This window comes from Sorex fumeus, unplaced genomic scaffold, assembly GCF_029834395.1.
Source record: "Sorex fumeus unplaced genomic scaffold, SorFum_2.1 ptg000063l, whole genome shotgun sequence".
Taxonomy (NCBI): domain Eukaryota; kingdom Metazoa; phylum Chordata; class Mammalia; order Eulipotyphla; family Soricidae; genus Sorex; species Sorex fumeus.
The window spans coordinates 51,439,513-51,510,011 of record NW_026606120.1 but is presented as its reverse complement, the minus strand read 5'-3'; the positions used below and the strand labels follow the sequence as shown (position 1 = coordinate 51,510,011).

The following is a 70,499-nucleotide window of genomic DNA, read 5'->3' as shown; positions in this document are numbered from 1 at the left end:
ACATATACACACACAAAAGAAGTATTGTCACCTTATTTGGGATTTTTTTTTTTGGTGTGTTTGGTTCTGGGTCACACCCAGCCACGCTAAGAGGTTATCTCTGGTGGAGCTCGGGAGAACATATGGGATGCTGGGGATCAAACCTGGGTTGGTCACATGCAAGGCAAGTGCCTTACTTGCTGTACTATCATTCAAACCCCTATTTATAATATTTAAAAAATGTTCTTACTTTACATAAGGCATTTTGTTCTATTAATGCACTGTAGCAAAATGTACTATAGCACTGTTCTCCCATTGTTCATCGATTTGTTCGACTGGGCACCAGTAACGTCTCCATTGTGAGACTTGTTACTGTTTTTGACATATCGAATACATCACGGGTAGCTTGCCAGGCTTTGCCATGCGGGCGGGATACTCTTGGTAGCTTGTTGGGCTCTCCGAGAGGGGTGAAGGAATCGAACCTGGGTCGGCCACATGCAAACCAAACGCCCTACCCACTGTGCTAGCACTCCAGCCCTTGCTGTGGCTCCAGCCTTAAGGACAAAATATTAGAAACAAAATAATGGAAATATTCACAATAAAAACAAACATCAGGGCTGGAGAGATAGTACAGTAGGTAGAGTGCTTGCCTTGCACACAAATACAATCCCCATCTGCTCACCTGGTTTCTGAGCCCCACCAGAAGTGTCCACTGAGCCCAGAGCCTGGAGCAAGCCCTGAACACGGCCAGGGGTGATCCAAAACCAAAACCTAAAAAGAAAAATAATAAAACATGTTGAAGTTTTGGCGAGACATTTTAGACTTACCTATTATTTTAGTAAATGCATATTTAATCGGTGATCTTTTCTAGGCCATACAAGACACAAATAATTTGAAGAGATTTATCCGACAGGCAGAAATGAATCATTATGCTTTATTTAAATGTTACTTGTTCCTAAAGAACTGTGGTAGTGGAGATATCCTCTTGAAGATTGTTAAAGTGGAACATGAAGAAATGCCAGAAGCAAAAAATGTGGTAGCGGTCCTGGAAGAATTTATGAAAGAATCTTCTTAAAATTTTTGATCAAATGTTTTGGGACAACTATATGTTGAAGTTGTATAACTGAGCCTTGAAGTTTGGAATTACAGTTGTAGTTGTTGATAGGCAATGCGTTCTAGATTCCTTTTTCATTTTTTACTTTAAAATTTTAACTTAATTAAACATTCAATCTGAGGAGAATCTTCTGAGTCCTAGATAGAGATGTGTTTGAGTTGTGGACTTACGGTACAGAGGTTGCTTTTAAAGCTGCAGGAGGTGTTGGGGAGATAGCTCAGAGATCTGGAGCACACACTGTGCGTGCACCAGCCCCTGGTTCAATGTGCATCACAGCATGGTCCCCTGAGCGCCTCCAGGACTGAACCCCCTCAAACTCTGCTAGTATTCCTTGGAACACTAAACTGGCTGTGGTCTCCAAATCAAAATCAAACCAAAACAAAACTGAAGGGTTTCTTTGTGATGTCTCCAGGAATTTGCTGTGATTCTGAGCATTTTTTTTCCTCCTGGAAGAATAGTACTTTCTTTTCAGTGAACACCAGCATCTTTTTTAAAAAAGTGAATTCCTGAGAGTCAGAGAGATAAGTACAGCAGGTAAGGCACTCCTTGCCTTGCACACGGCACACCTGGGTTTGATCCCTGGTACCTCATATGGCCCCCTGAACACTGCCTAGAATGATCCCCTGAGCGCAGAGCCAGGAGTAAGTCCTGAGCACAGTCAGGGATGACCCAAAAGAACAAAAACTAAATAATAAAAGTGAACTCCTGAGCTAAAGAGAGCACAGGGGTTAAGGCACTTGCCTTGCATGCAGCTGATCTGAGTTTGATCTCTTATACCACTTAGAATGTCCCAAGTTCCACCAGGAGTGATCCCTAAACAGAGTGAGGAGTAGCCTTGGGTACTGTGGGGTGTGGCCTCCACTCCATAACTCCCCCAAAGTGCTCCTAATTTCGGAAAGATAGCAGAATGAAACCGTTTCAAAGACAAATCTGTGCATCCTGTGGGTGCTTGATAGATTTCTTTTTGTCTACTAGATAATGGAAGGGCGATGAAGCCAACCTTTGTCAATATGCAAGTAAATCTTGACTGTACCAGAAGTTAAATAAGCTTTAAAATAGATTCACTTGCTCCAAGATGAAACATCGTGTCTGATGGAATGCTACTGTGTTAGTGATTTCCATCCTTTCCTTTCTTCATTTGTTCATCGTTATTTGCCAGAACCCTGTTTTTCCCCTTTTAGATGAAAACGCTAGTTTTTAGACGGAGTGTTAAGCAGAGTGTTAAAAAAGAAACAGTACATGAATTTTTCAAGCCAACTGTAGCATAAGGAATGCAAACAGATTCTTTATGTCAGAGTTGCTCATTGATTTTTTTTGTTCTTTGTACATTAGTCACAAACCTCATACTGTTTTACTGTGAAAGTGCCCTCAGCTAGAGCCATTTACAATCATCCCCATAGAAGCCGGTTGTAACCACACACATATGACTGCAGTTTGCTCTGCACAGCTCTTTAATAAATCCATTTGATAATGATTTTTTGTTTAGAAGATCAGAAGTCTTGTTTTCTCACTGCCCCCATTATACTCGGAGGACTGCAGACCCATAAAATCCTCTCTTTGACTCCTCTGAATTCATATTACGTTCTGAGTTTTAACTTTGAAAATGACTGACAAAAGCTTCCTCTGTTCTTCTCCTCAGAAGTCTGGGGATGTGACTATGACTCACTCTTTTCTTTTAAGGAGAAATACAATTCAAGAGATCCAGAAAGGTTTTCATATCGATTTAAACTTTGATAATGTGGATTGTATTCAGTCTATTAAAAATAAAATTCTGAGAAGCATCTATAGCATTAAGTTCATTCAGAATGATGAGAAATCAGCAATTTTAATGGTACTCTCCTTCAATCTGATTTTTTCTAATAGGATTGGATATCAACTTTTTTTAATTTTGGGGGGGAGGATTTGGGCCATCCCCAGCTGAGTTCAGGACTTACTCCTACCTCTTAGGGATCACTCCTAGTGGTGATCAGAAGACCATATGTGGTGCTGGGGATTGAACCAGGGTCGGCTCTGTGCAAGTCAAGCTACTCTACCCCTTGTACTGTTGATTAATTTTTTTTGTTGTTCTCCAAAATTGAGCCCATCCTACACCCAAGACATGCACTCTACCAGTGAGCTACAACCCTAACCAGAAATCAATTTAATTTTCTTTTTTTGCTTTTTGGGTCACACCTGGCGATGCTCAGGGGTTACTCCTGGCTTTGCACTCAGGAATTTCTCCTGGCGGTGCTTGGGGGACCATATGGGATGCTGGGAATTGAACCAGGGTTGGCCGTGTGCATGGCAAACGCCCTACCCACTGTGTTATCTCTCCAGCCCCTCAATTTAATTTTCAAGAGCAATATTAGAATATCGTCATCTTGAATCTGGAAAACATACATTTAATTTTCAAATTCATATGTCATTCCAGAATCCGTGTTGTAAATTGCTTTTAAAGCAATGGTCTGCCTGCTTCAAATCCTTTACGGATATAGACAAGGTATAAGGATGCATTCTTTCCTGTACCTCTATATGTGTATTAGTGCCAGAGATTCACCCAGGGCCTCACACATGTGAGGTATGTGATCTACTACTGAGCCACCATCCCCAGCTCCTGTATATAGAATCTGTAATATATGTATAATACAGTGTCATACTCAAGAGTATATAATATAAAATCACTACACTAAGTTGTATACAGTGCACTCTCTTATTTAATTTTGGTTTGGGGGCTGCACGTTGCAGTGCTCGGAACTCTTCCCACTTCGTGCTCAGTGATCGAACCTGGGCTGGGAGCATGTACTTTACCTCTGTATTACCTCTTCAGCCCATAGTCTTATTTAATATTTTATTTTACAAATCTGTGACAGGGACAGAGAAGCAGCTCTGGGCTGAGCATGTGCTATGCATGTTGGAGGTCAGGGGCCAGGTCTGCTCCGTGCACTGCGTAGTCTCCTGAGCACTTCTGGGAGCCACTCTTGGTTTTGTTTGTTTGTTTGTTTTGGGGGGCCCACACCCGGCACTGCTCAGGGGTTACTCCTGGCTCTGCATCCAGGAATTACTCCTGGTGGGTTGGGGGGGGCCATTTGGGATGCCGGGGATCGAACCCCGGGTTGGCCGAATGCAAGCAAACACCCTCCCCAATGTACCCTGGAAGCCACTCTTGAGCACAGAACTGGAAGTAACCCCAGGACACCACCAGGTGTGGCCTGAAACCTCAAAATAAAAGTCTGTGATAAATTGTATTTCATGAGTGTAGATGAGGAAAATAGTGACGTGGAATTGAAGCTCTTGTTGACCTTGAGAAGAATCTCACAGTGCTTGTGTTCATAAACATTTTCTAGCTCCACATTTTAATGAACTAATGTATTTTTCAAGTTTTAGAATTTGTTCAAGTGTTTTCATATTTGTCTGTTATCTGTGTGCTGTATATACAGAGGAAATGTATGTCATACAAAAACAGTCTGTTTATCTGTAATTATATATTATTGTAATAATAATAAACAATTCAACTTCTCACCATGCAGTTACTTGTTTATTTACTGTTTTTTTTTTTTTTTGTCACACCCAGTAGTGCTCAGGGCTTATTCCTGGCTCTGCACTTAGGAATCATTCCTGGTGGGCTTGGGGGCCATGTGGGATGCTGGGGATTGAACCCAGGCTCATGCAAGACAAGCACCCCATCTGCTATACTATTGCTCTGGCCCCTGCAATGACTTTTTTTTTTAAATTTTATTGAATCACCGTGAGATAGTTATAAGCTTTCATGTTTGGGTTACAACCACAAAATGATCAAATGCCCATCCCTCCACCAGTGCACATTCCCCACCACCAATATCCCCGATATACCCCCCCCTTCCCACCCTCCTTCTGCCTCCATGGCAGACATGATCCCCCATAATCTCGCTCTACTTTTGGGCATTATGGTTTCAATACAGACCCTGAGAGGTTATCATGTTTGGTCCTCTATCTACTTTCTGCACACATCTCTCATCCCGACTGATTCCTCCAGACATCTTTTTCTTAGTGATCCCTTCTCTATTCCAGCTGCCTTCTCCCCTTTGCTCATGAGGCAGGCTTCCAGCTATGGAGCAATCTATTTGTCCCGTATATCTACTGTCCTTAGGTGTCAGCCTCATGTTATGTTGTTTTATACTCCACAAATGAGTGCAGTCCTTCTATGTCTGTCCCTCTCTTTCTGACTCATTTCACTTAGCAAGATACTCGCCATGTCTATCCATTTATAAGCAAAGTTCATAACTTCATCTCTCCTGACAGCTGCATAGTATTCCATTGTGTAGATGTACCAAAGTTTCTTTAATCAGTCATCTGTTCTAGGGCACTTGGATTGTTTCCAGATTTTGACTATTGTGAACAGTGCTGCAAGGAACATAGAAGTACAGATGTCATTTCTACTGTGCTTTTTTGCAGTGACTTTTTTAATAAGCTTGATTCTCAAGCCTAACCCTGGGGTGGGAACGATTAGAGCATTTGCCTTGCACGTGACAGACCTGAGTTCAGTCCCCGGCATCCCATATGGTCCCCTGAGCCCCACCAGGAGTATTCATGAATGCAGAACCAGAAGTAACCCCCGAGCCCTGCCGGGTATTACCCAAAAAGAAAAAATTATAAGCCTGACCCTTTTTGGGGGGTGGAGTTTGAGTCATACCTGGAGGTGCTCAGTCAGGGCTTACTCCTGACAGGGCTCAGGGGACCTTATGAGGTCCTGAGGATGGAACTGGGGTCTGCCACATGCACAGCAAGTCACAGTCACCCCTGTACTATCTGGCCCTCGGGACTAATATTTCTATTAATTTGTAACAAGCTTGTGAAAACATTTCTGAAGAGAAAATTTCTGAAGAAAATTTTTGCATGTTGCGGGAGGCACTGGGCAAGAAAAAGAGCAATTTCTTTCTTTTTTTTTTTTCCACCTTCCCTTTCGTCAGTACTCTGTCGTGATGGCCTGAAGTCCTGCATACTTGGTTGTGGTGCTTGCTTGCTACACATCAGTTTGTGGTGCCTTCACACTCAGGCAGGGCCCCCCCAGCACCTGTGGGTGGCCGCAGGGACCACACTCCAGGCTTCATGCTTAAAAGGCAGGTGCTTTAGCCAATGAGCCAACTCCTGGAAGAACTACTTTTTTTTTTTAACCCAGCAATGCACAGGGGTTACTCCTGGCTCTGCACTCAGGAATCACTCCTGGTGGTGCTGGGGCGGGGGGCAGGGGAGGGGACCATATGGGATGCTTGGAATTGAATCCGGGTCGGCCACGTGCAAGGTAAATAAATGCCCTACCCTCTGTACTATGGCTCTACCCCACAACTGTCTTCTTTTTATGTAATTTTTAAACTTATTATTGTTACATGTGTGCAAGTGTTAACTTATGGTTTTGAGGTACAGTTAATGTGCTCCTCACCCCCAAAGCATCCGTCACATCTAGTCCAAATGTCACTTCTAGTTCTCCTCTTTCCCAAGTTCTCCTTCCTTCCCACAGGTTGAGGATCTCGGTTTTGTGATCAAAGACCAAGGATATGTCATCATTTGACACTGTCTATTCTCTGATTTGTCCCTCTGTTGACCAGAGATTACTAAGAGCATTCTGTTTTTGTTATTCTCCCTCTGACTTATTTCACTTAGCATGATACCCTTCAGTTGCATCTAAGTTGTGACAAACTGCTAGCTATGTAATATTCCATCATGTGTATATGCCGCAACTTCCTACCTATTCATCGTTGCTGATCATTTAGGTTATATCCCATGTCCTTGCTATTATATTCAGCAGTGCAGTGCTAAATATAATAGCAGGTGCAATGCTGAATTTAATTATTCTTTTCAAGGTAATGTTTTTGTGTTTTTTTTTCTTTTTGGGTCACCCCCAGCAATGCTCAGGGGTTACTTCTGGCTCCGCACTCAAGAATTGCTCCTGGGGCTGGAGCAGTAGCACAGCAGGTAGGGCATTTGCCTTGCATGCAGCCAACCTGGGTTCGATTCCCAGCATTCCATATGGTCCCCTGAGCACACCAGGAGTAATTCCTGAGCGCAGAGCCAGGAGTAACCCCTGTGCATTGCTGGGTGTGACCCAAAGACCAAAAAAAAAAAAAAAAGACGAAGAAGACTCCTAGAGGTGCTTGGGGAACCATATGGGATGCCAGGGATTGAACCTGGATCAGCCACGTGCAAGGCAAATACCCTACCCACTATACTATCGCTCCAGTCCCTGTTTTTGTATTCTTGGGGCAGATCACCAGACATGGGATTGCTGGCTTGTATAGAAGCGCTAGTCTTAGTTTTTTGACATGTCTCTATACTGTTTCCTATAGAGGTTGAATCAGACAACATTCCCATGAAGTCAATGAGGATTCTAGGTTCCTTTTTTTTTTTTTTTAAGGAAATAAAAAGCAGAAGAGAAAAGACTCCCCATGTGGAAGGAACTTAGTATAGAACTAACTTGGTTCCATTTTCACTTCACACCCTCCAACACTGGCTGTATCCAGTTTATTTTTAAAATTTGGGGGAGGGAGGGAAGTCCTGGTAAAACTCAAGACTTACTTCTGGCTGTGAGCTCAGGGATCATTCCTGGTGGGACTCAGGAGACCATATGGGGTACAGGGATTGAACCCAGGACAGCCATGTGCAACACAAGTGCCTTACCATAGTACTATCTCTCCAGTCCAACATTTCTGCTGTTGTTTTGGGGGTCACGTACAGCAGTGCTGAAGTCTATCCTTGGCACAGTGTTTGGGGATTCTCCCCAGCAGTACTCACGGGAGAGATAGTTGGAATTAAACCCAGGCATCTAGCATGTAAAACATTGTGCACTAGGGACTGGAGAGCGTATAACCAGGTACTTGCCTTGCATGCGGCTGACCAGGGTTCAATCCCCAGCATCCCATATGGTCTCCCTGCATTGCCAGGAGTGATCCCTGAGTGCAGAGCCAGGAGGAAGCCCTGAGCACTGCTGGGTGTGACCCCAAACCAAAAGCATCAACCCAACATTTGCACTAGTCTTAACAACCTTCTTGCCTATTCCTACATGTGTGTTTTTGGTTTTGAGGTCAGCCTGGTGGTGTTCAGTAGTAGTCAGGACTACTCCTGACTTTATGCTTGGGGGTTGGTTTATATTGCAGTGCTGGTGATCGAACCTGGGCTTCCTGCTTACGAAGAATGTGCACAACTTTTGCATAATCTCTCCAGTCCATATGTACATTTTTGTTTATTTTGGTTTCGGGGCCTCACCTGGTGGTGCTCGAGCATCATTCCTGGAAGGCTCTGAGAGAACCAAGCAGTACAGGACTGAACCTGGGCCTCCTGCAAGCAAAGCATGTGTTCTAGCCCTCTGGGCTATCTTTTTGTCTCTTTTTTTTTTTTTAATTTTTATTAGTGAAACACCGTGAGGTACAGTTGTAGACTTACAAATTTTTGTGCTTGGGTTTGAGTTATACAATGATCGAGTACCCATCCCTCCACCAGTGCCCATTCTCCACCTTCACTAATCCCAGTATCCCTCCCACCCCCATCCCCCCCATCCCTCCCAGCCTCTGTGGCAGGGCACTCCCTTTTGTTCTCTCTCTCCTTTCGGGTGCTGTGGTTTGCAAAAGAGGAATTGAGTGGCAATCATGTTCGGTCTATAGTCTACTTTCAGCATGCATCTTCCATACTGGGCAGATCTTCCCAACACCCTTTATTTGGTGCTCCCTTCTCTATCTGAGCTGCCTTTACCCCTGGAGTGTGCGGCTCGCCTCCAGGCGATGGAGTAAACTTCCTGGTATTTATCTTGGCTCTATTTTTATGGGAAGAGAAACATCAGTTTCATCTACCACTGAATTAAACAGTGAGGGTCAGGAAAATAGCACCAAGGTGGGTATGCGCACTTTGCATACTGGAGACACAATTTAAGTCCTGGCACATCATGGTTCCTGGGCATCACTGGAAACACCATACCAAGAGTAGCCTCTGAACACTGTTGGGTGTGGTCAAGGCAACACCCCCAGTTAGTTAATATAAACTAAGCAGAGCAGTGGCTCAAGAAAGATTGAGAACCACTCATCTAGAAATCCTGGCTGGAGCACAGTGCAGTGCCCCTCTCTGAACTGCACAAACAAAAGCGCTTCTGCTCTCCCCTCCATACCCCTGCCATGAGGAAGAGGACCCCAGCCTTTCCAGTCACTTCCGGAAAACGATGGTTTAAAAAAAATCTTTAATGGAATCTGTGCTCAAATAATATGTTACAACAAAAATATACAGAATGTACACAATACAAAAATATTTAGAAACAAACATTGCAGCTCGTGTTTTGTTTCGATTTTCCACTTACTCAAGTCCTGGGGGGGTGGCAGGGGGTTGGCGTGGGCACTATTTTAAGGCAGAGGAGTGGGGGTGCTTCCCGGCCAGCACCACAAAGCCACACCGATGATGCCAGGAAAGGAAGGGCTTCACTGCACCCGGAAATCTATAGCATTTGCAGATGCGCAACTGGACACTAGGAGGGAAGGTCTGGGCGCGGTGAGCAGTGATGCCCCTAATTCTCTGGGCAAGAATGGTTCCCAGGGAAGCTGAGAGTCCTGTTAGCTGGCCAGGGAGCCTCACTGGGGAGCCTCCCCCAATTAGACAATGAGCAATGCACGGTGCCATTCAAATGAGATACCCCCAGGCTCTGTGACTCCTCTGGTGATGGACAAGCAGGCGTGGACAGCTGCTAGGTGGGGATCCCCGGCTTTCTGGATCTAGTGGGCAGAGGGCATCCCTCCCCCCAGAGCCTGCCTGTCCCAGTGGGTGTGGTGTGGGGGCAGAGAGATGGATGAGGAAGGAGAGATCTGCAGCACTGCAGGCAGGGTGCTGGGGGCGGGGGCACCAAGGAACTTCCCGGGGAGAGTCAGCCACCCTGAAGTCAGCCGTCCTCACCAGGCTCAGGGACCCAGGTCCTGTGAGGAGTCTGTGTCACCCCTGGGAGGCTTGCTTGGAAGGTGGGATGAAGCAGACAGAGGGACATTTGTTTTAAGGGGTGTTTTTTGTTTTTGCTGCAGGAAGGCAGGAGTGTGGTGGTGTGATGGGGTGGGGCGGGGGGTCACACCCAGCTGTGTTCAGGGCTTTCTTCTGGCTCTATGCTCAGAGATCATTCTTGGAAAAACTCAGGGGACTATCCAGAGTGCCGGAGATTGAACCGGGGTCAGCTGCTGCAAGGCAAGCACCCTACCAGGTGCTGTATTCTCTGCGCCCCTGAGGACACTTTTGAACACAGCTGAAGGGACGGCTGGGAGCCTGAGATACAGGCGAGACTGTGGAGCAGGTCCCGGGCCCCCAAGGACAGACAGGACAGCAGCTGGGATTCTCTGCCACAGGCCTGGGTGACAAACTGCAGTCTGAGGCCTCGAGGGAACTGGGCACATGTGCTGTTCTGAGTCCTGGAGGCCACAACCCGCCACCTCCTCACCCTGAGTGAAGAAGGGCCTGGCCTCTGCAAACACAGGCAAGCACCATCTTTCTCTCTGCCCCCTTCCATCCCAGAGCTCCCAAGTGCCAGGACAGGACCCGAAGGAGCCCTCCTCAGCTCCTGCCAGCCCCTGTCTGCTGTGGCCCTCAGGGTAGGGCCGGCCCTACTCAGGGCTGGCAGCAGCTTCAGCCCACAGTCAGGCTCCCTTCTCAGCTCACAGATTCGCCCCTCTCTACCCTCTGCTCTGAGTGTCAGGAGCCTGCGTGGGGCCCAGGAGTGTCTCTTTAGCACCGGGCAAAAATGGGAAGGGCTTGACACAATCCTAGGCTGAGGGGGGGGGGGCTATCTGGCTCGGTGGAGGCAGCCCCTGGACAGGTGCTCACTGGACTCAGGAAACCCCAGGGATCAGCTGACTCAGGATGCCCATCACGTTAGGGCAGCACTGGGCACTCAGTTTGCAGATCCCTGTTCTTCCATCCTTGCTCCTTACCTGGATCCAGCCTTTTCTGTCCCAAGAGCCATGTCAAGGCTTGGTCTTGACTACACTGCCGACTCCCATTCTCTGGGGCATAGTAGCTCTGAGTAGAGGACTATTGGCTTTATTTTCCCATCATAAAAAGCAGGGTGCAGAGTGGACCTGATCCCCCCAAGTCCCCTCCCAGCTCTGAGTGGCTAGTTGGGTCTTACTCTCTCACCCAGCACCCCAAAATGCTGCTTAAGAAGCATTTTGTTGTCATTATTCCTGTCCCCCTGGCTCAAGTGAAAACTTGGCCTCCATATTCCTCATTCTCTCTCTCGCACTCCTCCCTGCGGTCCTTCTCTTGGCTTTTGTTTTGGAGCACAGGGTTGGGCCACATCCTGTGATACCCAGCAGGTACTCTGCTCCTTGCTTGGAGGTCACTCCAGGGGGCCATGCAGTGCCAGGGATTGAAGCAGGGTGAGCCTCATGCAGGACAAACACCTCAACCCCTCCCTCTACTATCTTTCCAGCCCCAAGGTCCTTCTCTTATTCATTTTTGGTGTGGGGGCCACCCCTGGTGATGATCAGGGCTTACTCCTGGTTCTGATCTCAGGGATCACTTTTTTTTTCTTGTTTGGGTCACACCCAGCAATGCTCAGAGGTTAGTCCTGGCTCTGCACTCAGGAATTACTCCTGGTGGTGCTCGGGTGGTGCTCGGGGGACCCTATGGGATGCTGGGAATTGAACACAGGTCGGCCACGTGCAAGGCAAATGCCCTACCCACTGTGCTATGGCTCCAGCCCCATCCCAAGGATCACTCTTGGCGGCACTTGGGGGGACCATATGGGGTGCCAGGGCTTGAACCAAGGTCAGCCATGTGCAAGGCAAAAGTCCTACCCATTCTACTTTCACTCCGGCCCCCCTTTTTGGAGGTCAGCTGGAAGGGTTCGAGGTCTGCTCACCCCCAACAAATCTTGGGTCCATCACTAGTGGATGATTGTGACAGAGCCTGGGGGTATCAGGATGGGGCAGGAGGAGACAAGCACACTCAGCACTCCCAGCACCCCTTCCCACCCAGGACCCCTGTTCCTCCCACACAGGTCCTGCAGGCTCCCATGGCCCTCCCGGGCTCCCTCCTGTCATGGTGGCACCTCTGCTCACGGGGACACGCACAAGCCACACGCACACACACTACACAACGCTGTGTCTAGAACCAAAGAAGAGGCACAATGTAGGGTCAGGGCAGTGGCAGGGCAAGAAGAGACCCTAAAGCCTAGGCAGGGCACAGACGCTGGGCAGTGGTGAGCCAAGTGGGCCCCGGGGCGCAGGGAGGGAGACCTCCCCAGCTCTTCCCTGGGGCGGGACCTGGCATGAAGTTTATTCCCTCCAGGTGGGGTCATCAGGATGGGCCCCCTCCACCCAGGGCAGGGACCCCCCGACAGGCTGCATCTCACTCCTCTACCCACCCCGCCGTGCCCACCCCCAGGCACAGGAGGCATTCCCATGTTCCCCCTGGCCACCGTCGCCACGTCCAGGCCTTCTTCTTCAACAGCAGCAGAGGGACGTGTCTTGGCTTGTGAGTCCCTCTGGGCTGGACAAGAGCCCCTGAGGCTGCTGCCCGCTCAGGCCCTGCTGACTCTCTAAGGGTCTCCCACGGTGGAGAGTGGGGTGACAGCTGCTGCTCCACCTCTGACCCCTGAAGCCGTGGATGGAACAGGCCCCACCAAAGGGGAAGGCCACTCTCCTCCCACCACAGGCCTTCCAGAACAGTCAAGAAAAAGCGACGGTGGCCACATTCAACTCAGCAGGCACCTTTGGGATAGGAGCCTCCTCTCTCTATCCAACCTGAACACACGTATTATAGCAGCGGCCCAGTGGCTCCTGGGCTCTCCTCCCGGCGTCCCTGGGCAGGCTAGGCCGGAAGTGAGCTCTCTCTCCTCCCCATGTCCCCACCTCGGTCCTGTGCCCCTTAGGGGGGCGGCGGCAGCTTTAAGTCCAACAGGGTGTAGGCAAAGATGTTCCAGAAGATGGCGAACAGCACGAAGATGGTGTACATGGCCACAAAAATCCACCACAGCGACTGGTCCTGCAGCCTCTGCTCGTAGTTCCTCAGGACCACCACGCCCAGGGTGATGCCCACGGCCACGCCGCCCAGATGCGCCACGAAGCTTGGGTGAGGGCACGGGGGATAGGCAGATGGATGGAAGCGCAGCCACACAGCTCTCCCGAACTCCATGCTCACTGCCGGGGGGGGGGTGGGGGTGAGGGGAGAGGAAGAAACAGCCGTCAGAGGAAGGATAGGGGGCAGGGCTGAGGGAGAGGGGTATCAACCCTATCAACCTTCATCCACTGCTTCTGCCTGGAGAGGCAAAGGGGGCAGATAGACGTGCCTCTGTTCTCTCAAGTTTATAAACTAAGTAAACCAGAGACATACACAAGGTAATTCCAGCAAGAGAAATTCCCGGGGAAAAAGTCGCAGGTGGTTTGAAAGCACATCCAGGAGGGGCCCGGGATAGTACAGAGCTGATTTTGCATGTGGCCGGGCATGGTTGGAGTCCCACCTGGCCTAACTTCTCCCTGAGCACAGAGCAGGAGTGAGCCCTGAGTATCTCTGGGTGTGGGCCCCCAGCCAAAACCAAACAAACCAACAAACCAGCGGGGCTGGAGCAATACTGCAGTGGGCAGGGTGCTTTCCTGTCCCTGGCCAATGTGGAGTGGATCCCAGTACCCCATCTGGTCACCCAAGTCCAGCAGGAGTGATCCTTGAGCACAGATCCAGGGGAAAGCCCCAGGCACCACTGGATGTGGCCCAAAAACATTTTTAAAAAAATCAAAGCTAGGAACAATGAGAGAGACTCTTTGTATGAGGAAAAAAGAGTTGGCATGGAAATTCAGAGAATTTCAAACGAGCACCCCAGCTTCGGCAAAGCCCAGCATTCCCACTGTCTCTGTGCAGTGTGAGTCCTGCAGGCTCAGCCTCTCTGGGTAAAATCTCAGCATTTCTGTACCAGGGAGCACCACTGGAACACTGAGAACAATGTCCGCAGGTTCTGGCACTTTCTAACGTATTATTTCAAAAATGCTTGGAAAGCCCTCAGAATCAGTCCTTTTTCATTTGTTTTGGTTTGGGGGCAGTGTTCAAGGCTTATTCCTGGCTCTATGCTCAGGTATCATTCAGTGACCCATGCTGCTGTTTAGAGGACCCCATGAGATGACAGGATTTAACCAGGGTCAGACACATGCAAATTACATGCCTTGACCCTTGTCCTATTGCTCTCTAACTCCAGAACCAGTGGTTCTGAGATGAGAAGGGCGAGTCAGGGAAGAAGGACAAGGAAAGAAAACTAACAATCCGTATGGGCCGCAGGCATCGATTCTTCGAGGCCCCAGCCTGCTCTCCATCCATCCTTCTGCGTGGCTTTCTTGGATTCAACCAATAAAACGGCCTCTCAAATGGGAAAAGGCTGGGAAAACTCCCTTTCTCTGACTCTCCCCTGAAAGCACCACGAGCTTCGTCCTCCCATGGCCCAGGGACAGAAACCGAGCCCTTTTAACAGGAACTTTGACTGGTTCAGCTCGCACTTTGACGCCCATCTCAGTTGGCCTGCTCCTCAAGGGTGCTGGCACCTCCAGGTATGGTCCTGCCACACGGGCCAGTGCAACTCCAAGGACCACCGACAGATGGCGGAAAAGCTACAGCTGGGGAAGAACTCGGAGTCCTTTGCCGGCTCTTCCCAGGCCTGGAGCTATCCTTCCTGCCGTTGCTGAGCAGGACCTCGTCCACTCGGGAGGTTTCCAAGTCACTGGCCCCCACTCTCAGATAGCATTTTGGTTTTTATGATACTTAGAACTGAATTTTTAAGAAAAAAAATTGGTGAAGGTGCTCTCCCAAGCAGTGCTCAGAGGGCCTAGAGGTAACTGCCGGCAAAACTCGGCTAATCAGACCGTACAGTTCAATGCTAGGGTCCAGTTCAGACCCAGTGGTGCTGGAATTGGGGGTGGGGCACCCACAGTCCGCTCGCTCAAGGCTTACTTCCTGATTCCGTGTCTGCAGGAGTTCCTAAAAGGGCTAAAGGACCATGGGGGGCTGCGATCCAACCCTGGCTCTAGCCCTGTGAGCCATCTCCCCAGCCCAAAAGTTGGACTTTAGTTGTTTTTCCACCTATTTATTTTAGCTTCAGGACCACACTCGGCAGTGCTCAGAGGTCACTGCCAGCTCTGTGCTTGGGGGTCGCTCAGGGAAGTCATGTTTACGCCCTGCCCCACCGCACCCATCTGTGATGGCTCAGTCTGTGGTTTTAAGGTCGGGATTAAGGGAGCCTCCAGTACCACCCAGGAAAGACCAGATTAGAGAGCCGGGTACATGGGAATGGGCTGAGTGGAGCCCACACAGCCCCTGCTCCATGCCACATTTGCTCTGGCTCAATCTTCCTCTTCTCGGCACACTAAGTGGCTGATCCAGGCACCCAGAAAGTTCCTGCCTAGCTTGGCTAAAAGGCAGGGATTAGTAACAACACAAATAGAGGCCGGAAGGATAAAACGAGTAGAGAGTTTGCCTTGCATGCGGCCAATCTAGGTTCAAACATTAGCATTAATGTTTGATCCTGAGCCTTCTTAGGAGTGATCCCAGACCACAGGGTCAGGAGTAAGGCTTAAAAACTGCAGAATGTGGCAAAAAAAAAAAAAAAAAAAAAAAGGAGGGGGGAGTGAATTCCTCCCTCCACTGCTTCCTGCTTCCATTCCAACTCTGCCCTCTCTCTAGCTCAAACTGTGCCTTCTCTTTTCTTGTTTTTGGACCCAAGTTGGTCACACGCAAGGCAAGCGCCGTACCAGCACTGCCATCTCACAAGCATTTACCCACCTAGCTTGGCTAAAATGCAGGCATTAGAAACAACACAAATAGGGGTCGGAAGGATAGTCCAGTGAGTAGAGAGTTTGCCTTGCATGCGGCCAGCCCAGGTTCAAACATTCACATAATGCTCTGGCCTCAGGCCCTGCCTCTTGGTCACGGTGTCATTCCCATCCCCTCTCCACTCAACTCATCCTCAGAGCACTGCCACCTGGCTGCTTTCTTTCAACTCAGATCCGTCAAAGGCCCCCCGGCGGCCTCCCAGGTGTTCAGGATGAAGTCGCCATGCTCTCCTTGAATTTCTAGCCTTTCAGGACACGACTCGTTATGGCTCATCACCACCGCAGAGTTCCAAACTGCCTGTCAGATTTGTGCGCCCCCTTGCCAGACAGACAAGACTCCTTTCCTATCCAAATCGTGATGTATGCAGCACCTCTGCCAGAGATGCCCTCTGGAACCTCGTCGCCATGGTGAACTCCTGCTTGTCTTCAACACTCTGAGCTCTGCAGGGAGAACGGACTTCTCCAGGGTGGGGGAGGGGTGTCCCCGCTACACCCTGCTCCTAGGTGAAGGATCTGCTCATTTTGCGAGCCTGCTAAAACCACATGCCGTGTGTGCGTGTGTGTGCGTGTGTGTGTGTGTGAGAGAGAGAGAGAGAGAGAAAGAGAGAGACAGAGACAGAGACAAAGACAGAGAGACAGAGACTGTGTGTGTGTGTGTGTGTGTGTGTGTGTATGTGTGCGTATGTACATAGATGACCTTGTATTTTTTTCCCTTCTAGCGTGGGATCCCACATGAAGGGACTATCAGGGCACCTTAGTCCTGTGGTTGAACTTGTGGCCACAAGCTTGCCAAGCAAGTGCTTAAGCCACTGAGTCACCTTCCAGATTCCATTTCGGGAAAGGATCTGTAGCTTACAATAGGGGGATTTCAAAGGATCAAGTCCCGGGGCTGGATCAGTAGCATAGCGAGTAGGGTGTTTGCCTTGCATGCAGCCAACCCGGGTTTGATTCCCAGGCAGGATCCCGTATGGTCCCCCAGCACCACCAGGAATAATTCCTGAGTGCAGAGCCAGGAGTAACCCCTGTACATCGCTGGGTGTGACCCAAGAAGAAAAAAAAAAGCATCAACTCCCAAGTCCCAAAGGTTTTGGAGAAGTCACTTTTCTTGACTGAGGTGCCAGTCATGGAGTGGGCCAGCCCCTGCATGCAGGATTCTACTGGCATATTCCCTGTCAGTAGGAGGCTGAGGGAACACTAAGCAGCAGTAATGGTTACACACACTGGCAAGCTGCCCCTCTGCTCCCCACTTGCCCCGGACAGGCGAGGCGGGCCATCCGCACAACCCAAAGCCCGCTCCCGTCCCCAGTGATCTTACTGCCCGCTCAGTACTTACTACAGATCAAGGCCACAGCCATCCGAAGTAGCTTAAACTGGCACTTCATGCCCGACCAGTTCTAGAAAAAAAGGAGAGTTTCATCAGTCGCCGATCACACAGGTGTCCTGAGCTTAAGGAAACCTGACATAGATTTATCTATTTATATGCATTTGCAGGGAGGGGGCTGTATCAGCGATTGCTCAGGGCTGTATCAGCCCTGGGGTTTGGGGGTGGTTCCTGGCTTACTCAGGAGACACTGCGTGCCAGGGAACGAACCCGGAGGACTTCCTGCATGTGACACTCGGCTAGCTCACTGAGGCAGAGCTCCGGCCCACTGAAACCATCTCCCTCAGACTGCCAAGATCACTTGTCTGAAGCACATGCTTGGCATGCAGGAGGCCCAGGTTTGACTTCCAGCATGGCATGGTTCCTGGAGCACCACCAGGAGCTAGCCCTGACCTGAGCACTGCTGGGTGTGGCCCCAAAGCCCCCTCCCGCCCCCCCCCCCCCATACACAGGAAAGAAAGAAAAAGAAAAGGTCTCAAAAACCTGTCAAGGAAGCAGCAAAAGAAGAAGCAGGACATTAGAGATGTGAGCACTTAGAGATGTGAGCACTTGCAAAGCCCGGGCCGGATTCCTGGCATGTCTTCCCCAGAGCACAGCTGGGAGCCCCTGAGCACCACCAGGAAGGCCACCCTTCCTCCCCCACCGGCCGAAAAAGAAAAGTGACTCGGGTCAAGTTCCTAATGGCCAAGTATCAAGTGAGAGTCAACCCAGGCAGGCGGACCCAGCAAGGGAAGGCGCCATGGCTGGAAACTTCAGAGACAGATTTACCTGGGGATAAGTTTCCACTTCTCCTGAGCGGAGCCATCGAAAGAGGGAAAAATCCATCTGGGGTGCTATGAGTTTCCTCCCCATCAGTGAACGGTTCCGAAAGGGACAGGGGTGGGGGTGGGGGCTTCGCCTCCCTTGGAGGGGAAGCTCTAGAACACTGGGTGGTGGAAAGGGGCGGGCCAGATGGCCTTCAGATAAATCCCTTTCCCCTGGGAATCTCAGCACACTGCAAACCTCCAAAGCAGATGAAGAGAACATCATTATTCACCTGACAAAAGGATTTTCACTGTACAAAAGACTTCGCCGCAGGGCTCTGCGACCCGCTCTCCCGCCGCCCTTCAAAGCCAATTCCACTGCCACAGATGCGAGCGAGCGAGCGAGCGCACAGAGCCAGCCCCAGGAACACATCAGCCTGCAGCAAGGAGGCAGCTGGGGACAGCCGGGGGACTCTGGTCCCCTCCCACCCTCTCAGCCTGCTTTCCCCCTTGCCCAGCACTGGGGGTGGGCCAGCAGCCGGGGCTCCCACAGGCCTCCGACACTGTGGGAAAAAGACAACTTTACAAAGGTCCTGAACACGTCACATACAATGTCTAAAGAAGCTTTAGTTTAGCAAGTAGCATTCAGTAAAGATTTTTTTAAAAAGGGAAAATCCTGTAGCATCTGACTCCTAAGCCATTGCCTCTTGTTCCACCATAATTTAGCACTTAAGGGGGAGGTGACAATACATCCCCTCATTGTCTTTAAATTACTAGAAGACATTTTTGATGGGGGAGGCACTCCTGGCAGTGGTCTTCTTTCTGACTCTGCTCAGGGATCAGTTGGTGGTACTCAGGTGGTACAGGGATTTGAACAGCCGTCAGTTCTGTATAAGGCCAACACCTACTGTACTATTCTCTCCAGACTTATGTTATTATTTATTTGGTTTAGGGGAGCCTTTAGGGGTTCCTCCTGGCTCTGCACTCAGGAGTTACTCCTGGCGGTGCTCAGGGGACCATATGGGATGCTGGGAATCGAACCCGGGTTGGCTGCGTGCAAGGCAAATACCCTACCTGCTGTGCTATCACTCCAGCCCCCACCTAGCTTTTTTAATGTCAAGAAATTGTTTATTTATTAAAACTGAACACATTTTGCCATCCGCCTTCCAAAATTACCAACTTTCTCCACCCCACTAGTCTTTTTTTTCTTTTTCTTTTTGGGTCACACCCGGCCATGCACAGGGGCTATTTCTGGCTCTGCACTCAGGAATTACTCCTGGTAGTGCTCGGGGGACCATATGGGATGCTGGGAATCGAACTTGGGTTGGCCACGTGCAAGGCAAATGCCCTTCCCGCTGTGCTATCGCTCCAGCCCTCACCACTAGTAATTCTGAGGGCAAGGCTGCATGGCTCTTTCCCTCCGGGAGTCCACCCTAGCAGTGGCCTGGCTGCTGCTGTCTGCAGTGGGGCTGGGGGAGCTGCATGACCCCCCGCCCCATCCTCCTCAGGCTTGATGTGTCCCTGCTGGATGGCATCTGCCAGTATGTCAAAGGACAGGCCTATGCTGCAATTACTTGTGGCAGATGTTTCCAGAAAGGTCATGCCCAGGGAGGCGGCCGGCTCCATGGTCTCCCGGGCTGAGCCCAGGGTGACAGGGTTTGAGCCCAGACCTCCTACATGGAAGGTACCCACTCAAGCCTGCTGAGTGTTCCCTCTAGTTCCTGACACCTCTTCTTTAGGGGGGTGGGGGATGGGGGCCTCACCCAGCAATGCTCAGGGCTTACTCCTGGCTCTGCTCTCCGAAATCACTCCTGGTAGTGCTTGGGGGACCATATGGGATGCCAGGGATTGAACCTGGATCGGCCACATTCAAGGCAAATGCCCCACCTGCTGTGCTATTGCTCCAGCCCCTCCTGGCCACTCTTTACGTGGGGAAGTCTAAGCTTAGCGTGCTGACATGTTCTGGGCTGTACAGCACTAAGAGTATTGCCAGGTTCCAGGTCAGAGCACTGAATCATGGGGGTGGAGAGAAGACACAGAGGGTGGCCAACTCAGGTTCAACACCCTCCTGGCACCACAGATGGTCCCTTGTGTACTTCTAGGAGTGGCCCCTGACCACAGAGCCAGGGTATGCCCTGAGCAGCTGAGTGTGGCCCAACCCTCACCCTCACAAACGATCACGATCATGATCACCCTGTTGTTCGTCGTTTTCCTCGAGCAGGCACCAGTAACGTCTCCTTCTTCCTAGCCCTGAGATTTTAAAAGAGCCATTTCAATGCTCTTTCAAGATTAGGAGAACGAGACCAATCATTTGTTACTGGTATTTGGCACATTGAGTATGACACAGGGAGTTTGCCAGACTCTGCCGTGTGGGCAGGACACTCCCGGGAGCTGGGTTTTATAGTCTCTGCGTCTTGGCCGTTGATGGGACCAACCTGGTGCTGGCGGCAGCTGGTGGGTGTGACGCCTACCTACTGGAAGATGGGGGGTCTGGGTGGAGAAGGCCCAGTCCCAATCCGAGTAGGCTTGGAGACCTCAGCCCTGGGACCCGCATGCCTGGGTTCCTCTGCCAGTTCTTTCATGCATGAGGCCTGTCTGGATGTGTGGAGAGTGGTCCCAGCATGGTCGTGGCTGGCTCCGGAGGTCCTCAGCTGCTGGGGCTCTGCTCGGGGCCCGGGGGGTGGGGGGAGAGAAACTCAACCCTCCCCCCTCCAAGGGGCCCCGGTGAGGACAGCCAGGCATGGGGGCAGGAGACTCACATACACGTACAAAAAAAAATAGGGGCGAGAGAGAGAGAGAGAGAGACAGAGAGACAGAGAGACAGAGAGAGAAGGAGAGAACGAGAAAGGAGAGAGAGGAGAGAGAGAAACAGAGAGAGAGAGAGAGAGAGAGCTCTGAACTTAACAGGCTGAGGGATGAGTACATACTTTGCATGTGGGCAGCCTTGCTTTGACCTCCAGCACATACCCTCTCCCTGGGCACCACAGGGAACAATCCACCCCCCCCCCCCCTCCCCAACACTGCTGGATGTGGCCCCTAGACAAATAAAAAGTTAACAAAGCTGAATTGCAGTGTCCCTGGCCAGAGCCTGGGGGCTCCAGTTTTGTCCCGGAATCCTCCAGCCTTCTTGCCATCATCTTCCTGGTGTCTGAACTTACCAAGCCGTCCACCCACACCTGCACTTGAGAAGAATCCGAGGGCCCAGGAGGGCTGCTGGAGGCTCTGCACAGAGCCCACCATCACTGCAATCACTGCATCTCAGTCTGAGCTGCCTGCCCTGGGCCCACACCACAGGGATAACCCCCAGGTCCTGCAAGCACCAGTGGGTGGGGTGGGAGTGGGGGACCCTCGGACACAAGGTTCCTGGGAGTTCACAGAGAACTTGATAGGGTTTGGGGTGATGCCCAGCCCCATTTCTAAAACAAGGTCCCATTCTGCCAGCCAGGGCTGTCTGTCCCTGCTGCTGCCCCCAGCCGCCCCTAAAGCTGAGCCAGTGTCAGTCAAGGCTCCGTCAGCCCCAGCAGATGAGGAGTTAAACCAGAAGTCTCCCGCTTTCCACCAGCTGCCTCATTTCCCCAATCCATCATTCCCTCAATAAAATGAGCGAGTGCAGTGAAATAGCAGGAGAAAGGGGGGGAAATGTCACACACGACAGTGCTGCAGCGATTATAAATGCCGGAGAGCCGCGGGGCAGTGGGGAGCAAAAATCTCCGCAGCCCCCTTCATTTCCTTCTCTCCCACAGCCTCCTGGACCGGCTGGGAAACCCACCTAGAGACTGAGGGGCTGGAAGCAGTCTCCTCGGCTGACCGAGGGTCACCCAGGCCGTGCAGACTCAGATGCTGACTCCTGCAGAGCTTCCGTTCCAATCCAGCCTGACATATCTCCAGTAGAAACAGTTCCTGTCAAATGAGTTCAGGAAACCCAGCGCAGGAAATGGGACGCCGATGAGATTATTCATTCCACAAAAGGGTTTTTCGCTGAATAAACTGAGCCTGAGAGCCGAGCTCTCTCAGACCACCTTTTCTGGGCTCCGCCAATATGGGTTCCATTTTCAAAAATTCAGACTGCAAACATTTTAGAGGAAAATATCTACCAAAAGGCGCCAAGCATCAGTAATTATCCTGTATATTTAAAAATGGAATCCTGGCCTGCAGGCCCCTGCAAAAGGCAATTAATGAATTATTCAATTATGTGCCTCTTTATACTTTGAGTGTTTGAAAAAAAAAGAAGTCTTGATGGTAGGTCTTTGATGCCATCCAAATCTTTGGTTGAAATGTTTTCTGAATTTAATCCCTTGATAAAATGGCAAATGGCAAGCTTTTTTTCCTTTCTTTTTTAATTTTTATGGTGGCAGGGATCAAACCCAGGTCTCATGCATGCAGGGCAATGCACTTTACCACCAAGACACATCCCCAGGCCACTGCAAGTTTTCTGAAATGCAAAGTGTTTTTATAAAGCATAAGGCCTATTTTTATTTAAGACAGATTCTCCCATTGAATTTGTGTTGTTTTGTTTTTTGAGCCCACACCCTACTATGCATAGGGCTTATTCCTGATTCTGCATCCAGGAATCACTCTTGGTGGTGCTTGGGGGACCATATAGGATACCAGGGCTCAAACCCAGATTAGCCGCATGCAAGGCAAGTGCCCTACCTACTGTACTATAGCTCTGGAAGCTCCCATTTAAGTAAATAGTCTATTTAAACATTTTCTGAGGAAGATGAAGCCAAAAAAGGATATCTCTGACTATTAGCAGTGCAGCTATCAGCCAAATTTTATAAAGATAAAAATTACATGTCTATAAATACATACATATGTGTATGTATATATATATATATATATACATATTTTTGCCTATTTTTTCCCCATGGGGGATAGATCACATTCATCGGGTCTCAGGGGGCTCTCCCAGTTCTGTCCTTGGGGTTGACTCCTGTTGGTATTCAGGGGACTAGGGGTTGAACTAGGTTGGGTGAGCTGCATGCAGGGCTGATACCCTTATGCCTATGCTATCTCTCCAATTCCGATATATATTTTTGAGTTTTTGAGGCAGGGAGAGGGCTCTCAACCAGTACTCAGGGAACCCTGCACTCACTCCTGTCAACTGGGTTCAGGTCTGATGATTCGATACTTCAATTATGGGCCTCCGGCTGGTAGGCCCCACGGTGCCAGAGACCACCAGGGCACAGCTGAGCAGTCATGAGTTCCTCGGAACTGAAGTGGGTCCTGGGCATGGAAAGCATGCACCCAGGACCCCATGCTGTCTCTCCAGCCTGATTTCTATTTAATTAATATTTATTTGGTTTCTGGGCCACACCCAGCTGTGCTCAGGCCTTATCCCTGGCTTTGTGCCCCAGGATCATCACTCCTGCTGGGGCTTAGGACACCATATGGGGTGTTGGGGCAGAAGTTGGTTGGTCATATGCAAGGCAAGGCCCCTGCCACCAGCTATTCTCTCTCTACAGTCCTTTTTTTTTTTTTTCCAGAGAGGCCGTATTTTCTCTGCTGAAGGGAGAATCAAAGTGTGCCAGGGCTTCAACTGAGGGCTTTGCAGGTGTGAACTCTGCTACCTGAGAGAGCCAGTGCAGGGTGCTTACATGTAAGAACACACATGCACACACTGCTACATCCAGGGTCTTGCAGTGGGAGGGTGAGGTGAAGGTACTCCCAGGTATGAAGACGGTGACACTGAGTACTTGGACCCAGGTTTTTGCTTTTGTTTTTGTTTCTCAGGCTACACCTGGCGATGCTCAGGGGTTACTCCTGGCTCTGTGTTCAGTAATTACTCCTGGTGGTGGTTGAGGGACTATAGAGGGTACCAAGGATCACACCTGGGTTGAACATGTGCAAGGCAAGCGCCCTACAAGGTTTTCTGACTGATGAATCCATGTGTTTCCTTTCTGTTTAGATGAGGGCTTTAATTGTACACACATACACACACACACACACACACACACACACACACACACACACCAAACCTTCATTTTTGGGATAAAAAACAGCAGTCTACTGGGTTGAACCTCATGAAACTGCCTTGTGTAAATGCCTCTGACTTAAAGAACATTGTCATAGGTCTTCACCTAATGTGCTTCCGATTGCTGGGTCCTGGACTAATTTGGGTAAAGTGGTACCTTGGGGACTGGAGAGATACTAAGAGGGGAAGGAAACTTACATTGCATGCAGCGGACCTGAATCAACTAATTTAATTTAATTCACGGCACCACATGTAGTCCCCTGAGCACTAGCAAGAGTAAGCCCAGAGTACAGAGCCATGAGTAAGCTCTGAGTATAGCCCCAAAACCACAAAATAAAAAAACAAAGTATCAAACCAACGTTTCTTTTTCTTTGGACGGGGGAGTGGAGGGTGTCTTGGGCCACATCCAGCATTGCTTGTGGCTTGCTCCCGGTTCTGTGCTCAGGGGTCACATAGAGACAGGCCACTGGATGTCATGATGTGGGAACTGCAAAGTGCCCGGAAAATGCCATGTTTTTAGAAAGGGCAACGGACTCTCAGAGGGGCCACAAATCTCCACCACTGACTGCGGCTATTTGCCAGAAAGAGCCAGAAACTGGAACTGAGCCGCTCTCACGCTTTCCTCCTCACCCAGAAAGCCTCCCTCCAATCCCGCACCCCTACCCCCAACCCACTCGGGCTGGTCTGTCTTCATCACAGGCCAGGAGAAGGTGGGAGAATAGCATCTCCACAAACTCCTGCTGACCTCTTATTGGGGGGCAGTGGAGAGTGGGGGCAATGACACCCAGCGGTGCTCGGGGAGCTACGCTTGGCTATTCTTGGGGGTATCTCCTGTGAGTGCTGTGCTAGGATCGGCCACATGCAAGGGAAGAGCCTTAACTCCCCAGTCCTCTCTCCAGCCCACATGTTTTCTTCTCTCCAGTATTCCCTGAGCAATTCATCCCCGTAAACTCATACTCACATCTTGGGGGGGGGGGGTGGGGAAGGAAGGAAAGCCAACCTTGTGTGCCCCTGTAGAAAGGAATTGGGGCAGGGGGAGGAGGCAGAATTCAGAGGAAACGCTGTGTCTGGGGAAAGCCGTGGCCCTGATTCCGAATGACCCACTTAAAAGGGCCGTCTGCTGCGGCCCTGCGCGCACAGCTCTCAGCAGACCGAGTGGATGGTGTATGCGTGTGCGCACACACGGGCCTGTGGCTGCACACGCACAACTCTGGCTGGACTGTGCACATTTGCAGAGACTCCCTTTGCAGAGTCTGTCTCCCGGGAAGTGGCCAACTCAGGCCGGCCACAAGTAGTGTCAGTCTCTGTCTGTCCATGTCTGTCCGGTGCTCCCCCTTCTGCCACCCTCTCTCCCCTCTCACGAGTCTTGGGTGAAAGAAAAGGGAAGGTGGGGGCTGGAGCGATAGCACAGTGGGGAGGGCGTTTGCCTTGAATGCAGCTGACCCGGGTTCGATTCCCAGCATCCCATATGGTCCCCTGAGCACTGTCAGGAGTAATTCCTGAGTGCATGAGCCAGGAGTAACCCCTGTGAATCTCTGGGTGTGACCCAAAAAGAAGAGAGAGAGAGAGAGAGAGAGAGAGAGAGAGAGAGAGATAGAGAGAAGCTCTCTCCCCTATGAGGGGCTGGTGGAGGCAACAACAGAATGGAGTCCAGAGCGTGGATTCAAGTCCCACTTCTGCAACAAAATGGATTATGACTTCATGGGAATCAAGTGTGGAGCTCCCAACCTGCAAAGCACACTCAGTCCCACCCCTTCACTGGGGCAAATCCTTTCCGTTGGTGCCAGGGATTAAACCCAGGGTCTCATATACATAAACAGGAAAGTGCTCTATCACTGAGCTACATCACCAGTCTATTTGAGAGTTAGTGAGATCATCTCAAGGTCCCTTTTCTTTTGTGGGAAGGGCTTGGAAGGGTTAGGCCACATCTAGCTGTTATTCAGGGCTTACTCCTGGCTCTGTGCTCAGGCATCACTCCTGGTGGATCTCAGGCGACCATATGGGGAACCAGGTATCAAATCCAGTCATGATTTGATACCTGTATGAGACAAACATCTTATCTGTTATCTGTTTGGCCCCAAGTATTTTAACTTTTTGAGTCACACCCAGCTGTGCTCAGAGCTTACTCATAACTCTGTGCTCAAGGGGGCATTTGGAACTAAACCTGGGTTGGCTCTGTGCAAGGCAAATGTCCTGCCCACTGTACTATCTTTCTGGCCCCCACTTTCTCAAAAAATAATTATTTTTTTTTCCAATTTTCCCCTTACACTTTATATAAACATTGTGATTTACACGGTTGTTCATGATGTTGTACAGGCATTCAATATTCCAACACCAGTCCAACCACTATCACACCTTCCCTCCACCATTATCTCCAATTTCCCCAACCACCTCTTAAGACTTTCCCACAGCAGGCTCTCAATGATTTATTTAGAAGTGCTTGTTACCAGTAATTTGCTAAAAGAATGATCAAAAAATGTTTCCTTAGAAGAAAGTTAGTGAAGGTTGTATCTCACCTTGAAGCCTTTAATTAAGTCCTTGTGTAAGAGATGACTGGGCTGGAGTGATAGCACAGCGGGTAGGACGTTTGCCTTGCATGCAGGACGTTTGCCTTGCATGCAGCCGACCTAGCTGACCCAGGTTTGATTCCTCTGTCCCTCTTGGAGAGCCTGGCAAGCTACCGAGTGCATCTTGCCCACATGGCAAAGCCTGGCAAACTGCCCGTGACGTATTCGATATGCCAAACACAGTAACAAGTCTCACAGTAGAGACGTTACTGGGCCCACTCGAGCAAATTGATGAACAACGGGAGGACAGTGCTACAGTACTACTCATAGTAAGGGTTGGAGTCATACATAGCACAGCAGGTAGGGCGTTTGCCTTATACGCAGTCAACCTGGGTTCGATTCTTCCATCCCTCTTGGAGAGCCTGGAAAGCTACCAAGAGTATCCCGCCCACATGGCAGAGCCTGACAAGCTCCTGAAGGCGTATTCAATATGCCAAAAACAATAACAAATCTCATAATGTTACTGGGCCCGCTTGAGCAAATCGATGAACAACGACGAACAACGGGAGGACAGTGACAGTGATAAGAAATGACTAAGAGGTTGTTAGCGGTTAAGCCTTCTGTGTTTATGTTTTGTTAATCGAGGTTGGCTACTTTCTACATTCCATCTCATCCACTCTGTTGTGCTACTCCTGGTTAATCGGTGATGTACAGTTTGAGCTGTTGTGTGGCCATCTGGCCCCAAAGTTTAACTTCTTGAACTTATCTTTGGTGATGCTAGGAATAAAGCAGGGCCTCACAAGTACAAGTGGCTTTCCCACTGAGCCACCTCCCTGGGGATACTCCTGGTGCAGTGCTTCCTCTTGATGCTGGGGAAACATGTAGCGCGGGCTCCAACCTGGACCTCTCCCATGCAAAGCAGGGGTTCCGGCCTACTGAACTATGTCTCTGGTGCAACCCCTAGGATTTTAACACTTTTTAAAAGACAATGACTGGAAAAGAGGTAGAATCAGGTGACTGACAAATTCATAGGAAAGCAGAGAAGAGAGGAATGGGCTATGGAAGGGCCCGTCTGAAGTGAGTTTGCAGACAGGAGTCCATGCCAGCTCCTGCAGACAAATGTCCAGGCTGAGTGGCCACAGAGGGGAGGTGACGAGATGCATGCTGGGACAGGAGCACTTACCATCACAATGTTGGCCAGATGGGCAGAGACGAGCGCATACACCCCTCCAGAGGAGCCCACGACAGGTGCGGTCATATCAGCCACAGACACTGCCAAGGACCCTGGAACAGAGACAGAGGTAATTCAGGAATGCTGGAGTCCATTCCCTAAGACAAACCCTGGCCCTGGGGTACAGCAGTCGCAGGAGTCAGACCCTGGAGCAAAAGGCTTTCTTCTCCTCATGCTGCATCTCCAGAGAGCCTCTGAATGTCTTTGGTGCTTTGATTTCTTATGGAGGGGGGGTTACAACTGGCTATGTTCAGGGGTTACTCCTCGCATGGTGCTCAGGGGACCATATGGGATGTTGGGGATGGAACCTGGGTCTGCCATGGGCCAGGCAAACGCCCTATCTACTGTACTATCTCTCTGACCCCCAGCCTCCAAGAGAATAAACTCAAGGTGGTTCAGAACCCTTTGCTCTGAACTTGCTCACACAGGAAACAGGGTCCATGAAGCACAGTGAGGGCCAAACTTCCAGTGCACCTGCCCTCCCCTCCCATACACAGTGCTCTGGGGTTCTGGAGCAAGCTCAGAAAAAGCTGCCACAGAAACAGCTACCACTTTCTTGGTCATGAGAGTCCAACATGGCCCAGCATTTCATGCTCTCCTCTGCTTTCCGACAGCCGCTTGGAGGCAGAGGCTGGGAGCTTCATTATGGGTTTTCATGGCAAGAAGGAGGTGGACTGGGGTTTGAATCCAGGCCAGTCTCACCCAAGTCCTTGCTCTCAGGCACTTCCACAGCTGATGCAGAGGTCAGCCCCTGCACACACGCACGCACGTATGCACACACATACACACACACGCACCCATGCATGCATGCATGCACACAGCATACACGTACACATGTGTACACACATGCACACACACACATGCACGCGCACATGCACACACACACATGCACGCGCACATGCACACACACACTCATGCACGCATGCACTCTCAGCCTCACCCTCAGATCCACCTTCACCCTCCAACCTGCCTCCTGCAGTCCACTCACAAACCAGAACTTCTGAGCAAGGGGTGGAGATGGGGGGTCTTCTCAGGAAGAAACATGTCCTTGAAGGGTCTCTAGGAGGAGAGAGTGATGACGTCATCCCCTCTGGGGAAACGAAGGCCAGAGACTCTGGCTGTGGGGGTGGCAAACTTTTATCTTGGGAGGGAAGTTGAGTGGAGAGGAGATGGGAAATGTATTGCTCTGGTCTCATTTAGGGGTGATCAATGCTTTGGCTTCCAGGGAAGGACAAGGGAGTCTAAAAATAGCTGGGCGGGAGAGCCCAGGGCTCAGAGGCTGAGGTGGCTGGCCTGGGAGGGGCCCAGAAATCTCGGCTGGCAAATGCCCGCAGGCTCAGAAGCCAATTAGCCACTGCCTGGGAGGAGAAAGGTGGCCGGGCACAAGGCCAAATCCAGCAGGTTCTAGAGGGTGGAGGGTCTAGCCCGAGGAGGCTGGGTCAGCCCAGAATGCAACAGCTGCCACCTTGCCACCTCCTTCCACCCCCTCTGAACCCCTCTCCCTTATAAGCCATCAGGATTCTGCCGGGAAAAGGGGATCCTCATGGCAGATTTCTGGTCTCATGAGGGATGAAATCTCTGAAGAAAAAAAAAAAAGCAAAACAAAGTGAGAACTCCCAGATCCTCCCCTCCCAGGGCAACTATAAATCATTTCCCTCCCCTTTCAGGCTTCCCCTCCAGCTTTAATTAGGTATTGATCTATTGTCTGATAACTTTCTTAAAAAAAAAAAAAGCCTACCCACAGGGTCAGCCATATATAACAGAAGACAGGGGGAAGAGAAAAGAAAGAAATAACCACAAAAATCCCTGGGTGGCAAACAGACCGGCCGGGGGATCTGCATGACAAAGGGTTCCCACGCTCTCCGGGCGGGCTGGCCGGGGCTGCATTGCAGGGCTGCTCAGAGCCGGCTGCAGGGGCTGCTCATTAATTACCACAGGGCCAGAGGAAGCCCGGGCCGCTAACCCGCAGCTCCAGCTCCTTCATCCGTTCATCCCGGCCACCTCCCTGCCGGGGAGCAAAAGCAGCAGGAAAGCCCCCAGAAGTCCTGACCTTTCTCTCACCCCACCCATGCTTGAGAGGCAGACCCCAGGTCCACCGGGCAGCTGGGGGTCAGGCAGAAGGTTAAAAGCGGGGGAGCGTGGCTGCCTAGTTGTGCAGCCTTGGGGACCGCTCCTGAATTCCTAGGGCTTTAGTTTTCACAGCTATGAAGGCAATGAAATGGTCCAAGGCTGCGGAGAACTTCTGAATTTTAGTTTGGGGATCATACCCGGCTCTGTGCTCAGTGCTCAGGGCTCACTCCCAGAAATGCAGTGCAAGGCAACTGCCTTAATCCCTGTACCATCTCTTTGCCCCTGTCCAGTTTTTGGGCCCTGAAACCCTCTTTTCTTTCTTTTTTTTTTTTTAAGTTTTGGTTGGGGCCACACCAGTGCTCAGGGCTTACTCCTGGCTCTGAACTCAGGGATCACTCCTAGTTGGGCTTGGGGCGGGGGGGCTTATGGAGTACCGGGGATTGGATCTGGGTCAGCTGTGTGCAAAACAAGCAGCTTAAGCCCTTGTACTATCTCTCTGGCCCCCAAAACCCACTTCTCAAAAGAAACCTTGCCCAGACCCCCTTCTCTAGGAAGCCGAACCCAGAGAACCTTAAACTGGGGAACAAAGTGTGGCCCCTTCTTCAAAAGCGCTACAAATAGATCTGAATTCAAGAATACTGGCTTCAGATCCAGGGTCTGGGTCTTAGAGAGAGGCTGTTCCAGAATCTCAAGGGGGCAGGGGGCTTCCCCCTCTGTTTATAGCACGAAGACTATTTCAAGGGATGATGATTAGCCTTGGACTAGAGGGACTGGTAGAGATCAATTACGAACACGGGCATGGATGCCCATCTCATGAATGATAAAGGCTGTTGCTGCCAGGATTAATTCATCAAAGAAGGCAGGATTCCTCATCTGCCGCGGCAAACACAGTGGATGACGTGGGGCAAGGTCAGGCTGAATTCCACAGAGGCAGGGACAGGAGGCAGGGAGAGAGGAGCACACAGGACGCATGTGCCAGTCCTCTGCACAGTGGCAGAACCCAAAGACCTGCTGGACCATGGACTTTCTAAAAAAAAAAAAACCCTGGGTGAACGCCAGCACTCTGGAGACTGGTGACCCGACCATAATGCACGCCATCAGCTGCGATCATTTCAGCTTGGGAAATTTAAAGCTGGTGTTCCTCAACATGTCCCCTCACCATCCCAAAACAAATTCCAATGAAAATTGGCAGAATATTTACCCTTATGCAACATAAACGTTCATATGTGTGTTCACTCATTTATTCTACAAAGACTGGCTGTTTAACACATGCCAAACCCAGCACTAGGCTTGGGGATACACGTCACCTATAAAACTTAAGAAGAGACTGCTTTTGCTTTTCATTTTTATCATTACTGGAGTGACAGCTTAGTGGGTAGGGCGTTTGCCTTGCACGTGGTCAACCTGTGTTCAATTCCTCCGGCCCCCTTGGAGAGCCCGGCAAGCTATCGAGAGTATCCCGCCCGCACGGCAAAGCCTGGCAAGCTCCCCGTGATGTATTCGATATGCCAAAAACAGTAACAAGTCTCACAATGGAGACATTACTGGTGCCTGCTTGAGCAAATCGATGAACAACGGGAGGACAGTGCAGTGACAGTGCATTACCATTATTATTTTTTTGTTTTGTTTCAGGGCCACACCCTGTGATGCTCAGGGGTTACTCCTTTTTTTTTTCTTTTTTGGGTCACACCCAACGATGCACAGGGGTTACTCCTGGCTCTTCACTCAGGAATCAGTCCTGGCAGTGCTCATATGGGATGCTGGGAATCGAACTCGGGTCGACTGCGTGCGAGGCAAATGCCCTACCCGCTGTGCTATCGCTCCAGCCCAAGGGGTTACTCCTGACTGTACTCAGGAATCACTCTTGGAAGTGTTTGGAGAACCATATGGGATGCTGGGATTGAATCCAGGTCAGCCACATGCAAAGCAAATGTCCTCTTGCTGTGCTATCTCGAAGGCCCAAGACTATTTTTTCAAGTATTTAAGTTGTGGAGCCAGAGCCATAGTATAGCGGGTAGGGCATTTGTCTTGCAATTGGCTGACCCAGGTTCTATCTCCAGCATCCCATATGGTCCTCTGAGCACGCCAGGAATAAATCCTGAGAGCAGAGCCCGGAGTAATCCCTGAGCATCACCAGGTGTGACCCCCATGCCCACTTCTCAAAAAAGAAGTATTTAAGTTGTTAGTAAATATTATTAACCAGGAGAAGGCCAAAGAGATAGCACAGCGGGTAGAGGTACTACCCCTACCTGTTTGATCTCCCTGTTAGCCAGGAGAGAGTCAAACACTAGCCTCAAAAGATTGGTTAGGATACTGGGAAAGGAAAGTTTTCTGCCTCTAGTCTAATATTTTTCTTTTTTTAGCTTTGGGACAACCTGGTGGTGCTCAGGGGCTGCTCCCAGCTCTCTGCATGGGGAACCATGTGGTGCCAGGGACAGAACCTGGGCCTCCCCCATGCAAAGCCTGTGCTCCGGCTCCTTAAGGCATTTTCCATCCCGTCCTCCTTAGGTAAGGCAGCTGAGCAGATCAGATCACGTCGCCTCTCTGAGCTGCCTGTACAACAGATGCCAGGACTTGTCTCAGAAGACTATTATGACAAACACAGGAGGTAACACACGTGACCCTTTGATGGCATGCCTGGGGAGTATCAGGCATGCTCAGCAGAGATTAGTTATTACTGTTACAAAACATGACGCCTGGGATTTGGAATATTTCCACTGGGCAGGAATTAGAGCAGGGCCAGAGAGCTATCAGAGTTCCTTGGTTTCTGAGCATAAATGATCAGTACAAAGAAAGAGGCTGATATTTGGTTCTATCAACACTATGCCAGTGGTTTATTCCAGTGTTTCTCTCTTTTTTTTTTTTGGTGGGGGGATGGGGTAGTATGGCATGCCCACCTGTGCTCAGAGCATACTCCTGGCTCTGTGCTGAGGGATCACTTCTGGCAGTGCTCAGGGGACCTTATGGGTTACCACGAGATCGAAACCGAGTTGACTGCATGGGAAGGTACAATGCCTCTCCTATTTATGATTGTCCCATGTGGCCCCCTTAGAGTATCCTGGGGACATACATATCAGGGGCCATATGGTCCTTGATTGAGGAAAGCCAATTTAGAGCACAGTTTATGGGGTCAGACTGCCTAGAATGAGCCCAGCTCCCCGTTATGGGATTACTGCTCCCACTTATGCTCCCACTTATGTTTTCTTGGGCAAGTGATGTGGCCTCTCTGAGCATTAGTTTCTGTATACGTAACGGGTGGAAAGTAGAGGTATCTTCCTCACAGAGCTGAAAGGATGCATGTGGTCTGCATGGGGAGTCCCTGCATAAATATTCCCTCTGGACTCAGGGTCTGGGCAGCCCCGGGGGATCCATCAGCTTAGGCCTGGTGGCTAGTGACATGATAGGTGTTGGCCAGCATGCCCTTGGGGGTGATCAATGACTCTGAGGGAAGAGCACCTTTCTTATACAGCCCTGCTCCGCGGTAAATTCAGTGGGGAGCCCCCTGTGCCTGGGCCCTGGGGCACCCTGAGGAGGGGAGACCCCTGCCATCTCCCAGGCTGCGTGTCAGCTGGCTCAGCAAGGCCCAAGTCATCCTGAATCTTATTTCTGTCTTCTGGGTTGTTGGCACTCCCATCGAATTGACTGCAAACTGCAAGTGTTACGAGTGTCTTTCCTGTTCCTCGCCATTAACCATCTGGGTCTCTGGGTAGCTGGGTAGAGAAAATGTGGCCATGAATCCCCAGATGTCGGAACTTGGGGCTGTGTGGGTGGCTGAGTTAGTGTGCTACACGGGGATGCTCCTTAGATCTCAGCTGGACTCGGTGGGTGGGCGGGGAGGAAGCTGGCGTTGGTGCTGTCCAAGGTGGCCACAGAGGTCAGTGAAGGAGTAAGTGCAGGCAAGCTCCCGGGGCAAAGGGCTTTTGCTCTGGGGACCACTCAGATGGGTAGAGGGGGATGGGAGGGAACTGGAAACCACTTCCGTTATCCAGGTTTACAAGGCCAAGGGATACAACCCCTTTTCCTGATGATGCTGACTTGAATGCCACTCAGAAAGGATTAAGATTTTACTTAAACACACACGCAAAGCTCCCTGGGGCACAGCTGTCAAGGTGGAGAGCTGAGGCAGCAAATCTTGTTCTTTCTTTTTTTTTTAATGCCAGCAGTGAAACTGGATCCATCATGAGGGAAAGCCTGAATTCAGAGCTGGGTTTGGGCGCTCTGCCTGCAGTAAGTTGCTCTGCTCTCCCCGCTCACCCCTCGTGCCTCCCCTCCTCCTTCACAGGGTCCCCCATCCTGAAGGTCACTCTGACCTGCTTCCACTAGCAGACAAGTGCTCTTGATCCCTCAGCCACACTCCCCTGGAGCAGGAGGGCAGGCAGGGGGTTCAGTTTTGCCAATGACAAGACCTCCTTTTGGGTACAAATGCCAGACTGATCTGGGGAGAGACCAGATCTCACCACACCTTGGGCATCTTTGTTTGATTGTTGTTTGGGGGCCACACTGGCAGCGCTCAAGGCTTACTTACTCCTTGCTCTGCACTCAGGACTCACTCCTGGAGGCTCAGGGGACCATGAGGGATGCTGAGGATCAAACCTAGGTCAACCATATGCAAGGCAAGTGCCCTACCGCTGTTATTCTGACTCTACCTTGGGTGTCTCTAAAGGAATCTCTGTGCCATTACTCCTGGCTCTGCACTCAGGAATTACTCCTGGCGGTGTTGGGGGACCATATGGGGATGCTGGGAATCGAATCCAGTTTGGCCACATGTAAGGCAAACGCCCTACTCAATGTGCTATCGCTCCAGCCTCACCCTTGGCTCCTTGACTGCTACATCCATCACCTCCCTCAAACCCTCCTCACCCCCTGCAGAGAGGCATCACTGGGCCCTTCCTGAATTTTAATGGTCTGGAGAGGTTAAGAGAGTTCTCCACACTCACAAAGCACCAACACGGTGGCACCAAGAGTGAACTGCTGGTCAGTCTCCTGTGCATTCTCCTCTACTCCCTGGGCGGCAGGCGCCAGGTTTAGCCTCCTGGGGAGGAGGAGAGGTCTGGCTGGAGGACAGACCCCACAGAAACAGGGTCATCCTGCTGACCTGCCACAACGCCGGCCACATAGACGAGCCCGATGCGGGTTGCTCCGTGCACCATCTCCAGGGGCACCCCCACCAGGAGCTGCAGCACCACATTGAGTCCAAGATGTTCTACCCTGTAAGACAAGCCCAATTAATTAATAAATTCATTCATTCATTCATTCATCTGCTCACTCATCAAATACAGTCGGCCAAGGTGTTGGGGATCTCACGAGCAAGACCTTGACACTGACTTTGAGGAGCTTGCTGTGGGGTGGGTAAGAATCACAATGCACACAAATCATCTGGGAAAGAGCACAGCCACCCCACTTCCTCTGCCCCTGGGACAGCCACATGCGCAGGGCCTGGGCAGTGCCAGCACCCATCAACTGGCACATGAGCAGCTGAGGCTCAGAGAGAGGCAATGGCTGGCATAAAGATACAGATGATCAGCGGCCCACCCGGGCCCCAGCCGAGGTATCCGAGGTGCAGGGCTGTTGCCTTCCCAAGTGGTGTAGTCTAACTCTCTCTAACTTTCTCTCTCTCTCTGGTTTTTGGGCTACATCTGGCAATGCTCAGGGGTTACTCCTGGCTCTTAACTCAGGAATCACTCCTGGCAGTGCTTAGGGGACCATATGGAATGCCAGGGATTGAATCTGGGTTGGTCACGTGCAAGGCAAATGCTCTGCCCCTAGTACTATCCTTCTGGCCCCTTTAGCTCTTTCTTGTATGTCAAAGAGCTCTGGGTGGTGAACTGGCCAACGAGCTGGGGAGGAGACAGCACTGAGAACAGACTGCTCCAGAGAGGACACAATGCTTTGTGAATAGACACTCTAAGTAATTTCTAGAGGTCCTCAAGAAGACTCTTCTGGGCCAGAGGGACAGCTATAGGGGCAGCACACATGCACTGCATGCAGGAGCTGGGGTTCTATTCCTGGCATCTCATACTTCCCAAGCACTGAGCGGGGAGTAACCCCCAGAGCACTGCTGGGTGTAGCCCCCAAAAGAAGACTCTCGCCATATGTGGAGATCATCTAGGTAGGAAGGTTCTTTCATTGTTCGATTTAGGTATGGGTGGGGCTGGAGCAATAGTACAATCGCTGGGTGTTTGCCTTGCACGTGGTTGATCCCCAGCATCCCACATGGTCCCCCTCAATCACCACCAGGAGTAATTCCTAAGGACAGAGCTAGGAATAATCCCTGAGCACAGCTGGGTATGAGCCAAAACAAAACAAAATTTAGGCATGATGATTTACAAGAGTTTCAGGCACTCATGGAGAAAGGCACTTTCAATAAATGTCTTAGTTTCACAGATGGGAGAATTTACACTCACACTTTGTGTAGACATTGGGTCTGGTGGCTGAACACATTTTCCCTCTTTTCTTTGGCACTGGGAAACTGAAAACAAAATTGTAACCTACCTCTATCGATTATAGAACCAGGGCTGGAGAGAGAGGACAGCAATCAAGGGAGTTCAAATCCCTAGCCCTACATGATCCTTTGAGCACTGCCAGGACTGACCACTAAGCACAGATCTGGGAGTAACCCCTGAACAGCACTGGTGTGGCCCAGCACCTCCCCACCCCTGCCAAGAGACTATAAAAATCACTTGTATATATATTTGTTGATCTCACTGGCGTTGGCATTTTCCATCTCTTATTTTTTCCAATCTCATTAATCTCTCAATAATTGACTCATATTGATTGGCAGGAACATTCTGGAAATATCTGCTTAATTAAAATAACTTCTTACGCAAGGATAATTCTTTTGTTTTGCCTTTGGGCCACACCTGGCAGTACTTAAGGGCTACTCCCAGCTTGGTGCCACAAAGTCTTCCCAGAGGTACTTGGAGGTCCATGAAGGAATGGAGATCAAATCCAGGCCTCTTGCACACAAAACATCAGCTGCAGCCCATTGAGCTATCCCACCAACTCCTATAGCAATAATTCTGGTCACTTATTTTTCTACAACTTTTCCACCATCTTTTGAAAAAGAGAAATACCAGATAATAATTTACTTATGTAATTTGGCATTTAGATGAGTTTCAAGGAGCCCTCATAACTCATGTGTCTGGGTAGCACTGTAGCACTGGCCTGTAGTACTGTCCTCCTGTTGTTCATCAATTTGCTCAAGTGGGCACTAGTAGCGTCTCCATTGTGAGACTTGTTGTTACTGTTTTTGGCATATCAAATACATCACGGGGAGCTTGTCAGGCTCTGCCATGCAGGCGGGATACTCTCGATAGCTTGCCGGGCTCTCTGGGAGGGATAGAGGAATCAACCCGGGTCAACCGTGTGCAAGGCAAACGCCCTACCCGCTGTGCTATCGCTCCAGTCCTGTGTGGCTGGGTAGATAAAAATAAGCCCCAAAGGAAGAAAGGCAGCTCATGTGGGAGAACACAGGCTTCACATGTGAGACTCTAGCATTCCTAGCACCACGTGCTCCCTGAGCACCTCAGGAGGTGACCCTGTCCCCTCTGAGCACTGCAAGGTCTGGTCCCCACAATAATGAGAAAAATATAAACATAAAACAAATAAATAGGGTTGGAGAGGGAGTACTGGGCTGAGGGCACTTGCCTTTCAACCAAACCCGATTTCATCCCTGGCACAGCATGGCACCCTGAGACTCACAGGGAGTGAGGACAAAGGCCCTGAGAACCATTGGGAGTGACCTCAGAGCAACACAACAACAAAAGCAACTGAAAACTCTGTTTCATCCTGGCTGGCTCTCCAGACAATTTTTTGTTATTGTTTTCTGGCTGTGCTCAGGGCCTACTCCTGTCTCTCTGCTCAGGCATCATCATTCCTGGCAGTGCTCAGGGGACCATATATGACGCTGGAGATTGAACCCAGGTTGGCTGCAAGCAAGGCGAGTTCCTATGTCTGCAGTCCGGGGATCACTTATTTTTTCAGGGACTCTGGGCCTGGAAGATGGGTACTCACCCCGCGTGCATGAAGATATAGGTGAGGTAGCGCCAAGCTTGTGCTCGGAGCTGTGGGTGGTAGACCAGGGAGTTCTTCAGGTAGCGTGGGTGGCTCACCTGCAGCACGAACTGACCCAGCGACACCCCATTATAGAGGAAGAAGGCCACCTGGATGTGAGTGGGAAACAGAGAGCACCGGCTGTCAGGTGTGGAACTGCCCCCACCCCCTTGGGCCTCATGTGAGCGTGGCTTCCCGGGAGATATTCCGGTTCCTGCTCAGACTCAGGGAGACCTCTGCGGCCAACCTCACTTTCAAACATCTCTCACCCCACTTCTGTTGCATTATTGTTCAATAGGCACCAAATGGTCACAAGGTTCTCCCTGCCCACACTTCCTCCAAGCCATGCAGGAAGAGCCTGGCTAAGATTTTTCTCTTTCATCACTTTAACATCTCACATGGGCTCTTGAAGAGGGCGGGCTATCCCAGAGAAGCTGATTTTCTGAAAAAGGTGTTGAAATAAACGTGGTCTGAACAGGACCACCTTCATCAGTTTTAAGTATGTGGCTCAGATGCAGGATGGCACTGCTGTGTTTCCCATCTTGAAAACATTTGTGCCTACCCAAGAGTAACTCTCTGCTCTCTGTCCTTCCGTTCCTGGTCACCACCACCACTCTGCTTTCAGTCTCTCTGCTGCCGGATTCACTCTGGCTGGGTCACAGTGTTTTTGTATTTACGTAGGTGGCAGATTTTGTCACGCTCCACCCAGGCTGTGGCATCTATCAGAATTTCTTTTTCCAGGGCTGACTGATAGTTCACCGCACCACTATGGCATTATTTTGTTTATCCAATCATGCTTTGATGGACATTTGGGCTGCTTCCACCTTTGTTGTTGTTGTTGTTATTGTTCTTTTTGGGTCACACCCGGCGATGCACAGGGGTTACTCCTTGGCTCTGCACTCAGGAATTACTCCTGGCAGTACTAAAGGAACCATATGGGATGATGGGAATCGAACCTGGGTCAGCTGCATGCAAGGCAACCACTCTACCCGCTGTGCTATCACTCCAGCCCGTTTCCACCTTTGAACTATTGTGACGAACTGTGACAAGTATTAAGTGTCCACCTTGCTACAGATAGAGACGTACAAATAGCAATTTGAGTCCCTTTTCCTAATATATTTGGATATCTGTATAGAAGCAGAATTCTAGTTGGATCACAGAAAATTGCATGTTTCGTTTTTGGTGACTTTATTTATTTGTTTTTGTCGGGGGGTGGGAGGTGCTCTTGGTAGTGCTCTGAGATAACTCTGGCTCTTAGTTGAGAAATCACTTCCTATGAGCTCAAGGGACCATATGGGCACCAGGGATTGAACCTGGGTCAGTGTGTGCAAAGCAAGTGCTCTACCCACTGAACCATCTCTCCAGCCCTGGATTCAGATTCAGGCCTGCTTTCACGTCCCCTCACCCCCGCCGCCCAGTCCTGCAGCCAGGTTGCCAGCCGGCGGTTAACCAGGTGTGACCCCCAAAACCCCCCAAAAAAAGTGATCAAGTGAGGACTGGAGAGATGACTCAAGAGGTGGGAGCACATGCTTTGCATAGGGGAGGCCCATATTTGATTCGCAGCACCACCTGGTCCCGAGCCCTGCCGAGCATGCTCCCTCCCCAAAGTGATAACCATGCAGAGTGAGTCTGAGCCCAGCAGACAGAGCTATGGGACAAGGCTGTAAGGTGCTGGCTTGAGACCTCAAGGGCGCGGAACTGGCGATGCTCCGCCCTCGGCTGTTGGACCCTTTGGGCTCTGTGGGGGCCATTCTGTCCACCTAAAATTATGTGGGTGGCTGGCAGCAAACGCAGCTTCCAAGGCAGCTCATTATTATTGGTCCCCAAGTAGAAGTTAATAAATAGATCAACACAGTAACTGCTTGGAGAACGGGTCCCAGAATATCTCAGAAAAATTGCAACTTCAACATTCCTCGGATGAAGCCATAACAACAAACGCAGGAGCTCTGGTTGACGGACCAGACCTTCTGATTCTGATTCCCCACAAAAAAAAAAAAAAAAAAGGAAAAGGAAAAGAAGAAGGATGCTGTGAAGCTTAACAATCCTGCTGTTTGACTAGGCAGGAACTTCACAAGAACATATGCAGGGGCGGTAATTAGGCCTGTGGCTCTGGAAGAGAAACGATGGAGATTATGAAACGCCAAGGGAAGCCATTCAGGAACGGGGGCCCACAGGTTCTCGGGCTGAGCAGCTGGGAAGATTCAGAACTCCTCACGCATGGGCACTGAGTCCGAAAGGGGCGACTTTGGAGGTGATTGCATAAGCAGGAGCCGATCTATCTGCACTATACATGTAGGATTCCCTACGGGGACAATGTTCTTATGAGGCTCCCCATGTACCTGTCCAGAACCCTCCCTCCTATAGGCGCTGCTTTTCTTCAGAAAGTACCACCTGTGCCAGTGTCTCGTTCTAAACAGAGCAGATCTGATGGGAGGAACAGGGCCAGCCGGCTCGTCTCACATTGCAGGTGAGAGACAGGAGAGACCCAGAGATAAATGACCTGCGCACCTTTCCCTCACATGCAGGAGAACTCAAGTTGCATTTAATGAGCTCGCTTGGCTAAATGAATCCCACAAAGCTATGAGCATTTTACATTGCTTTCGTTGCTGGATTTTTTTTTTTTCAGGGAAATGGTCATATGGGGACTTGGCTGCAGTAACTATGACTGAAGTCACCACCTCGGACTCTCTGGTGTGGGGGTGGTGATGACGGCGCTTGGACGCCCAGTGATAAGGCCTGACTCAACAACAACTGCTACTTGATGGTCCACTGTTGCCTTTTTGGGGGAGGAGATGCTGCCCTTGCCGCATGATCTCAGATACCCTCTTGGCGCCTCTCCCCCAAGGCCGAGCTGCCACCCCCCCCCTCCTTGCCTCAAGCAGCGTGACTGTGATCATAAACCACGGGGGCGGGCAACAGGTGTAGCTGTCGTAGTACCACTTCCGGTCAATCTCTCGGGGCAGAGTCTCATAGGCCACGTGGCGGATGAGCCGCTGCGAGAGGTTCAGCCCCTTCTCCTCCAGCAGGGCCTTGCTGCACAGCCGCCGGTTCCCCTGCAGGATGGCCTGGCGGAAGCTGTTGGAGCGCTTGTTACTCATCTAGAAACGGGGTGGGGGAGAGCGTCAGGGGTGGGGGACAGTATCAGAACCGGGGTCTCAGGGAAGCCCAACCCTCATACTCCTGGGAGCACATGGGCCCAATCCCAACTTCCTCTTTTTTCTGATGGCTCTCAGAAAGCAAGAGTTTTGGGGCGCTAGGGTTCAGGGGCTCCACATTGTTTCTGTCTCATTTAACATATCACCCCGTTGGGTTGGAACTATGAAATCCCCATTCTACTGGCTGAAAGGGAAAAAGCAGAGTTTGAGGAACCCATCAAGTTCAAACTGAAGAAAGTGTGTGTGTGCATGTGCGTGTGTGTGTGTGTGTGTGTGTGTGTGTGTGTGTGTGTGTGTGTGTGTATGCTTCTTTTTGATTTGGGGGCCACATCTGGTGATGCTCCTGTCAGGGGTTTACTCCTGACTCTGCACTCAGGGATCACTCCTGATGGAGCTTGGGGGACCATATGGGATATCGGCAATCGAATCTGGATTGGCCGCATGCAAGGCAAGCATGTCACCTGCTGTATTATCTCTCGGAAACCCCCTCCCAAGTATTAACTGTCACTTTACCTTTACCTTTCTGCCACCCACCAAGTCACCATCCAGTATCACATTAACTTAGCACCCACTGAGTGTCAGACACACGGGCTATGGGAGTGCTGTCTGGGAGAGCGGAAACCACGGCTGTGAGCAAAGGCAGCTGTGGGACCATGGCCGGGGGGGCGGGGGGGGGGAACCTGGTCTGGTTCAGTGGGCCCCAAGGGCTTCACAGAAGAGGAAGCATCTTAGGAAGAATGAAGAGGAGCAGGAAGCCGCATCCTCAGACACACCAGCTTGGCAGCCTTCCTGGTTTGGGTCAAGCTGACTCCGGAACCAGAAACCCAAAGCTGTGGCTCTGGGAGGCTCTTTGGTATTCAGGAGAGCTGAGACACAGGGTGACCCCAGGACTGGCTGCAGTGCCCAGCCGAGAGCATATCTGCAGCTGTCCTCTGCAGAGCCCCAACCCGCTCACCACAGTCCGCCTGACTCCCCAACAGAGAAGTTTTGCTGGTTTCAGGACCCCTGGGGCCTCTGTTAGTTCCCCCCACCTTACTGACACCCCCAACCCCCATACCCACCCAATTCCACTCTAGACCCACAGCAGGAGGCTCACACTCTGCTGTGCTCAGGGCTTACTTCTGGGGCTCTGCCTTCAGGAATCACTCCTGGCGGGGCTCGGGGACCATACGGGATGCCAAAGATTGGGGTCAGCCCCATGCAAGGCAAGCAAGCGCCCCACCGGCTGCACTATCACTCCAGCCCCCTGGGGCAGAGTATGATCCTCACTATAAGGACAGGATTTGGGCTTGGAGAGGGTAAGGGATTTTCTCAAGGGCCTGGAGTTAGTCACTCACGGCTGGGACTTGGTCCAGATCTGCCTGGCTCCGGAGTCCTGGCTTGCCCATATGGTGCTCTGGCGCCAACTGGAGAAGGGAGCCTCATTTTTCTGGATGGCTACACCTATTCCAGGCCTCAGGGATGGTAGATTTCAGTCCTGACCAGAAGGGAAACTGCATACCCGGCCCCACCAACCCTGACTACTCAGCTCAAAGGCAAGGTGGTCTGCGCTGAGGGAGGCCTGGACAGGGCACTGTGGAAGCCCTGGCTGGGGTTCATTCATTCCACTTAGGTTGTGGTGGCGAAGGACTCAAAGGATGCAGAGGGGCTTACCCAGGGGAAGGGCTGTGGGGGGCGTGGGACAGCACTTGTGAGGTCCTGAGTTTGATCCCTGTCACCACATGTACTCTGAGCACTGTCGGGAGTCCCCCACCCCTACCCTGAGCCCCCTCAACCAAAAGCTTTCAAATGCATAATCTCCTTGGAGCTGGAGCCATAGTACAGTGGAGAGGGCACAGCCGACCTGGGTTCGATCCCTAGCATCCCATATGGTCTCCCGAGCACCACCAGGAGAAATTCCTGAGTTCAGAGCCAGGAGTAAGCTCTGAGCAGGTGTGGTCCCTAGCCCCTAAACAGACAAAACCCCAAATACTTCATCTTCCTTAATACAGCAGCCCCAAAAGAGGGTGTCTCCTGACTTCATTTTACCAAAGGAAAACCAGGCTTAAAACTGGTTGCCTGGGGAGGGGTGGGCAGGAGAGATAGCACAACGGGTAGGGCGTTTGTCTTGCATGCAGCTGACCCCGGTTCGATTCCCAGCATCCCATATGGTCCCCTGAGCACCGCCAGGAGTAACTCCTGAGTGCAGAGCCAGGAGTAACCCCTGAGCATTGCCGGTGTGACCCAAAAAGCAAAAAAAAACCCCAAAAAACAACAAAAAAAAACCCCAAAAAACTGTTTACCTAAGGGCTAGAGTCATAGCACAGCGGGTAAGGCATTTGCCTTGCACGCAGCTGACTTGGGTTTGATTCCCAGCATCCCATATGGTCCCCTGAGCACCACCAGGAGTAATTCCTGAGTTCATGAGCCAGGAGTAACCCCTGTACATCACCGGGTATAACCAAAAAGCAAAATAAAACAAAACAAAAAAAACCTGGTTACCTAGTGAGTGGAAAAACAGAGGCAGGAGTGGGATCAGACTCCCTGATGCCAGGCCCGGGGTCCCCTGCCCTGCCCAGCTCACGGGACCCCCAAGTGTGGTGAGCCCCATCTTAGTACTTAGTACTGGTCTTAATACTGGTCTCCTGGATAGCGGAGCTCACAGGAACCTGGGCAATTCAGCCCAGTTGGCTATTCCGTTTCAGATACTGAACAGACCAGATGGGACGGTAACAGGTCACCAGAGACTCCCCAGCAGGCACAGCCCTGGCTGGAGAAAGGCACTGCCATGGCCCGGCTGGCACCCGGCTCTGCCCGCAGATTTGGGTAGGGCCCTATGCTGCAGTTGCCGTGCTGGGCTGAGCGTCTGGATGGGCCTGAGCGGGCTCATACCCCAGGCCTGGTTTCTGAAGGCCCAGCTCAGTGCCAGGTGACAGGGCTCACTTCTCCTACCCATCCTGGGAATCCTGACTGTCCCCTCAACCCCCTGCTCAGCACAACGTGATCTCCTGACCTGCACAAGGTCTGCTCTTTGGAGAGTGGCAGATTCCTTCAGCCTTCACTGTCCTCCAGCTGCTCTCTGCTAGTATGCTGACCCCATGCAAAGAAAGGCCCTCAGAAAAGGGTCAATTAAGACAAGCCCAAAGCCTGGGCATCTGGGATGCACCTACAGCTCAGCAATAGAGCACAGCCTTGTATGTGTGAGACCCCGGGTTCAATTTCCGACACCACACACATGCACACACACACACATAACAAAATTATTGTTATTAATTTTTTGCCATTTGCTACATCTTGTGGTGTTCAGGGCTTTCTCCTGGCTCTGATCACTGCTGGTGGTACTCAGGGGAGCATATAGGGTGCTGGGAATCAAACCTTGGCCTTATGCAAGACAAGAGCCTTACCTGCTGTACTTTTGCTCCGGCCTCATAAAAATATCAAATAAAAGACTAGCACAACTACATCACATACCAAAGAGGTTCCTGGGCACAATAACAGGACAGAATGGTACTGCCCCCCCCCTCCCCGGAGGTCTTTGAATCCTAAGAGTCTGGGAACTTCCCAGCTGTAGCTTCATTCTGGCCCCTCCCTGGTGACAGGAAGAGAGACAGCTGTCTCCATTTCCTCAAAAGGGAAAGTGAGTTGGGACTTTCAGTCTCCAATTCATCCCACTAGTTCAAACAGTTTCTACTGAAAGAAAAATCTAGGAAAAATGCAATGCTGCTGCTTGCTTAACCTTGACTGGACACCAATCAAATCCCACCACAGCAGCCGCTACCAGCACAGCAGTGACCCCCAGTGAGAAGGAAGTCTCTGCTCCAAGACCCCTGACCAGGGACCAAAGTGATCACACTCAGGGCACAGACTTTGCACGTAGAGGCGAAGGTTTGGTTCCGAGTACTAGATGGTTCCCCTAAGCACCACCACTCACTGAACTGGGAGTGGTCCCTGAGCATGGCAGAGCGTGGCTCAAAAATTAAAACAAGACTCCAGACCCCTGGGCAAGATCCCTGGCACCTGGTCTCTTGCTTCCCCATACTCCCAGCTCACCTGCTAGCAGGTATGAGCTCTTACCTTCCCCATGTGCTCCAGGATCCCAGGGAGGTCTAACCCTCCCAGACACCCCTCCTTGGATCCTTCTCTTGCTAACAGTTCTTTTCCCAGCTCTAGTTTTTGGTTGAACTGATGTACTCCCAGCTCCAGTACAGACTAGTTTGAGTTTATCAACATATCCCACTAACCCAATTTAGACCAATAGGAGAGAGGAAACTCCAGGCTTTGTGCAGGAGCCACCAAAAGACAAGTTAAACTCTTTGCCCTCTAAGGTAAGGCCTGAGGGTGTGAGGGCAGGAGCAGCTGCAGCCTCCCTGTTGCCACAATGGGAGGATGTGGAATTGTCAGGGCTTTCCTGAGTGTGGACTGATACTAAAGACAGCAGAAGCCAGAGAACAAGAGAAACTGGGTCCTTGATGGTATCTTTTCAGTTGCTGAAGCCAAAACCTTTCTGGTGCTGAGGCCAATGACTCTTTAATTGTCCAATAGAGTCCTCTTAGGTCAAGGGGTTTCACCCTTCTTACACCAGTGGACAGGTACCTATCCCAACCCCTGTTCTCAGACTGGCAGTTAATAACCACAGTGGTGAACCAGCTGTTTTCGGCCTCTTTATGCCGGCAAACTGAAAATCACTGCTTAAGAAACCACCAAACAGTCCCTCCCAGTAAGAAAGGGTCCCCCAAGCACTCACCAGATTGGCAAAATCCTGGTAGCTAATCTGTCCATCTGCCTGGCTGTCAGCAAGGGCCAGGAGCACCTCCCTTTTGTGCGGGTCCAGCTTGGAGCTGTTGTTCTCCAGGAGGCTCCGGAACTTGCCCGTGCTGATGTAGCCTGTGTTCCCAGGGTCCAGCTGAGGAGAAGCACAGACAGCAGCGGGGTGAGCGGGGCATGGCCCTCCCCCTCGGCCCTGCTCGGGAGATCCCATGTCCACCCACAGTCGCTCACTGGCACATCGCTCCAGTGCATCAGCCCCGAGAGGCCAGGCCACAATGGGGACATTTCCAAGGACCACTTAACATCCAGGAGGGCCCTTGAGACCTTGGAGGTGGTCCCATGAGTAAGGAAAAGGAGGCAATCCCACCGCTCCCCTCCTCCAGAGCTCAGACAAGAAGAAAGCAGCAGCAAGGGAGAGGAACACAGAGAGTGCAGGGGAACAGGAAGGCTGTGTGCAAGTCAGCAGTTGGGGTGCGGCGCCCCCGGGCTTGTGTTTGCATGCTGGGCATGAACACACACGCATGCACACACACACATGCACTCACATGCACACACACATATATATGTATACTCACGCACACACACACACACACACACCCAGGCATGGACCCACACATGCATGCACCCACATGCATAAGCACACATGCACGCGCACACAGGCACACACACATACACATGGACATGCCCACGCAGGCCCCTCCCCACGCTCCCCCAAACACACACCCACTGCAAATTCCTGTACCTCTGTGTGGCGCAGGCTCTAAAGGCACTTGCACATATATGTGGACATGCCCTGTTCCCTGCCTCAGCACCCAAGGCGCCCATATCCAAGATTCCTGGGCAGCTCTACTTCCCTGCCCAACACACACACACACACACACACACACACACACACACACACACGCACACACCCTTCACTCCACTGAGATCTTTAAGAATGAAAACACCTAATATTGGCTGAGTGTTTTCATGGGCCAAATGCCCTTTGAAGCACTTCTCTCTGGATACGATTTCTTTGGCCTCCTCCCACTATCCTGCGATGCAGATCCTATTACTCTGTCCTTATCACAGATGAGGAGAGAGAGGCCCCGGGAAAGTGAGGACAGGTGTGGGGCTGGGGCTGGCCAGGCTGGGCAGCTCAGTGCTGCCTGTACCCTGGCTTCTGACCTTCAGCCCTCCCGGTCACTCTGCTGCTCTGGAGCGAAACGGGAGGAGCAAAGAGGGGAGAAGAAATGAGGGTGCAGGGGGACTAGGAACCGCAGGGGTCCATTCTGCAACAGTCAGGCAAACGGGCCAGCCTTGGGGGTGCTCAGGAGTCGTGAGGGTCTATCAGTGCTCCGAGAGTCACATCACCCCTTCGCCCTCAGCTGCCTTCCTCAGTTGCTAAACAGAGACTTGGGTGGGGGTTGGGAAAGACTTCTGGGCTACTCCTGGTGGTGACTGAGGAACTAGGTGAGATGGTGTGGGGCCCTTTGAACTATCTAGCCATCTCGACATCCCTAATAGTTTTCTGGGCCACATCTGGCTCTGTGCTCGGGGGCCATGCTTGATGGTGCCTGGGAACTTTATGTGGTGACAAGATGCGTGCCAGGTAAGAGCCTTACCTTACATACTCTCTGGCCTCCAGAGATTTGGGGTGTGTGTGTGTGTGTGTGTGTGTGTGTGTGTGTGTGTGTATGTGTGTGTGTGTGTGTGTGTGTATGAACCTGGGGGGCCACGCCCATGTCCAGGGCTTACTCCTAGCTTTGCACTCAGGGATGCCTCCTGGCAAGGCTCGGGGGACCAGATGGAGTGCCAGGAAATTGAAACTGGGCTGGCCATGTGCAAGGCAAGCTCTCTGCCCACTGTGTTATCTCTCCAGTCCCTAACAGGGATTTTAAAGCAGGAAAGGGCCCTCAAGAGCAACAGTTCCGTCCCTCTTGTGCTGGAGGGAAGCCGAGGGAGCAGAGCAGTGGTCACCATCCCTCTGGGTCCCTGCACCAACCAGCCTCCCTGCCCCCCATCTCTCCTGGGAATGGCCTCCCAGGCCAAGGGGCTGCAAGCCTGTGAGGGCCTCTCTCTCCCTTCTTCCAGCCCAGACAAAGAGCCACCTGCTCCCTCTCCCCCCCTGCCGCCTCCAGGGCTCCCCGCTGTTGTCCTAGTGACAGGGGCTGCCCTGTGGCTCCTCGGCCCCCCGCCCCCACCCAGGGCTGCCAGTCCTGCCCCAAGCGCATTACAGGCTCCAGACTGCAGAGAATGAGCTGGAACGCGGCCGAGTCTCCCTGCTCTGCCAAAATGCTACCTTTCATGCCAGGGCCAGACAGGCCTGACAATGGGGGGTCATCGCTACCCTCATAATGAGGCCTCTGGGATGACTGGCGAGGAGGGAGAAGCAGGGAAGGGGCTGTCGCCTCAGTCCCAGGGATGGGCACAGACGCCCAGACGCCGTCCAATCAGCATCCCAGGGTCCAGGAAGGAGGGAGGGAGAGGGAGGGAAGAGAGAGAGGAGGAAAAAAAGAGGAAGAGAGAGGAGAGAGAGGGAGAGAGAGAATAAAAAGGGAGAGGGAGAGAGAGAAAGGGAGGGAAAGGAAAGGAGAGAGGGGAGAGAGGAGGTGGAGAAAGGAGAGAGAGGGAGGAGGGAGGAAGTGAGGGAGAGGAAGAGAGAGGGAGAGAGAGGAAGCTGCATCTAAAGGGGAGACAGGTCAAGGAGGAAGTGAGAATCTCTCAGGTAACAGCAACAGGAAGAAAACTACTGTCTGCATCAGGGACCAGCTCTGTGGGGAAATAGCACCTGGCATCCAGTCTCATCTGGAAAGTAAAGTTGGTGGCCCCTGCCCCGCGAGAAGGAGGGGCACAGCAGCAAAGCCCCCACCCCCCACTGTTAGAATACTCCACTGGCCTTCTGGGAGGCACTTCTGTAGCAGTTGTAGGCTTGGAGATGTGGGTGTGGGGGGCACACATCTGTCCTACCCCGGGGTCTGTCCTGGGTCTGTCTTACCCTTGGTCATTCTTCGGGGCCAGGTAGGGGACTGGGGTGGGGAAGATGTCGCTAATGCTGCCTTTTGAGGGAAAAACCTGACAAACACAATTAATTAGCTGGGGAACAATGTGCAGAGGTCCCGCCGGCCTCCAGGCTGCCCCAAGCCCCAGGCTCACACACTGCAGGCAGTGGGGCTCTTTCAGGAAGATTCTGGCCAGTGGGGGGGAAGCTTCAACGCAGTCTGACAGGGGCTAATTGGGGGCGGGGGCTGCCAAGGAATAGGGCTGTGAATGGACCACCGGCAGGGGCCCTGCGGGGAGCCGGGAGCCAGGGGGGCGGGGCGCGTCCCCCCAGCTGTCTGGAGAACTGGGGCGGCCACACTCAAGTCCACATTCAGGCCCAATGGAGAATGCAGGCAGCAGAGGGGGGAGTGAGCTGAGCGAGAGGCTGACCTTCCCTCTCCCCCGCCTTCCCAGGGCTTGAAAAGAGCTGGGGAGAATGGAGGGCCCTTAATCCCCCCACACCCCTTTAATCCTCCAGGTCAGGAGCTTCCCCCAGCCGGGGCCCTTCCCGGATCAGTTCCGCCTCCAACCCAGGTCCCCACCCAGGTCCCAACGAATCCGCTTGGCCACACCATATGCCTTCAGTATTGTCCCACCCCGTGGGGCTCCTTCCCTCCCTTAATGGGGGCAAAGAGTGAGAAGGAGAATTCTGGAAGGACCCAGGTCCCGGTCTCTCCTGCTGGCACCTCATGCTCACTCATCCCATCCCTACTGCCCCGCCTCCCCCATCACCCACAGGATAGAAGAGACACTCTGAGGGCCAGGGGGAGGGGCTGTGAGGGGGCCCAGAGCCCAGACTCACACCCTGTGCGAGTGGGGCGTGGGGCGTGGGGCGTGGAGCAAAAGGCGGGGGGGGGCACCCCACCTTCTGCAGCCTGGCCGGCAGAGCAGAAGAAAAAGTGGGGAGCAGGACAGGGCAGCTTGCCAGGAGGGGTGCGGGGTCACAAGTCGGGAATCCCAGAGTGGGACTCAGGGAGCTGAGATCAGTGGGTTCCACTGTCCCTCGGGGCTGGAGGGCTGGGGGATTGGGGGGAGGGTGAAGAGCAACAGCGCCCCCTCAGCCCTCTCGGGCCACTGCAGCTCCCCTCTGGCTACCTGATGGGCTGCCCTTCTGTACAATGCCACCCAAGGGACCAGATTTATGGGATCCCTCCAGGAGGACCCTCCTCAGGCCGCCTCATCCTGACTGTGAAATCCCAGGAGTATAAACAGTGTCTTATCCCCTCCCCACTTTTTTTTGTGTATGTTGGGGTCTCACCTGACAGTGCTCAAATGCTACAGGTGGGGCTTGGTGTGTGTAGGGGAGTGATCCAGGCCTCCCACAAGCAGAGCATGGGCCTCAGCCCTGAGTTCTCTTCCCCTCCCCAACAGTGTCCCTTTTCAGGGTTTGTTTTATTTTTAGGGTCACGCCCAACAGTGCTTAGGACTTACTCCTGGCTCTGCGGGTCAGGAGTGATGCCTGGCAGTGCCTGGGGATCACATGTGGTGCTGGGAATTTGAACCAGGGTCACAGGTGCCCCAGCCAAGGTAAGTGGGAGACCTCCTGGTCCTCCCTCTTAAACCTCACAACCACCCTAAGGCACATGCTAGGCTGCACTTTAGAAAGAGGAAGTGAGGAGTGCTGAGCTGTCAAGTCTGAATTGTTGGTAACTAGTGCTGATGGGTTCATCCAGGAAGAGGGCCCCGAGTCTTTCTTCTCCCCCAGCCTTAGGCTGCTACTAAGTATGAGAGACCCCAGTCCAGTCCTACCACTTATTTATTAGGGGGCCAGAGACAGTCTAGCAGGTAGGGCGCTTGCCTTGCACATGGCCGATCTGGGCTCAATCTTCGGTATCCCATAAGATCCCCTGAGCATCTCCAGGAGTAATTCCTGAGTGCAGCATGAGAAGTAACCCCTGAGCATCACCAGGTGTGGTCCCCCGCAAAAAATAGGGGCCCAAGAGATAGCACAGGAAGAAAAGTGATTGTACTGCACACAGCTAACCCTGGTAGAATCCCCAACATCACAAAGGGTCCCCTGAGCACTGCCAAGAGTGATCTCTGATCACTGAGCCTGGAGCAAGCCCTGAGCATGGTTGAATGTGACCTAAAAAAAAAAAAACCTGAAAAACCATTTACTAAGGATCCACTCTGTGCTGGGAATCACTCATTTTACACAGGGAAACAGGACAGAAAACCAAAAAAACTAGCTCAACGTAATGGAAACCCCAAACTAATCTCACACTGCCCACGAGCTTGCCCCAAGCTCAGGGGTTCCCCCACACTCAGAAGCCCTTTGAAAGGCCTGGTACATAAAACCCTGCTAAGGGTTTTCAAGGTCGGACGATCAAGAAACCTGTCTGCTTTGGTTCTGTCCAGCCTTTCCAAACTCCCTGATCTTCGATCAGAGTTAGCTGATCTTTCACGGCTACACTCCAAGGAACACTGTCCGGGGAAAAATCCGGGCGTCCAGCAAAGAGTGATTTTCCCCATTTGGCACCCCTTCAGCGGTGGGTGGGAAGCAGCCTCAGGCCTTCGCCTAGTGGGTGACAAAGCTCTCAAGGAAGCTCACCCTTTGTCCCTGGGCCTCCAGTACAGTTCAAGTCTTCAGGATCCTGGAGCCCACTGGAGTGTAAGTGGGGACACGTTTCAGGCCTCACGAGTGGAGGAACCCGGGCTCAGGAACCCGGGCTCTGGGAGCTGCCACTTGCTCAGCACTCAGGACAGCGCCGCCAACGGACAAGGCCACCAGGGAACCTCCTCCCGCTGCAGTGCTGCCTGCCAGGCCTGGCCTCCAGCTCTGACCCGCAGCAGCCAAGACAGCAGTACACAAAGCAGCAAGGAGCACACCTACTCTCCATCTATTATGTATGTGTGATCTGCACACATCCGCATGGCCTGGCTTGCTCCCCACTTCCTGTGCTTGAATTCCCTTTTCTCTCACAGGAGAATCCTCTCCCTATTCTTGATCTCAAAGGGCCCAGGATCTCGGTGGGAAGAAGAGGAGACACTTTCAGGGACACTCAAGTACCATCACAGGGGAAGATTCTTGGGCTGGGAGATGGTGGTGGGGGGTGGGTGGGTGGGTGGGAAGGGGGCAGGACCAACTTAAGGTCTCACCTGTATAAGGCAAGGGCTCTACCTCTGTGCCTTTCTTTTCTTTTCTTTTTCTGGATCTGCCAGGGAACAAATCCAGGTGCATGTGGAATTTAAGGAAGGTCCTTCCCCAGCTCTTCCATGGCAGTATGAACCATGAGAAATGACCCCAAGGCCTGCTTGCTGGGGCCAGGGGATGATGTAGCTGGCTGCCCCTCTCTGCTTGGAGTGTGTGGGGGTGGGTGGGGGGCGCGAGGGGGTGGTCCAGGCCTCAGCTGCTGATCCTTGCATCATTATCTGGCTTCTGGGCAGAATTAATCCAGATACCCAGGGGGGCTAAGCAGAGCTGCCCCTCCTCACTGGAGCCCACCAGGGAACTTGGGCCCATTCACCCATTCAGGGATATTTACAGCCGTCAATTAGGTCCAGGTCTGCAGCTGCTGAGGTCAAAGAGGCAAGGTTCTGGGAGGAAGCAGCAGCTTTCTCTTCCAGGCCCCATCGCTTGCAAATGAGGACGCTGTTAGCCTTAGAGTGAAAATTCAAAACCTCACCTCCCATCACAGCCCTGATGCTCCTCTATCTCCATTCAAAAATACTTCCCCAAATACTTGAGACTCACACCAGTAGGTGTGATTAATCTTATTGAACAGTTAAAGTAACCCCAAGACGAAGGGGCAGCTCAGAGACACTCCATGTTAGGAGAACAGAGCACATTCATCCTGGCCTAAGCAGAGGGAGAGAATCTTCCAAGAATTCAGGCTTGTGGCAGGAGCAATAGTACAGTGGGTAGGGCACTTTTTTTTTTGGAGGGGGTCACACCCAGCAATGCTCAGGGGTCACTCCTGTCCTGGCCCTACACTCAGGAATTACTCCTGGCGGTGCTGGGGGACCTTATGGAATGCCAGGGATTAAACCCAGATCGGGTGCGTGAAAGACACAGCCCTACCCTCTGTACTATTGCTCCAGCCCCTTTTTCAGTGAGTTTGGGTAGGGCAACTTATCTTACATGCAGTTGAACCCCAGTTTAATCCCTGACACCACATATTTAATCCTTGAGCACTGCTAAGAGTGATCCCTGAGTGTAGTGCCAGGAGTAAGCCCTGAATACTTCTAGCGTGGCCATTGAATAGTTCAAATGACCTCCCCCATTAAAAAATATAAATAGCACTGTCCTCCCATTGTTCATCGATTTGCTCCAGCGGGCACCAGTAACTTCTCCATTGTGAGATTTGTTGTTATTGTTTTAGGCATATCGAATATGCCACAGGAAGCTTGCCAGTCTCTGCCGTGTGGGCAGGATACTCTCGGTAGCTTGCCGGGCTCTCTGAGAGGGACGGAGGAATCGAACCCGGTTTGGCCACGTGCAAGGCAACAGCCCTACCTGCTGTGCTAGCGCTCCAGGCTTCCCTGGGATGAAGAGACCAGTTTCTGGGTCTGGAGTGATAGTATAACCGAGAGGGTATTTGCCTTGCAAGTAGATGCCCAGGTTCAATCTGACTCGGCACCTGATATAGTACCTCAAGGCTACCAGGAGCAATCCCAGAGCACAGAACCAGGAGTAAGCCCTGAGCACTGCTGAGTGTGCCCAACTGCTCCCCCCCCCCAAAAAAAAAAGAAAAGAAACCTATTCCTAAAACCCAGGTTCTGTTCCTCCTGTATCCAGTTTCTCCAGGGCTCCCCGGGAGCTGACCAGGTCTGGCCCCAGCTAGCCGCTGGACAGGCTTTAGTCACTGCGATTCCCAGAGCCAGGGCCTGTGCTCCATTTGCGGGGAGAGCGCACATCCTTCTCCAGGCTATTTCCAGAAGCCCAGGCCTGTCTCCAGAGCAGCGCCCTCCCCGAAGTCAGGATGTGGGGCTGGCAGGGAGAGTTCGGGAGCTGCAGCGCTCTTGCCTGGGCAAAGAAGCCAGTCTGCTGGCCTGAATCCAGGCGGAGCTGCTGGACAACTGGCAGGGGTCCAGGAAACTGCCCGGTTCTCTGACACCTCAGAGTGAGGGCAGAAGAATGCTGCCATGAGCCCCTGCGAGGGCAGAAAACTGGAAGGGGGTCCCCCTGTCAGGCCAGGCCCTGTCCACAACCCCCCTTCCCACAGAACCCCCTAGAAGATGGTGCTCCTCCCACAGAAACCCCCTCCCCCTGCAGTGGTCTTGGAGGTGCCCAGACTCTGAGGGGGTGGCTGGGGTTGATGACTCAGAGGCAGTCCCCCCTGGGTCCCCAGGAGCAGATGTAATGCCCGCGCTGACTCATGCAGGCCCGGCTGGCGGCCACCCAGTGTGTGAGCACAGTCAGGAGTCGGAAACCCCAGGGGAGCAGCAAGCAGGGAGAGCAAGGAGGGGTGCGGGCAGCGAGGGGGAGGGCCTGACATCTGTCTCATCCCTCCCCCACCGGCCTAAACCCATCCCTTGATGCTTCTCCAGAAGCTGGACAAGAGTCCCCCGATTACGGCTGATGGGAAAGGGGCTCCCCAGAGTGCTGGGGGCCAGCTGGGCTGTACACTCAGAGGCCACCTGGGATGCACTCAGAGGCCATGCAGAGGCAGGGAGCAAACCGGGGGCCTCTGCATGCCAGGTGCGTGCCCTACTCTCCCGCCTCCTCAGCTCAGGTCTAGTGGGAGAGTAGAGAGGTTGAGGCCCCGAGGGATGGAGCAGCAGGTGGGGCATTTGCCCTGCATTCTGCTGACGCCAGTTCGATCCCCAGCTTCCCATATTGTCCCCCGAGCCTGCCAGGAGTGATTCCTGAGTGCAGAGCCAGGAGTGACCTCTGAGCAGCACTGGGGATGGTCCAACCCCACTCCCCAAAACCCCCAAGTCCCCAAATAAGTAAAAAATACATACCATGGTCTAACAACAATGGAGAGAACAGAGAGCTGTAGGGAAGGGGGAGGGTGCAGGCCTGTGGCTGAAGTGGCACAAGGAGGGTTGAGGTGTCAACTGCTCTGTCCCACCCTATCCAGAGGCCTGGGGTGGCCCATGAGCGGCCGGCCCCTCAGTGAGAGACCCCGTGTGTTCTGGGTCTTTGGGTCAGCCCTGCACACTGGAGCCTCAGCTCTCCCTTGAGGAGAGGCAGCACCGTGCACATCTGCTAAAAGGTGATCCTGAGCCCATTGCCACTCATGCGCAAAGTAGACACTCATTTTACTCTCAAAAGATATTTTTTCTCTTTTGGTTTCCAGACCACATCCTGGGGTGCTCAGGGCTTACTCCTGGCTCCTGTGCTCAGGGATCACTCCTGGAGGTGCTCAGGGCTTACTCCTGGCTCTTGTGCTCAGGGATCACATCTGGCTCTGTGCTCAAGGATCACTCCTGGAGGTGCTCAGGGATCACTCCTGGCTCTGTGCTCTGGGGTTACTCCTGGAGGTGCTCAGGGCTTATTCCTGGCTCTGTGCTCAGGGATCACTCCTGGAGGTGCTCAGGGATTATTCCTGGCTCTGTGCTCAGGGATAACTCCTGGCTCTGTGCTTAGGGATAACTCCTGGAGGTGCTCAGGGATCCCTCCTGGTGGTGCTCAGGGCTTACTCCTGGTGCTCTGTGCTCAAGGATCACTCCTGGCTCTGTGCTGAGGGATCACTCCTGGAGGTACTTAGGGATTACTCCTGGCCCTATGCTCAGGGATCACTCCTGGCTCTGTGCTCAGGGATAACTCCTGGAGGGTGCTTGGAGGACCATATGTGATGCTGAGGACTGAATCACCTTCCTCCTCAGCATCCTAGAGAGAAAAGAGGCAGCTTTGGAGTCCAGGCTGCTGGGGGGTAGTCAGTTCCCTTCAGCCCTGGAGAGTGAAGGTGGAACCTGGGGCGCAGAGCGGATGCTGGGCCTGGTTCCACTTCGGCAGTGGGCCCTGGGCTCTGCTCTGTATCGCAGATACTTAATGCCTCTCCTGAGCAGGGAACAGTTGGGGCGCCCTCCATCTCCTGCCCTGGCCCTTCAGCTGTCAGGTTTCCATCAAGAAAGAGTCTGAGAATAGGGGCTGGAACAAAAGTACAGTGAGTAGGGCGTTTGCCTTGCATGCGGCCGACCTGGGTGATTTTCCAGTTCTCGCCCTGCGGATGTCAGTTCAAAGGGTGAAAGGAAGCCCAGGTCGGGATCTGAACTCTGACACACCGGAGGCTAATTCAAAAAGTGTTAACTCCCATTCCTCCGCCCTTCTCGGAGAGCCCGGCAAGCTACCGAGAGTATCTTACCTGCTCGGCAAAGCCTGGCAAGCTCCCTGTGACGTATTCGATATGCCAAACACAATAACAACAAAGTCTCACAATGGAGACGTTACTGGGCCCGCTCGAGAAAATCGATGAAGGACAGTGACAGTGATAACAGTAAAGAATATAATAAAAATGTATAATTGAAAAAGAAAGTGTTAACTCCTTGAGATTCTTGTAACCTGACAAGAAGAGGCCTATTTGTCAGGTGTTCACTAGGTACTGGGCCAGGTGCTATCCGCACCCTTCACCATCTCGTGGGCACCTGCGGGAAGGGCATTACTCCTGGCAGCTGAGGCAGGTGGGAGAGAGAACTTGGCGGGCCCTGCTAGGAACAGCACCGCAGGACTGAGGCAGATGTGTGGCCTCCTCAGGGCTCCAAGGAAGCAAGCGAATATCTGTCAGCCTGGCAGGAGAGGAAGAGAGGAGAGAGACACAGAGGCCAGAACCATAGTGCAGCAGGGAGGGCATTTGCCTTGCATGTGGCCAACCCAGGTTCAATTCCCAGTACCCCATAAGGTACCCTGAACACTGCCAGGAGTGATTCCTGAGTGCAGAGCCAGGAGTAATCCCTGAGCGTGCCAAGTACACTCCCTACCTACCCCCCAAAACTTACAGTGGTTCTTTGCCACTAGGGCCAACAGTTCATGTAGGAATCTGAGAGTCTGGGGCTGCTCAGACCCTGCAATGATCTGGGTTACCCTACTTCGGGGCCTCCAGGGCCATTCCAGGAATTCTGGACCTCACATTTCTTATGAAGAAACCCTTCCTTTGTATATTGCTTTAGAAGTTTTATTGTTCAGTAAAATTTTTATATGGTTGAGTTTATTTTTTATTTCTAATATTTCTAATTCTGTATGGGTAATACACCCTGGAGTTACTGCCTTATATTTGTCTCCCAGGCTTTCCCCCAATATCAATTCAGGTTATATTCTTTTGTTGTTGTTGTTGTTTTTGGTTCACACCCAGCACTGCTCAAGGGTTACTCTTGGCTCTATACTCAGGAACTACTCCTGGCAGTACTTGGGGGATCATATGGAATGCCAGGGATCAAACTCAGGTCAACTGTGGGCAAGGCAATAGCTTTACCCACTGTGTATCTCTCTGGCCCCTCAGGTTATATATTTTTCCCCCCTCAGGTTATATTTTTGGTAGTCCCACTCCATGTCTTTTCCTGAACTCCAGGGAGGTGTCACAAGACCCCACAGTCAAATGTTGGGTCTGGGTAGATATGAGACTAAAACCCACTTAACCCAGGATGGGCTACCAGGTGGAAAAACCATTTCCCTCCCTCCCTTCCATCTTGCTTTCCTTCCTTCCATTTCATGTGTGTATAAGGTATTTATTAAATGCAAGGTCTATAGATTTATTTCTTCTTGTTTCTTCTTTCGGCTTTCTGGGTCACACCCAGCAATGCTCAGAGATTACTCCTGAGTCTGCACTCGGGGACTACTCCTGGCAGTGCTCAGGGGACCATATGGTCATAGGGAACACCGGGGATTGAAGCCGGGTCAGCCACATGCAAGGCAAACGCCCTACTCCTGTACTATTGCTCCGGCCCTTCTTGTTTCTTCTGGAGTACAATCACAATGTGGCCATGGCGTCCCATGGTGTGGCATGCTGGCCTCTAGTGCAAAGAGCCCAGAAGTGATACAGCCCTCTGTGGGCCTAAATCTTTTTCTAAAATACAAGTGATACAGCCCTTTGTGGGTCTAATCTCCTAAAATCATTTTCCATCTCATCCTTAAAATCTGCCTTTAGAGGGGGGCTGGAGTGATAGCACAGCGGGTAGGGCGTTTGCCTTGCACGTGGCCAACCCGGGTTCAATTCCCAGCATCCCATATGGTCGCCTGAGCACCACCAGGAGTAATTTCTGAGTGCAGAGCCAGGAGTAACCCCTGTGCAATGCCGGGTGTGACCCAAAAAGAAAAAAAAAACCTGCCTTCAGAGGGGCTGGAGAGATAGTACAGCAGTTGAGGTGTGTGCTACAAATGTGACTGACCCAAGGCTGGAGAGGTAGTACAGCGGGTAGGGCACACGACCAATTGGGCATCCCATATGGTCCCCTTAGCACCACCAGGAGAAATTCCTGAATGCAGAGCTAGGTATAACCTCTGAGCTTTGTCAGGTGTGGCCCAAAAACTTGAAAAAAAATTAAATTAAGAAAGTGACTGTGGGCACTGGTGGAGGGATGGGTATTTGATCATTGTATAATTGAAACCCAAGCACAAAAATTTGTAAGTCTACAACTGTACCTCATGATGTCTCACTAATAAAAAAAGTAAAACTTAAAAAAAAAATAAGAAAGTGACTGACCCAGATTTGATTTCCAGCACTGCATGCAGTTTCTCTGAGCACTGTCAGAAGTGATCCTTGAGCACAGAGCCAGGCGTTAAGTCCTGAGCACAGCTCATGTGGACCAAAAACAAACATACAAAGAAAACACTGCTGATGCTTGATGAGCAGAGATTTAGAGCAGAGTCCTTGTCTTTCAATAAAACACAATTGCTTTTAAACTCAAATGAGCAAAGGGAAAGGAAGCATTAAAATAACTTGATTTTCTCCCTTTGCCCCTTTCCACTAGGAGCTTGCATGGCCCAAACACCCCCAGAGCGGTTCCAATACTGCTCCATCTCCTAGCAGAAAAGCAATCCCATCTTTCCACCCCCCACCCCCCTTAGTTTTGTGTTTTGGCCACAAAACAGGGTCACTCCAGCTGTATTTGCTCCGAGGATCATGTGGTGTGGGTAGAGAACCCAGGATTCCTGCATGTAAAGCGTGTGCTCCTTCCCTTTGCACGCCTGCCTGCTCCTTTAAAGAATTGCTTTGGGGGCTAGAGCGACAGCACAGTGGGTAGGGCATTTGCCTTGCACGCAGCCGACCTGGGTTCGATTCCCAGCATCCCATATGGTCCACTGAGTACCGCCAGGAGTAATTCCTAAGTGCATGAGCCAAAAGTAACCCCTGTGCATCACCAGGTGTGACCCAAAAATTTAAAAAAAAAAGAATTGCTTTGGAGGCTTCTTTTTGAGGAGTATCTCCCCAGGAGTGCTAGGGCCCACCAGGCAGAGCTATAGTGGGCAATGCCCAGGAGGTCAGCACTTGAGTCTTTACTTATCTCATCACAATCATAACCAGGCTGCAGCTAAGTAGCCCAGGTGTGCCGCTGTAACAGAACCCCGGAGATGCAGCGAGGGAAACCTAGGGCTGAGGTTAGGGCCAGGTTAGCTCTCGAGCCCTCGATGGCCTCATCTGTAGGATGGGGGCAATCATCTGTAGCTCCCAAGACTGCTATGGAGATGAAATCAAAGCACAGACACCCAGAGGATGTTCAGCGGCTGTCTGATCAAAAGAGCGAATTTGCTGGGAAGCAGCAGTCAGGAACCCTTTGGGATCCAGGGCACGGGGGTGGCAGTGCATGACCTCTCCAATCCTCTCCTTCCATGTCTGGGCTAAGGAGGAGAAAGTCACTGGTTAGCCCAAAAGATTTTTCTGCTCCTTCCTCTAAGTATCTCATCTTTCCTTGGGCAGCGGTGAGGGAGTGGGGAGTGGGGTTTGGGTTGGGGTCACACTCAGTGATGCTCAGGGGTTACTCCTGGCTCTATACTCAGAGATTACTCCTGGTGGTGCCCGGGGGATCATATGGGATGCCAGGCATCAGGGATTGAACCTGTGTCTGCCTCCTGCAAGTCAACGGCACCCTACCTGCTGTACTACTACTACTCTGTGCCATCACTCTGGCCCCAGGGATCTTCGGTTTTTTATGACTTGCTTCTGTAGCTCACCTCATTTGCAGTCCTATTTGCTGGCTTCAAGGGGTTAGGAGCTGAGAAGATGTTCTGATACCACTAAATGGATTAGTAAGCAGTCACCTACAAAACCAGGACCAGAGAGATAACACAGGGGCTAAGGCGCTTGCATAAGGTTGGATTCCTGGCACCTGCACGTTCCCTGTCTGCCAGTGATACCTGAGCACAGAGCCAGGACTAGTCTACATTGAGCACTGCCAGGTGTGGATCTGACCCCCCTCTCCAAATGAATAAATGTCTTCTGTCCCAGACAGTGGCGGCAGAGAGGGTGGCGCAAAGACAAGCCATCTCCTCTGACAGGGCACCTCCAGGGTCATTCCTTCTCCTGCAGGCCAGCTTCCCTACCCCCTCACTTGTCCCGGTGACCTCTTGGCTCACTGAGTTAACCCTCTGTTCCCTGGGTACCGCTTGTGGGAACTGAGAGTCAGTTCACTGCTGCCTGACACGTCAGTACACATGACCACAACCCACCATGCACAACTGCATCCCTGTAGGTTTTCTTAGAGCAGGTCCTGAGCATCAGACACACACACACACACACACACACACACACACACACAGAAACACACACACACCACACACTGTGAGCTCTCTAGGGACTGCAGCCACTCCAGGATCTGGGTTCTGAGCAGACTGAAGCATCTTGTCTTCTTTCCTTATTCTGCAAAACTTCCTGGGGTCACTTGTACAATAGTGTTAGAATGGGGGCGGGGGGTGGGAGCAGAGAGAGGACCGGGGTTAGGGTGCATGTCTCCTTTGTGATCAGCCTGGGTTTTTTTATCACTGGCACCACATGGCTCACCTTGCATCGTCAGGGACAGCCTTGAGCACTCCAGGGTGCAGAGGGCAGGGGCACATACCTAGGCACGAATGGTTCCCCAAGCCCCACCAAGCCTGCTTACCCCAAGCACTGAACTGGCAGTAGCCTCTGAGCACTGCTGGGTATGACCCCCAAACCAGTACTGTAACTGTATAGGAATAAAATTCAAAAGGGACAAAGATCTAGAAAAATCTGGGGGCTGGGGACCTCCCCAGCAGTGCTGCAGGGTGATACTCAGCCCTGACAGCTTGGTGTTTGGGTCTGGTGATGCAGAACTGTGTGGCTTAGTGGTACTCAGAGACAAATAGGCCTATGCCTAGTGACATTTGGAGGGGACCATGGGGACCAGGGATACAACTCGGGGCCTTGTGTGTGCAAAGCATGCACTCCAATCCTCTGAGCCTCTCCTTGGCCCTGATGTTTTTTTTTGGGGGGGGGAGAATGATTTCTGTAGCAATGCTCAGGGGTCAAGTGGGATGATGTTTTTTAATATTGGAAAAAGTAATATGAAAGAGAGGCCCATATTTATGAGCTCTGAAGAGGGATGAAAACTGTCTGTGATCTGAAGCAATAAAGGAATTATGAAGAAAAAGCCCAGCAGACTCAGCTACAGGAAAATAAGATACAATATCATAGAGTAAAAATAGGTTAGGGCTGAAGCAGTGGTACAGCGGGTGGGGCATTTGCCTTGCATGCAGCCAACCCAGGTTTGATCACCAGCATCCCATATGGTCCCCTGAGCCCCATCAGGAGTGATCCCTGAGTGCAGAGCCAGGAGCAGGTCCTGAGCATACCTGGGTGTGGCCCCAAAACAATAAACATTTAAATAAAAACCCCTGATATTTAGGGGGCTAGGGTGATGGCGCAAAGGACTGGAGTACAGGCTTTGCATGTGGGAACCCTGGGTTCAACCCCCAGTACCACACGCTGCCCTGAGCACCTCAGGGAGCAATGTCCCAGCACTGCCCTAGGAGCAGCCTCTGAGCACTGCTGAGAATGACCCCCAAACAAAACAAAAACTTAGTATCAAGGAAAATTATTATGATGTCAAGGATATGAAAAGAGAGTTCTGCCAAGAAGTTAAATATAGGACACAAACAAGTAGAACATCTGGGGGTTGAAATGATGACCTCTTCCCTTAGGCTTCCTGCCTGCTGTAACTTTAGGGACTCATGGGGAAGAAGTGGATGAGGGCGTGGGAGATGGCATGTTGCACCCCATAACGGAACAGAGCAGAAGCAGCCCAGAATGCCAGAGGGGGTGGGAATGAGGGGGCAGCTAGACTTGTAAATCACTGGGCTCCCACCACCTCCTGCTTCCTTCTTCTTCCATCCCACAAAAGTCACCCTGGCCCTTTAGTTAAGGGGTCACCAGGCTGAGAGACCAGTTGGCTATATGTTGGGTCAGAGATTCCTCCACCCAATGGGAAGGCATAGACTGGGGGTCTGGCTCCAGCCCGACCCAAGGAGAAAGCATCTTTGCTGCCTCCTTGCACGGGCAAAGCTTCTCACCACCACTTTACTGCCAGGGCATGGTGCCAGGCTGGCCAAAAGGCAGGAGGGGAACCAAAGCAGAGGGGCTGGAATCTGCCAGGGGCCAAGCACTGCTCAGAAGCAGCTCTCCTTAAACACAGAGACAGGCCAGGGAGATGGCTCAAAGGGCTAAAGTGCATGCTTCACCTGAAGGACCGCAGGACACCTCATGTTTCCCCCGGCCCAGGCGCTGCTGGGAGCAACCAAAAACTGAGCTGGGAGAACCCCCTGAGCACCACTGGGTGTGCCCCCCCCCAAACCAAACCCAAACCCAAAACCACCACAAAACACAGTAGCAAGAACCAGAGTGGGTTTCTCCTGCAGCCCGATGAGGGGAGTAGCTCTCAAGCAGAACTTACTGTGAGAAAAAAAAAAAAACTGTCTCAAGTTAAGCTTTAAAAGGACTTCCATTCTTAGAATGAATTTGTCTGCCTGGACAAATTCTGTGGGGGTGGTAATGGGGGTCTTCCCTGAAGCAGGGGAGTGCTCCGGGTACCACCCAGGACCTCCCTCCAGGGGAAGAAACTGGATTTTTGTAGACTACCCACTAAATATTATGTGCCACACATTTTCTCTGCTACCTTCCAGTTCTAAAATATTCCTAGTCAAAGTTCCTCCCCCGTTCACCCACAGTTTGTTTTAAAACGTAAACACACATAGGGATTGGCAAAAGAAATTCACCAAACGAGGAAGTCTGCCACAGACAGAGGGAAAGAGAAGCATACACTTTGTTCTAGGCTCCGATGCTAAATCCGGCAGGAGGTGCGAAGGGCTGGCAGCTTGCTGGTGGCGGGTTCAGTGGCAGCAGGCAGCTCCCTCCTGCCTCACGGTGGCAGGCCAGCAGCTGCTGCACCCTTGGGAGCCAGGGGGAGAGTGGGTGGCACCCAAGAGCCCAGAGACAGGTCTGCAACCACAGTGGCCCAGGGGCCTGGCTATGTGCCTCAAACCATAGCAGGGCCTGCCTGAATGCAGACAATGCCCCCCCACACACACACCCCCTGCAAATACCCAGCCCACACGGCCCAGCCTGGCCATGTCCTTCCAGCCGCTGGACTTTGGCACCATTTGGGACATCAACATTCAGCTCCTCGAATCCAGCTTGTCTGAAACCAAAACCATTGTTTCTGCCAAACTCTCCCATCCTGAGGGTTCTTTTCTTCTGGGTTCAGCCTTTCATCTTAAACCCTATGGAGGAGCATGACCCAGCCACCCATCAGTTCTGGTATGAGCTCCCAGCCACTCTTCCATGGCCTGAGACTCTCCTCTCCTCTATTTATTTATTTAGTTTGTGTTTGGTTTGGGGGCCACACACAGCAGTGCTGGGGCTAACCCTATGGTGCCAGGGATCAAATCCAGGGCCCCCTGCATGCAACAGGCGCTTCAGCTCACTCATCTTCCCTTTTCATTCTCACTGGGATCCTTCCCATGAAGGGGCTAGTGTGCCCTCTCTGCAACAGGCTTCTGGCAGGTCTCTGTCCTCCCTGCAATCCATGTCACCTCTAAGTCACCTAGAGGTCACTGTCACACAGGAGCAGCCAGTCCAATGCAAACCTGCTCCCTCAAACCTTTCCATCTTCACCCACGCCAGCGACATCTGATTGGTCCAAGCCACTTTCCCAGCTTTATCTCAGTCTTCCTCCCAGCAAGTCCCCTCTGGCGCAACCTGGGGGGGTTTCTCAAACTGAAATCATCAATGTCACTCCAGCATCAGAGCACTCATTATTTGCATTACTCTCCCAGCCCCCCTCCCACTCCCCTGCCACTCCCATCCCCAGCTCCCCTGTTCACTTGACAGCCTGAGCCTTCTTCTGCTTCCAGGTCTGAGAGGGAGCAGGAAATGCATGCAGCATTCACCAAGCAAAAAGAGAGTCATTTCCTGGCTGAAGGTCAAGTGGCTGTCTCCAGGGGTGGAAGCTGGAAGGCCCAGTTCCCTTCCCAGCCCTGCAAACAGTCCCAGTCCAGCTTTTCATCCACCAGTGCTTGCTCCCCAGGCTGCAAAATTAAACTCAATCAGCTTTCAAAGAAGCTCTCGGCGAGAGACCAAGGATGGCAGAGATGGGACTTTTGTGGGAACTATGGATCGCCAAGGTGGAGGTAGAAAAAAAGTGGGGCTGTGAACCCCAGCCCCTCATCCACCCCTGCCCACAAGCTTGAGCTCTCTGAACTTAAGAGAGATGCCCCCCACGCCCCCGCCCCCTGCTTTTCCATCTGGTATGGCCCAGTTACCACAGGGTATGTGGCCGGCTTTGGGGAAGGGCGGTGGGGAGGAGGAGAGAAGGGAGGCGCTCTCAGGGGAGCCGGCTTCCTTCTGAGAGCTGGCGAGCAGCAGCGCGCTCCGTCTCAGATGCACCAAGCCCCACCCCTAGCCCACGTCACTGTCTCAGGAGCGCAGAGAGTTCGGGAAGCCCACGCAAGCAGGGAGCCGGTGCGGGGAGGGCGGGGAGCAGAGGGGGCGATTTAACCGCTCACATACCTGATCGAACAGGACTTTCCAGTGCTGGCAGAGAGGGAGGCCATGCAGGAGAGGAGGAAGAGGAGAGAAAGAAACACACACTTATGACCAAACCTCCGTAGCCCCGTCCTTGTCCAAACAGAGACTCCGGCCGTTGCCCACTCTGGACAGCCGGGAAGCGCTCCCTCAGTGAGTCTGCACCCAGGAAAAGGAGGGGACCCAGAAGGGGCAGACAGGAGAGGGTGCGTCTCCTGGGACAGGCCGGCCAGCCGGGATGAGCAAGACAAAGGTGGTGCCAGCCCCTTGATAAAGTGCCCAACTCTCGGTTCAGGGGTCCCCCATGGCGACCCCGCCTCCAGTTCGCAGGCTCACGGCTCCCACATCTGGGTCTGTACTCCTGGCGCGACTCCACCCGCGAGAGTATGGGCCCCCTACTCAGGAAAACTCCCCCCTGCGTAAGGGCTAACATTTCGTGCGCAGGCAGGGAGCAGGGGGATCCCGAGGGCACCGAAGCCCACCCAATCCGAGATCGCGTCCAAGTGGTGGGAAAGAGATGGGGCCGCGGCTGCGGGGCCGGAAATGAGAGACTTAACCCTGGCCGTGAGAGGGGTGGCGAGATGGTCACCCCCAGCCCCCAGCCTCATTCAGATTTTCCGATTTTCCAATTTTTCGGTTCTGTAGGCTGGAGTCCCGGTTTCTCTTCCATCTCCCCGGCCAGTGTTCACCTCTATTTGCAGGTTAACCCGGGCGAAGCTCAAGAAACTCCAGTTCCCAGCTCCGTCCAAGGCGAGCCCCCTGGGGGCGGGGGGCCAGGAGAGGGAGAGTGGGGAAGACTCAAGCGGCAGATGGCAGGGAAGCCCTCTGGGGCTGCCCCCTCCCCCCAGTGCTCTCCCGGGGGACCAGCGCCGGCACCGACTCAGTTCGGGGCTCCCGAGCCCCCTTCTGGGGGCAAGCCCGTCCCCGGCGCTCCTCTCCCGCCCGGGCCCAGGTCCTGGCGGCGGGGCTAGCCCCAGCCCCATCCGTGCGGCCAGAGCAGGTGCCAGGCGCGAGCTAATCTGGGAGCGGAGAAGGGGGTGGCCGAAGCGCGCTGCGCCACGGGTTCCGGGGGGCTCTGCGGCGCCCGCCCCGTCCCCGCGCTCTGGAGCCCGCGGGTCGCGAGGGGGAGGGGAGGGGGCCCCCGGCGGTGACGCTATCGCCTCTGCGGGAAAACGCCGCGTCCCGGGCACTGCACCAGCGAGGGCAGCGGCGGGGCCGCGTCCCGCAGGGAAGGCGCGGGAGCCCGAGAGGCGAGGGGGGCCGAGGGGGGGGGACGGCACGCACACGCGCGCGCATTTGGGGGAGCCCGGTCCCTCCGCCCCCTCCCGCCTGCCCGCAGGGACCCGGCCAATCCGGGGCGCTCCCGCGTCACCTTGAAACCTCCAAGTTGCCCCGCCGGGGGCGAGATGGGGAGGGGTGAGGGCGGCTCCGCCGACGGCGCCCCCCAGAAAGTTTGCCCGGGCGAGGGAGGGGGCACTCACGTCCTCGGGCGCCGCGGGCGGCCGCTCGTCGGCTTCGGGTTCCAGCACCTCGATGCGCTCGGCCTCGGCGCAGGCGGCCACTGCGGGGCCCGGGCTGGGGTGCTCGCCCATGCCGCGGCGGGTCCGGGGGCGGCGGGCGGCTGCGGGGCTCGTCCCGGGGCGCCGGGCTAACTTTGCGCCGCGGCCGCCGCGCCGCTCGGGGGGCTCCGCGCGCACCGAGCCGCCTCCGCGCCCGCCCCGCCGCCCGTGCGCGCCCCCATGGCCCCGCCGCTCGCGACCCCCGGACGCCCGGCCCGGCCGCCGCCGCCAAACTTCGCGCTCGCCGCCCGCGCCCGGCTCCGAGGCGAGGGCGCCCTTGGGCCGGCACCGGCCCCGCGCCTCCCCGCGCTCCTTCCCGCTTCCCGCGGCCCCCGCTCTGCGCCCGAGTCTCCTCCTCCCCGCGGACTCCTCGGGGGCGGCGCGCAGGCGGGGGCGGGGCTGCGGGGGGACCGCGGGGCCCCGCCACCCCCACCCCGGGCGCCACCACCCGGGCCCAGGCGGCCAGCGCGGCGCGGCCGCGGGCAGGGGAGGGCTGCGGCGCGGCGGGCGGGGACGCGGCGGGTTCCCCGACCTCCCCGCCCGCGCCCTGCTCGGCGCCCCGCACTGGGCTGCGGGTGGGGCTGCGGCGGCCACTTCTCCGGACCCGCCCGCTTCGTGAGCCCTGGGGGGCGGCGGTGCGTGACTAAGGCGGAGGCGAGGGGCTCACCAAGTTGGCCGCGTCGGGGTTAACTGGCAGTGAATTGGGAACGGGTGCCGGGAGAACGGGGGCTTCCCCCGCCCCCAACACCCTTCTGTCTCGCTTCACTTTGGGGGTCAGATGCTGGGAGCCTCCCGCCCGCCCCGGGGAGATCTAGACCTGTAGGGAAGAGGGTAAGCGAGATAGGGGAGCCCCGGACCCCAGACCATCAATCTTGCCTTTCCGGTACCTGGAGCCTGGCTTCGTTTGACCGAATTGATACAGCCCAGCGAAGCGCCCCAACGGCGAGAGGGCGGTAGAGAAACTTAGAGCAAGAGTTAAGTTAGACGCGCGGAGAGCTCGTAGCAGGGTCGGGCGCTCGCCTTGCACGCGACCCACCCTCGGTACCCAGTAGTGATCCCTGAGTATTGCAGATTGTGCCACCCCCCCCACCCCCCCAAAAGGGAACTTAGAGCCAAGAGCAAGATGACCCCGGCAAGATAGATTCCCCCCCTCCCCCATTCCCTTCCTCGAAGCCCTGTCCCCGGGGCGGTGTGTCTCCTCGTTAGAGTGGCTCCCCAAGCAGCCTGCCAGCAAAGGGTCTCAGCTGTCCACGGAGGCCAGGCAGGACTCATTCCTGGGCCAGTAGACAGACAGTCCCTGGACCAAAGCAGGGCTTGTAGGATCTTTCCCATCCTCTTCTTCCACTGACGTGCTCCCTTGCTCTCCTCTTTTTCCCTCTCAGAATAGAGACTCTTTTCCGCTAGTGAAAGTAGGAGGGGAGGCTCTGATCTTCAGAAAGCAGACATAAACCCAGTTCCAACCTGGGACCATCTCACCCAGCTGTGACTCTTCCCCTTAAACACAGAGAAGGAAATTAACTCAGCTCTAATTGAGTTTGCCACAGACACCAATTTTCATCTCGCTTTCAGAAAGTGTGATCATTTCAACTATTTTTGTTTCTCATCACCATCCCCCATCCCTACTCTACTAACAAGTCAAGATCCTGCCAAGATTTCCTTGTAAATAAAACTGTCTGCAAGGGTGTGATTTTGAAAACAGTCTTGGGGAACGGGGGACGGAAGAGAAACTGGCTCCTTTGTGTAGAGCTCAAAGGACAAGAAGCTGCATGGGACCCTGGGTCAGTGTCACGGGTCACATAGCAACCCCACCCCAGCCACCTTGCCTATGTGACAGGCATCTTTGGGACAGGAGGAAAGGAAAGAGGGCCAGAGAGATAGTACAGTGGGTAGGGAGCTTGCCTTGCATGCAGCCAATTCGGATTTGATTCCCCAGCACCACAGATTGTCGGTCCCTCAGGCACCACCAGGAGTGATCCCTGTGCAACCGAGCCAGAAGTAAGCCCTGAACATCCCCAGGTGTGGCCCCCACTCCCACCCCAAAAATAGAAAAATGGATAGAAGGGTCAGGGATGTGACTCAATGGAAGAGAAGAGCACCTGCCTTGCATGTGTGAGGTCCTGGGTTCAATCCATGGCTCCTCCTTCCACACACACCCCAACCTGCAAACACACAAAATTAATCTAGGGAAAGGGGGAAGGAGTTTCCAGGAAAATGAGTGTGGTTAGGGAAGGACTCAGAGATGGGGCCACTCTGTCAAGATGCCCAGCAACATTCTGGGTCCAGCTACCTTTGAAACTCTGCTGCCTCTCTAGTCCAGGGACACCCTCACCATCATCTCCTGTTTGGAAGGAACCTGGGCAGCTCAGTTCCATCCCCTAAACATTTACGCAGTGCCGGGATTAAACTGAGAAACACAGATGAATAGGATTCAGACCCGGTCTCTGGGAACTTTCTTTTTTGTTTTTGTGCTGCAGCTCCCAACGTGGTCCTTAGGGGTCATTCCCAGCAGTACTGGAAGGATAATGGAGGCCAGGGGATGGAGCCCAAGTCTCCTAAATGCAAAGCATGAGTTCAGCCCTTTGAGCTATATGTCTGGACTCAAAACCCTGTGTGTTTGGGGAGGTGGGCAGGGGGTAAACGCTAGGGAAGTTCAAGGAGGGGATCCTTGTGGATCCAAGGAAGGAATTTGTCCTGGGGCTGTGGAGAGGGTTCCAAGAGCTAACGCTCCTATCTTGCATAAGACAGGCCCTATGGTTCCCTTAGCAACCCCGGTGGGGTAGGGAGGCGGCTGGACACAAGAAACAGTGAGCACAGACCTGTCAGGTTGACATCACCAGGCCGAGTATAGCCAAAAGTGGCTCTGAGCCTCCAACCTGACCAGGAAGCCCCCTCCCCACAAAACCATGTACCTCCAGAACCAAAGTGGGGACGCTAAGGGGAGCCCTTCTGCATAGAGAGAAGAGCATGGGCAAAGGTCAGGCAGCGAGGCAGTGTGGCTGGAGATTGGAGCCTGGTGCTCAGTGCAGAGGCCAGCCAGCCTGATCTGGATGGGAAGGTTCATGAGAAGAGTTGGGACCTTACCCTAAGACAATGGGGAGCCGTGGCAGGATTGTCAGCAGGACAGGAATATTTTTTTTAAATCCCTCTGGGCTGGGGCTAGAGAGATAGTGTAGCAGGTAGGGCACTTATCTTGCACAAGGATGACTCAGACCCAGGTTATTGATCCCCAGAACCACATTGGGTCCCCCACGCCCTGGAGGAGTGATGCCTAAAATCGGAGTCAGGAGTCAGTTCTGAATATTACCAGGTGTAGACCCAAAAAAATACAAATAAAAATCCCTTTGGACCTGTGCTATAATAGCTTGAGAGAGGGAGGAGGAAGGTGGTCCAGAGAAGAGACCATTAGGGCAGCAGTGAGACTAAAGTAGAGAGATGGCTCCAGGGACTGGAGGGCATGCTTTGTATGCAGGAACCCTGAGTTTCATTCCTGGTACAACATGGTCCATGGAGCACTGTTGAGAGCATCCTCTCAGCACTGTGAGGTATGGTCCCCAACCAAAATCAAACAAAAAAGAATAAAGGTGTGTGTGTGTGTGTGTGTGTGTGTGTGTGTGTGTGTGTGTGTGTGTGTGTGCGCATGGGGGGGGTGTTAAATAGTACAGCAGATAAAGTACTTGCCTTGCTCACAGCTGACCTGGGTTTGATCCCCAGCAACTCATATGGTCACCTGAGCCCCACCAGGAATCATCCCTAAGTGTAGAGCCAGGAGTAAGCCCTCAGCACTGTGGGGTATGGCCCAAAAGATGAAATAAAAATAAAACAGTTCCTAGCTCTTGAGGGAACTGGAGAGATAATCAGCAGGTAAGGCACTTGCCTGCATGTGACTGACCTGGGTTCCATCCCTGCCCAGCACCCCATGTGGTCTCCCACCAGGAGTGATCTGTTAGTGTAGAGCCAAGAATAAGCAGCAGGTATGACCCTCCCTAAAAAAAATTCTTCCTCCTCCTTTAAACAAAAAGTTCCTAACTCTTGAGTGTTTTATGTGTTTTGGTTTGGTTTTGGGCCTGCAAGGCTGTGCTCAGGGGTCACTCCTTGCAGGGCTTAGGAGATGCCAGGGATCAAACTCAGGTCTGCCACATGCAAGGCAAGAGCCTTACCCACTGAATTATCTCTCCAGCCCCTACCCTTGAGTGTTTTTTAAAGTTTTCTAATAGGATGCTTGGGGTGAGTGAGGGGTGGCTGAGAGACTGGCAGGCAGCCGGGCCACCCC

General features: G+C 52.6%; 2 protein-coding genes across 2 annotated transcripts in view; one reads left to right on the top strand and one right to left on the bottom strand.

Moving 5' to 3' along the window:
• CUNH17orf75 (chromosome unknown C17orf75 homolog) overlaps window positions 1-1,215 on the top strand; it is a 17,896-nt gene extending 16,681 nt beyond the window's left edge. Inside the window, exon 10 of the mRNA XM_056126970.1 lies at window positions 851-1,215. Coding sequence (XP_055982945.1) covers window positions 851-1,054 — 204 coding nt within the window. The 3' untranslated portion in view covers window positions 1,055-1,215. The remainder of the gene's footprint in view (window positions 1-850) is intronic.
• Window positions 1,216-12,820: 11,605 nt separating this feature from the next.
• RHBDL3 (rhomboid like 3) lies at window positions 12,821-66,614 on the bottom strand. The gene is made up of 9 exons (XM_056127177.1): window positions 66,152-66,614; window positions 64,656-64,679; window positions 45,710-45,868; window positions 40,705-40,929; window positions 37,793-37,941; window positions 34,875-34,987; window positions 27,662-27,762; window positions 17,207-17,267; window positions 12,821-13,203 (listed from the first exon to the last, which is right to left on the bottom strand). Exons 1-9 carry the CDS (start codon window positions 66,260-66,262, stop codon window positions 12,932-12,934), a joined length of 1,215 nt encoding a protein of 404 aa, XP_055983152.1. The 5' UTR covers window positions 66,263-66,614; the 3' UTR covers window positions 12,821-12,931.
• Window positions 66,615-70,499: the final 3,885 nt, after the last annotated feature.

Bases quoted from the DNA above. Each gene is read 5' to 3' on its own strand.
- RHBDL3 (XM_056127177.1), bottom strand. From the start codon at position 66,262: ATGGGCGAGCACCCCAGCCCGGGCCCCGCAGTGGCCGCCTGCGCCGAG. The intron at 27,763-34,874 runs GTCAGCAGGATG...TCTCTGTTCCAG, and splicing joins TGTGGCCGGCGTTGTGGCAG to GGTCCTTGGCAGTGTCTGTG. The intron at 13,204-17,206 runs GTAAGTACTGAG...CCCCCCCGGCAG, and splicing joins GGCTGTGGCCTTGATCTGTA to TGAGCATGGAGTTCGGGAGA.